The 72089-nt window shown below is 43.4% G+C and overlaps 1 protein-coding gene across 1 annotated transcript; it reads left to right on the plus strand.

Annotated features, from left to right (window-relative positions):
* The first annotated feature begins 30628 nt into the window (after positions 1-30628).
* On the plus strand, positions 30629-38019 carry LOC123443167 (flocculation protein FLO11-like). The gene is made up of 11 exons (XM_045119458.1): positions 30629-30790; positions 31807-31937; positions 32628-32755; positions 32938-33124; positions 33230-33330; positions 34083-34166; positions 34265-34313; positions 34399-34490; positions 35519-35639; positions 35792-35865; positions 35942-38019. The coding sequence occupies exons 2-11, from the start codon at positions 31845-31847 to the stop codon at positions 37815-37817; spliced, it is 2805 nt and encodes a 934-aa protein (XP_044975393.1). The 5' UTR covers positions 30629-30790; positions 31807-31844; the 3' UTR covers positions 37818-38019.
* The last annotated feature ends 34070 nt before the right edge of the window (positions 38020-72089 follow it).

Consider the following 72089-nt stretch of genomic DNA (forward strand, 5'->3'; position numbering starts at 1 on the left):
ATATCCTCATCGACCATGTGAAGACTGATGATCAACTGGCAGATATCTTCACTAAGCCCTTGGATGAGAAAAGGTTTTGCAAGTTGCGGTGTGAGCTAAATATCTTAGAATCTTCAAATGTTTTGTAAAAACATGCACACATCCTAACACTTATGCAAAATTGATGACTTAGATGTGCAACACATGATGAATCGATTTTCTTCAACTGATGAAGAATGTCACTCTGAATGTGAAGATATCAACGGAGAAATTGATTCTCAGGGCCCTACGACAATTGTATGCGGCGTCTCTAATCAACATTCCTATATGGTGGGTCACGCCACCGCCCAATGTGAAATTCCTCAAGTTGATTTTCTTCAAATGTTCCATTTCCTCAAATTGTGTTTTTTTTCAAAACAATTGTTCTTCATTGTGACGATTCATCACAAAATCTTCAAACACACTTGATGACTTTCATTTGACTAGATAGACTGTGATTTCAAGTCCTCAACAGCATTCACTTATAGCTATTTCTTCAAGTTGATATTTCTGCTAAGTGAATGTGATCGGACCCTACTTTCCCTCTATGCTATACTCATCCAGTCTATTCAATTCTTCATATGCGTTCTACTTAAAACTTTGTTCAAAATCCTCACTGTGTCCTTGTCAGCTGATGATTTTGTAACGAAAATCCTCAAATCTTCAAAAATTGTTTCTTTAATGCACAGTAACTGAACCCCACTTCCCACGATTGGATAACCACGATCTCCACTATCTCCACCGCCTTGTTCGGGAACTACACGTGTCGTGCGAAGACGTAGAGGCAGGGGCTGTTTGGTACGAAATCTTCGCACCAACAGTAATTGTCTGGCTATAAATATGTCCTTATTCCCCTCGGCAAACTCTTCTTCGCTCCATTGCTCTCCTGCTACAGCAAACACCACCGAACCCTAGCGCCTTCGCTGGTAGTCTCGTCGCCGGTGAGGAAGAGCTTCACTGCCTCGACTTCTCCGTCGCCGGAACCACGTCGGAGCCGGACCATCTTCGTCCGCCGCCGCCGTAGACGTCCTCTGTCGCCGGGTTGGGTGCATTTGACACGCGACCGAAGAGCCTCTCTACACAACTTCTCTGTGTTCTTCGTGTGCTCCTTCAAGGGTAAATAAAATCCCATTTTTACCGCAAGTTAGATCTAATTTTTTTACATCTTCTATGTGAAATCTGTTTTTCCTCAAGAATCGATAAGCACTTGATTCCTCAAACAATGCATATCACCACATCATTGATGAACTATACTAAGCATCTAAGATTTCCACGAGATTCCTCAGTTGTGTGAATTTTCGGATCTGTACAACTCTGGAACTCAAGAACAGTATGCTTAGGCAAATTCCTCAACCACTGGTTATATTCCTCAACTATCAAACTTTTTCATTTTCTTCAAATCTGAGAACGCATATGACCTCTTCAAATTCCTCGCAACTATACTCTGTTCACAGGTACACACATGTCAGTTGATGAGTCTCTCGGTTCTCATCACATTAACTCATTTGCAGCGTTTCTGGAAAAAATTCTTCAAGTCTCATCAGAATCCTCAAGAGTTCAATCTCATCAGCAAAATACTGAGCTGAAGAAAATGGAGGATGACAGAAAACAGAAGGGAGGAAAGAAACTAGAGCAAAACACAGCTGTGGATATCCCTGAGGATATTTACTTGGACTATTGCACACCTGATGAAAATGAGACAATGGCTAAGAGAAAGATACGGCTGCAGAAGATAGAACGCCGATGGGCAAAGGAATGGATGGAATACAGGTTTGTGACTGCCAAGTATGCGAAGAGATTCGCTCTGAAGCCCCCTAGCAGACGGGCCCCACTTGAGGATCATCAAGTAGCACATCCCTCAAGCCTCAAGATCATTGATGACTATCCAGATGAGAAGGAAAAGCATCTGGCTAAGCTCAAGAAGCAGGCAGAAGCTGCAGTGAGGAAATTCAATGAATCCTCAGCTGCTGCATCAGTTGCTGCTACTTCCTCTGCCACTGAGACCTCTGGTTCAGAAATTCCTCAAATGCAGTCTGTGCCGTCAAAGCCAAGGGCTCCAAAGCCTCAAGAGAAGTCTTCCCAGGCATCAGTTACAAAACCCTCAGCACCAAAACCATCAGCGCCAAAACCCTCGGTGCCAATCTCCTCAGCTCCAAAATCCTCAGCACCACCACCAAAGCCTCAAGAGAAACCAGTACAGAAGCAAGTCATGAAGCCTATGACCGCTAGCTCCAGCTCCTCACTCATAGCTGCAACCAGCTCGGAGACAAAGTCTTCACCACCTCCTGTGAAGACTCAGGTGTCTGCTGAACATGCAACTCTGCCAAGCCCCAGCAAAATCATCATCGTCCCGTCTGCATCAGAGGGCAGTGATGAATATGATGATCAAACCCTACAAGCCATCATCAGAAACAAGCAGGAAAGACTAGCTCAAGCATCAGGCAGTGGCATTCCTCTGGCCATGGACCCCAAGGTCCTCCTTGACTACATCAACATCTGGTATGAGGACCCAAACACTCCGCTTGATGATTTGAAACTTCCCCCTGGCATTAGCCACATGGTGGCCACTTTCATCAATGAAGCCAAGTGGAAAGAACAGCAGGCCAAGCAGGCCAAAGTTGCAAAGCTTAAAAAGGTGAAATTCCTCAAGCAGAATCTCCTCAACTTGACTCCTGATGCACTGGTATCAACACAGGCACAGCTGAAGAAATTGACTCACAAGTACTCCAAGCTGTCAGATCGTAAGAGTCTCAAGAGCAATTTCATCAAGCTAGCCACCAAAGCTGTTGATGACTACAACAAGAAGGTTGCACCCCTAGCACCAACTTCTCAGCCCTTGATTGAGGAGCCAGCAGATGAATCTCCTCATGATGAGGAAACTCGTCAAGCTGAGGAAGTACACTAATAAAGCCGTGCAGATGTACCGGCTATTGAAGAAATCATCATGGAAGCTCCAGCTGATGAATTTGCTGCAGCTGATGAGACTGCCCCTGACCCAGATGCTTCATCAAAGCTTGTTGATGACTCTGTTCTAGCTAGTTTCTCCATACCAGCTGAAGAATCTGTCGAGAGAACCCCTTCACCAAAAGCTTCAAAGGTGAAGAAGATGACTCCGTCTGCATCAGACGTGAAGAAAACTAGGGCTGCTGAGAAGGAAGCCAAAAAGAGAAAGGCCTCCTCAGCAGAAGAAGAAACCGAGGCCAAGCGTCTCAAAGCACTTGAAGAAACTGCTCCTCTGGACCCTGTGCCCTTAAATGTTGCTCCGTCTTATGAAATGGTCATCATTGATGATCAAGCGAATAAGGCAGATGAGGAAATGAAGGATGCCGCCTCTGAGGAACACACTGACGAAGAAATTCATATAGACGACAGTCATCAGCCCTTCATTCCTCAGAAAGACACTGCTCAAGGATCAACTACACGAGCTGATGAAACTGCTTGTGCCACCAAGCCAACTGAGGAAGAACAACATGAAAATCCTCAGGCTGATGAAATTCAACGCTCTGAGCAAAATCCTCAAGATGAGAAACAGGCTGACCCAACTCCTCCAACTAAGCAAGAAGAAGCTATTCCTCAGCCTAATGCACAGCCAGAGCAAGCCCCTCAGCCTGACGCCCAGCCAGAACCATCTCCTCAGCCTGAAGTACCAGCTGCTGAAATTCCTCACCACGAGGAAAATGCTGAGGAAAATGCACCTGACCAAGACAATGCATTCGTCGTGCTCAACCCAGAGACTGCCATTGTTGTCTCCCCTCCTGTTCCTCAGCAAAATCTTCAGCCAGTTCACCGTCAGCCATTCTCCAAGCGTCCAAAGTTTGAAAAGGAAAATTTCTTTGAAGAACGCATGTACTTCATTGGAGAGAACCCCTATGACAAGCCTCAAATGAGGCATCTGAAGTTTTGGACGAGGACACAGATGAATTACTATGCCTCTATGCTATGTGGACACAACAAGATATTCCAGCACATGCATATTCCTCACGTTGAACTTGAAGCTATACCATGCCTCGAGTCAGTCCTCAGTGTACTCCATGATGCTGGTTTACTACCAATGTGCTCCGACATCTCTGACTGGAACAGGGAGCTAATCCTTCAGTTCTATGCCACTCTTCACATATCCGGCAACCCTGAAGACATTAACACTTGGGTGTTTGATTGGACGACACAAAACACTCACTACAAGGCTCCTGCTACTCAACTCCTCCGTGAACTGCATGTACCAATTCCCTCGGATGAGGCTGTGAAGCTTTATGGTGAGCGTGAGCTGCCCAATGGGATGATGGAAGTCCTCAAGAAGCCTTTGGCTGAAGGAAAACCTCCGAGAACAACCTTCCTCGTCCACGAGCTCAAGTACACACACAGATCTGTTTACAGAATCCTCTGCAGTGTGCTCGCGCCGATCAAAGGCCATGATGATGAAGAAGATGTCGTAGGCCTCATGAAGAATATCCTCTTCAACATCATTCATGGTATTCCTATCAACATCCATGATTTCTTCTTGAGGACTTTGGCCGACAATGCTATGTGTCCTTTTGATCACAAGATATATGCCCCATGGATCATGAGATTCATCAGGACAAGGACAGGCATCAACTTTCACGCTGATTTCCAAAACCATGTTGGTTATATGCCTCCTATCCGGGTCAACAAGAAGACTTTCGAGCCCATTGAAGGAAAAGGCAAATCAGTGATTGAAGAAGGCAATAGGCCCCTTGATGGCAAGTTCACAGAGCCAGAAGCTTATTCTTCATGGGATGATACTGAGACTCGTCCGGCAAGCCCCATTCCTCCTCGCATGATGAATACAAGAGAGCTCCTCCTCAGTCTTCACCAGAAGGTGGATCGCAATCACAAGTGGGTCAAACGCCAATTTGGCGCCATTGTGAAAACCCTCACTGAAACACAGAACTCTGTGAAGCTCAACCATCATTATCTGCATGAGGTTTTTGATCGCACCTGGGCTACACTTGCACATCTGAAGACTCAGGCTGATCTTGAAGAAATGGACTTTGAGCGAGACTTTGAATGGTCGTGGCCTCCCAAGAAGAAGTTCAGGCCTATTCCAGTTCCAGACCTTTAAGACAGCTCCTTTTCTTCATTCCACACTGCTAAAACTGATGAAGAATAGCTCAACACTGCTACTGGTCCAAGGAAGAAGACTACTCCCAAGAAGCATCACGGCTCTTCCTCAACCGCCAAGAAGTGAAGTCTTCACGGTCGTTAGTCCTCAGTTTGTCCCTTTTTGTCACTTGATGACAAAGGGGGAGAAACTTGAGAGTTAGTCTTCAAGCGGGATATTTTTGGGGCTTATGAACTATATTTAAGTTACAAACTCTTGGCTCTTCTGAAGTTTTTATGTAATGAGTTGTAACCTAACCCCGATGGTACTCTGACGCTTTTTGAACGTTTTTCTTCGCATGCTTATTCCTCAAATTTTAATGCACGCATGGTGGAATTCGTCAGATACCATTTGTCATCATGCATTTTCATTTTCTTCATATGATAAGTTACATATATGCATGATTTACAAGACTCAGGGGGAGATCTCCATGATATAAATCATCAATGTGCATTTGCTGTGAAAAGCAAAATCCTCAAGATATGCACATCTTCAGGGGGAGTCTATGTGAATCTTGATTTCAAATTCCTCAAATGAGTATTTACACTTCATATTTTGTATCCCTGTTGAAGACTTAACCTAATTGTCATCAACCACCAAAAAGGGGGAGATTGTAAGTGCATCTAGCGCCCCTTAGTGGTTTTGGTGGTTTGAAGACTAATAGGTTAAGTATCTAATGTGCTTATGAGTGTACACAGGATCTATAAGTCATTGAGGAGTTTGAGATATTTGAAGAATATCGACCCCTAAAAATATATATCTTCGGTTGAAGAAATTGGTCTGAAGCTGAAGAAATGAATCGCGAGAAATCTACGATGAAATTGATATTCCTCATGAAGATACTGAAATTGAGGAATTCGGTGTGTCCTGAAGAAAATCACTTTGAATAATTTGAAGCATGAAGATTTACTCTTTCTGTTTTATTTTCTTCACATTTGAGTAATAGGAACACCGTACTGTTAAAGGGGGTCAAAGTTACACTTTGGAATGAATTTCCTCATGATGCTCAACCCAAGCCTAATCCTACCAAAAGCCTCAAGTGAGGAATACAAGTGACATGAGGACTCTCACAGTTGAGGGTTCCGACCGTTTCGATAGCCACGCCAAGTCATTGGTCTTATCCACTCCAACTGTCATATTATTTAAGGGCATTAGTGTCAAATCATGTCGGGATGCTCCCAGGCTATAAATAGCCACCCCCCACAACCATTAGCTGGTTGGCTGCTCTGTTAGAAACTGACACTTGTCATAAGAGCAACCCAATTCCTCAGAGTCTTCGAGAGTAATTTATCAGTGAGGAAATACACCATACACCGAAACCACAAACCAAACCTAGTGATTGAACATCACCGAAGAAGTTGTTCCTGTGTGGGACTGAAGCCTTTTACCTTTGAGGACTGTGCATCCTCCAGACGGTTAGGCGTCATGGTCTAAACCTTTCTAGCAGTCAATTGTGGGTCGCCGGGTGACCAAGTTTGTGAGGGTTTGGAAGTCTACCCTGAAGACTTACCACGAGTGTTGGGCGAGGACTGTGTGTTCTTAGCCCAAGGAGAACACGGTAGGGACTATGTGTCCCGGGACTGTGTGTCCTTTGATTTCAATACCAAGCCGCTCCAAACCAGATGTACGACTGTCACAGCAGTTGGAACTGGGACATCAACGACTGTCTTCACTCAGAAACGGGTTCTAATTCCTCAACTCCTTACTTTCCTCGTATTATGTGTTGATGACTTTCACTGCTACTGTTTGAAGAATTTGCTGAAGACTTTCTCTGAATTTCCTCAACCCCAAATTCTTCACGTCAGTTAATCCTCATCTGTATTCTGCGTGCCTGCTCACGGTGCAATCTGTTTTCACATTCCTCACTCCGAAAAATTGTTGTTGTGAAACTTTGCACTTCTGATCCTTTACTGTTTCCGCTGTAAGTTAGTCATCAGTGAGGAATTTCCTCAAAAGGAATTTCCTCAGTGATGAAATTCTAAAAATCTCCTATTCACCCCCCTCTGGTCGATATAACGCACTTTCACATCCACAGCAACTGTGCACAACAACTTGCAGCTGCCACATGCTCAGCTTCGGTGGATGATAGTGAGACACAATTCTGCTTCTTTGAAGACCAACTTACCAGTGAGCGACCAAGGAATCGGCATCCTCCAGAAGTTGACTTCCTCTCCACACAATCTCCTGCCCAATCTGAGTCAGAATAGCCCTCTAGGTTGAAGTTTGCTCCTTTGGGATACCATAGGCCAAAGTTTGGGGTATGAGCCAAATATCGAAAGATTCGCTTAACAGCCATAAAATGACTTTCTTTTGGTGCGGATTGAACCCGTGCACAAATCCCTACACTCAACATAATATCCGGTCTAGATGCACAAAGGTAAAGGAGGGATCCAATCATGGAGCGATATACCTTTTGATCCACTGCTTTACCATTGGGATTAGTGTCAAGCTTACATCTTGTTGGCATGGCGAACTTGACCGACGTGACATCCTCTAGCTCAAACCTCTTGAGCATGTCTTGAGTGTACCATGCTAGTTTGATGAAGGTCCCTTCTAAGCCTTGTTTAATCTTGAATCCGAGGAAGAACTTCAACTCACCCATCATAGACATCTCAAATTTCTCGGTCATTAGTGCAACAAATTCTTCATTGAAAGAAACGTTAGGAGAACCAAAAATGATATCACCAACATATAGTTGGCATATGAACAAATCCCCTTTAACCCTCTTAGTAAAAAGAGTGGGATCTATCTTCCCAATTTCAAACCCACGATCTTGTAACAACTCAGTAAGATACGCATACCACGTACGTTGGGCTTGTTTAAGGCCATAGGGTGCCTTATTAAGTCTGTACACATGATTGGGGAGCTTGGGATGTTCAAATCCCGGGGGTTGTTTGACATAGACCAACTCATTTAAAGGACCATTAAGGAAAGCACTTTTCACATCCATTTGTTGTAATCTGAAATTATGATGAGAAGCAAATGCAAGCAGCATGCCAATAGATTCTAGACGAGCAACAGGGGCAAAGGTTTCACCGTAGTCGATGCCCTCGACTTGGGAGTAGCCTTGAGCCACCAATCTTGCCGTGTTTCAAATCACAATCCCATTGCCATCTTGCTTGTTTTTGAAAATCCATTTGGTCCCGATGACATTATGTTCCTCCTTTGGCCTTGGCACTAAACCCCAGACTTGATTATGCTCGAAGTTGTTGAGTTCTTCATGCATGGCCATAAGACAATCCTCATCATCGAGCGCTTCCTGTACCCGTTGAGGTTCACAATACGAAACAAACGCGTGATGCTCACAATAATTCCAAATCTGTTGACGAGTGGATACTCCCCTTTTCAAACTGCCAAGCACATTCTTCATAAGATGTGACTTGACCCATAGCTTGTTCGCAATCTTGGTTGTGCGACGCTCTAAGAGTTCTGCATTGGATAACTAGGGAGCATCGACTTGATTAATTTGCTTGCCCTTGCGTTTTGAACCTCCCTTGGCACTGACCTCAGCTGTGCTTCCGTGGCAATGGCACCAGAAAAGTGCTGATCCTGCAATCTCTAGTGTTAGCTAGACGAATGCTGATGACAACGAACCTTCTCCTGCAACGGCACCAGAAGAATGCTGATATCACCCCCCGCCAATGAAAATGGAAGAATGTTGTTGATGGCCCACCACCGCGTGGGTTTGCAGCAGTTTTCGAGGGCAGAGTATTCGATCCAAATTTGTAGATCGCCTAAAGGAGGTGAGAGAATACTCTCGAGTATTAGCAGCTGAATTTGTCAAATTCAACCACACCTGAAAGATTAGTATCTGCAAGCAAAGTAGTAACAGCAAAGTAGTATGATAACAACGGTGTCAAAAATGATGTGTTGACGACAGACTATTCCTAACAATTGTATCAGTGGCGCCTCCGTTGCCGCGTTGACAGAAGTTGTCAATTCCCATCAACGGTCAGCGAATCAACGATGTAGCACGTAGTAGCAGTGTAACAAGCAATGGCAGTGGCAAGGAACAGCAGTAGTGACAGCAGTAGCAAGTAGCAATAGTAGCAAGCGATAGTAGTAGCAACAGTAGTAGTAGCAGCAGAGCAAGACAAGTAACAGCAGTAGCAACAGTAGTAGCAGCAGCACAGCAAGACAAGTAACAGCAGTAGCAACAGTAGTAGCAGCAGCAGAGCAAGACAAGTAACAGCAGTAGGACAAACTCGTAGGCAATGGGTCGGTGATTTGTTTGGATGATATTCATCATGCAACAGTTATAACACGGAGAGATATGTGGCTAGCTCCCGTTCATCAATGTGATGTAGGCATGCATTCCGTGTGTCGTCATACGTGCTTAGGGAAAAGAACTTGCATGACATCTATTGTCCATCCCTCCCGTGGCAACGGGGTCCAAAAGGAAACTACGGGATATTAAGGTTCTCCTTTTAATAAAGAACCGGACCAACGCATTAGCACTTGGTGAACACATGAACTCCTCAAACTATGGTCATCACCGGGAGTGGTTCCGGTTATTGTCACTCCGGGGTTGCCGGATCATAACACATAGTAGGTAACTACAACTTGCAAGATCGGATCTAAAACACAAATATATTGATGACAACATAATAATTTCAGATCTGAAATCATGGCACTTGGGCCCTAGTGACAAGCATTAAGCATGGCAAAGTAGTAGCAACATCAAATCTCAGAACATAGTGGATACTAGGGATCAATCCCCATCAAAACTAACTCGATTACATGATAGATCTCATCCTACTCATCACCGCCCAGCGAGCCTACGAATAGATTACTCATGAACGACGAAGAGCTTCGTGGAATTGGAGAGGGAAGAAGGTTGACGATGACGATGGCAACGATTTCCCCTCTCCGGAGCCCAAGACGGACTCCAGATCTGCCCTCCAGATGAAGAACACGAGGTGGCGGCGCCTCCGTATCGAAAACGCGATGAAAACTTCTCTTTTTATTTTTTCTGGGACGAAAGGCAACTTATAGAGCTGGCGTTGGGGGCGGCAGGTGCCTATGGGCCCCACAAGCCTGCCCACCGCCACCAGGGGGGTGGTGGCGGAGCAGGGGCTTGTGGCTCACTGGCCCACCCCCTGAGGTGGAACTTGGCGCAGATATTTTTGATATTTTCCAAAACTGCTCCTCGTAAATTTTCAAGACGTTTGGAGAACTTTGATTTCTACACAAAAATAACACCAAGGCAATTCTGCTGAAAACAGTGTCAGTCCACGTTAGTTCCATTCAAATCATGCAAATTAGAGTCCAAAACAAGGGCAAAAGAGTATGGAAAAGTAGATACGATGGAGACGTATCAACTCCCCCAAGCTTAAAACCTTGCTTGTCCTCAAGCAACTCAGTTGACAAACTGAGAGAGAAAGAAAAACTTTGACAAACTCTGTTTGATCTTGTTGTTGCAACTATGTCTAACTCATAACGAGAATTTCAGCAAGATCACAAGTTAACCACAAAAGCAAATGACACAAAGGTCTCACGATAAACTAATATGAATGGCATAATCAGGTAACGAGCAAATAATGATAATTTTCAAATACCAACACTTCAATCAAAACAAGCATGAAGCAATATGAATAGGTGGTATCTCACTAGCTCTTTCTGAGACCGCAAAACATAAATGCGGAGCACTTTCAAAGATCAAGGGTTGACTAAACATTGTAATTCATAGCAACGAAGATCCAGTCATAGTCATACTCAATATCAATCAAAAGCAAAGCATAAAAATGACAGAGGTGCTCTCTATTTGGTGCTTGTAAAAGAGGAGGATGACTCGACAGGAAAATAAATAGACAGGCCCTTCGGAGAGGGAAGCATTGATTTGCAGAGGTGCCACAGCTCAAGCATTTGAAAACAGAGATAATAATTTTGCAGAGGCGCAACCCCCACCCCCTGGCCGAGCTGGACCAAAAGGCCCAACTGGCCAGCCCACTCCAAACCCTAGCGCCTCCCCCCCTGGCGAGGGAGCCCCTCTCGCTCCCTCCCCCCCTGGGCGCCGCCAGCCTCCCCCTCGTGGGGGGCCCCACCCACCCACGCTCTCTCTCTCTCTCCCGTAACCCTCCCCCACGAGAGCCCCCTCTCTCGGTCCTCTCCCCCACCCCACCGACACATCTCTCCCTCCCACGACGCCAGATCCCCCTCCTCTCCCACGTCGCCTCGCCCTCCTCTCCCGTAACTCCCGTCGCCCCCAGATCCCTCCTCCCGGCCGGCGAGCCCCCACGGCCTCCTCCTCCCGCCGGCGCCCCCCCCCCCTCACGGCCTCCTCCTCCCCCGGCGGCCCCTCCCCTCTCCCGGCCGGCGAGCCCCCCCTCCACCGCGCCGGCCAGCAGCACCACCCTCGGCCTCCACCCCGCCGGCCAAGGCCCCTTGTTCTCCCACCAGGGCACCACCCCCCCTCCTGGAGACCGACCCCGGGAGCCCCGCCGGCCGAGCCCCTCCCCGTCGGCGGCTCCATCCCGGGGGCCCTCCTCACCGGGGCCCCTCTCGGCGAACCTCCGGCCGGTTCCTCCTCGCCGGCACGCCCGTCTTCACCGGGACCGCGTCACCGTCGTCACCTTCACCTTCGTGCGAACTCCGGCTTCATCGGGCCGTCTCGTCACCGTCGGTGAGCCCCTCCTCGGGCTCCTCCCACCATGTCGTTCTCCTCGCCGCCCCGGTTCCGTTCCGGCAAACGAGGCCTCGATCCGTCGACGGTAGACTCCGGTAGGGAGGATTGAACATTTGGTTCTTCTATGTTGAGTTAGCAGAGAGTTGCGTTCTCTGTTGTCTGTTGACACAGAGAGATGAGAGTGTGTTGAGTTAAAAGAAAAAGAAATATATGTATTGCGTATGTATGTATGAGATGCGTTGTATGTATTTGCGTATATGGATATTTAGAGGAATACGATATTTGCACGGTTAGGTATCTATAATAAAATGAGTAAATAGCCTTAGGCCACTTACCGGTGGGGCCAATGCACCCGCTGTCTATGACAGGGAGGCCCCACGCGATAGTTAAAATAAAAATAATGTTTTTATTAAATAAATAAATAGATATATTAGTTAAATTAATTAATTAGAATAATTAGAGTATGACACGTGGGTCCCCCACTAAATTAATCCGATTAATTAATATTTAATCTTAAAAAAAACTTGTGCCTATGACGTTCGGGACCCGCAGGTCAGTTGACCAGTCAAATGTTGATGTCAGCATGACATCGCGATGATGTCATAATAGGATTTTATTAAAATAGCTAAATCTGTTTTTAATTCCTAAATAATTAATAAAACTTTGAAAATTAATATAAAATAATCCGTAAGTCAGACCAAATTATTTTCAACATGAAAGTTGATCAGCAGATCGAGACGAACCCGGATACACGGCCCGTTCGTCTGTCACGCGTCCCTAGCATAGCAAACTTGGAACATTTTCCATCGTTTCCAGTATTACCGGTAGTAGCCCGAGACCCGGAAAAATATCGTCAAATATTCTTCCGACCCGTCTATGACGGATGTTGCTGCGTTAGCTCATGTCTAGCCTGCATCTTTCCATGTCATGCTTTGTGTTGCATCGGTGCTATTATTTATTGTTTCTTCCCCCTCTTCTTACCGGTAGACCCCGAGACTGACGCTGCCGCCGGGTACATCTACGACCATGCCGATCAGTCCTTTGCCGCAGAGCAGCAAGGCAAGCAAACCCCCTTGATCATTCCTATATCGCCTATGTCTTTCTTCCTACTGCTTGCATTAGTATTTTGCTACTGTTGTAGTTAGCTCATATATCTGATGCATAGCCTGTTTTTGATGAACTGCTACTTTCAGTCATGTACCTTTAATATGCTTAGTATAGGTGGAGCAGTCATCCCCTCTGACCCCGTAGCTCAGTTGCCCCGCTTGTTTTCAAATCTCGATCTCTGATCGACGAGCCAGACCCGACACAGCATGTTCACCCCCCTTCGTTGTACGACGCTACAGGGATACTATCGGGTACCGAGGGTGACACCTCGCTAAGTACTCCTGATGATATCTCTGTAGTATAGCTAGTCGGTCGTGGTTATCGAGGGTGATTCCTCTTTCACCATTCCCGATGACGCCCCTGTCGTGCAACCCCGCGAGTGTGGGACCCCCGAGGGTGATTCCTCTAAGCCCACCTTGACGGGTACATCGTTCGGAATCCAACGAGGGTGATACCTCGGATTCCCCCAATGTTACAACCACACAGTTACTCGACCATGTTACTGGGATCATTGGAGATTAGTTGTAAGACGGGTGGATTCCCGTGAGACTGTGTTGCTTGCCTAATTAAAATGCTAATGGATTTGGGTATTTGATCTGGGTTGGTCGGAGACCTTTTCGCACTAACCGGCTACGCGGGGAGAATTATGGGTACTCGGTGTTGCGGTATCAGCCGAAGCTTTTCAGATGCCAGCAATGTAGCGGCGCGCGCCCGAGTGGTCTCGAGATGCATCGCGCTTGTGATTAAGGGATGCTAGGACTGACGTCGACCGCCCACGCCACGTGCAGGAGCGTGAAGGGGAACTGGGCCCACGAACCCTTTGTGCTTAGGATTTAGACCGGCGGGCTCGCCTCTCTGATTAGTCTTAGGTGGGGCTGCGACGAGTCGATATTCCGAGGCCGGGCACGACCCAGAAAAGTATGTCCGGCCACAGTGTTATCGAGCGTGACGGGACATGTGGTGCACCCCTGCAGGGATGAAAATTAACTATTCGGATAGCCGTGTCCACGGTTACAGGACGACTTGGAGTTGTGCCCCGATATTTTACAACTACAATTGTGTTGGGGAACGTCGCATGGGAAACAAAAAATTTCCTACGCGCACGAAGACCTATCATGGTGATGTCCATCTACGAGAGGGGATGAGTGATCTACGTACCCTTGTAGATCGTACAGCAGAAGCGTTAGTGAACGCGGTTGATGTAGTGGAACGTCCTCACGTCCCTCGATCCGCCCCGCGAACAATCCCGCGATCAGTCCCACGATCTAGTACCGAACGGACGGCACCTCCGCGTTCAGCACACGTACAGCTCGACGATGATCTCGGCCTTCTTGATCCAGCAAGAGAGACGGAGAGGTAGAAGAATTCTCCGGCAGCGTGACGGCACTCCGGAGGTTGGTGATGACCTTGTCTCAGCAGGGCTCCACCCGAGCTCCACAGAAACGCGATCTAGAGGAAAAACCATGGAGGTATGTGGTCGGGCTGCCATTGAAAAGTCGTCTCAAATCAGCCCTAAAACCTCCGTATATATAGGTGGGAGGGAGGGGAGGAGGCAGCCTCAAAACCTAAAGGTTTGGCCGAAATTGGAGGTGGAGGAGTCCTACTCCAATCCTACTTGGAGTAGGATTCCACCTTCCCACTTGGAAACTCTTTCCACCTTGTGTTTTTTCCTTCTCAAACCTTATGGGCCTTAGTGGGAACTTATTCCAGCCCACTAGGGGCTGGTTTATCTCTTCCCATAGCCCATGAAACCCCTTGGGGCGTGACACCCCTCCCGATGGTCCCCGGCACCCCTCCCCGTACACTACCAATGAGCCCGAAACTTTTCCGGTAATGCACGAAAACCTTCCGGTAACCAAATGAGGTCATCCTATATATCAATCTTCATTTCTGGACCATTCCGGAAACCCTCGTGACGTCCGTGATCTCATCCGGGACTCCGAACAACATTCGGTAACCAACCATATAACTCAAATACGCATAAAACAACGTCGAACCTTAAGTGTGCAGACCCTGCGGGTTCGAGAACTATGTAGACATGACCCGAGAGACTCCTCGGTCAATATCCAATAGCGGGACCTAGATGCCCATATTGGATCCTACATATTCTACGAAGATCTTATCGTTTGAACCTCAGTGCCAAGGATTCATATAATCCCGTATGTCATTCCCTTTGTCCTTCGGTATGTTACTTGCCCGAGATTCGATCGTTAGTATCCGCATACCTATTTCAATCTCGTTTACCGACAAGTCTCTTTACTCGTTCCGTAATACAAGATCCCGCAACTTACATTAAGTTACATTGCTTGCAAGGCTTGTGTGTGATGTTGTATTACCGAGTGGGCCCCGAGATACCTCTCCGTCACACGGAGTGACAAATCCCAGTCTCGATCTATACTAACTCAACGAACACCTTCGAAGATACCTGTAGAGCATCTTTATAGTCACCCAGTTACGTTGCGACGTTTGATACACACAAAGCATTCCTCCGGTGTCCGTGAGTTATATGATCTCATGGTCATAGGAACAAATACTTGACACGTAGAAAACAGTAGGAACAAAATGACACGATCAACATGCTACGTCTATTAGTTTGGGTCTAGTCCATCACATGATTCTCCTAATGATGTGATCCCGTTAGCAAGTGACAACACTTGCCTATGGCCAGGAAACCTTGACCATCTTTGATCAACGAGCTAGTCAACTAGAGGCTTACTAGGGACAGTGTTTTGTCTATGTATCCACACAAGTATTGTGTTTCCAATCAATACAATTATAGCATGGATAATAAACAATTATCATGAACTAAGAAATATAATAATAACTAATTTATTATTGCCTCTAGGGCATATTTCCAACAGTCTCCCACTTGCACTAGAGTCAATAATCTAGTTCACATCACCATGTGATTCCAACGAATCCAACACCCATATAGTTATGGGGTCTGATCACGTCTTGCTCGTGAGAGAGGTTTTAGTCAACGGTTCTGAAACTTTCAGATTCGTGCGTTCTTTACAAATCTTTATGTCATCTTATAGATGCTGCTACTACGTGCTATTCGGAAATGCTCCAAATATCTACTCTACTATACGAATCCGTTTCACTACTCATAGTTATCCGGATTAGTGTCAAAGCTTGCATTGACGTAACCCTTTACGACAAACTCTTTAACCACCTCCATAATCGAGAAAAATTCCTTAGTCCATTAGTTACTAAGGATAAATTTCGACCGCTGCTAGTGATTCAATCATGGATCACTCTCTGTACCTCTCAACATACTTTGAGTCAAGGCACACTTCAGGTGCGGTACACAGCATGGCATACTTTAGATTCTACGGCTAAGGCATAGAAGACGACCTTCGTCTATTCTCTTTATTCTGCCGTGGTCGGGTTTTGAGTCTTACTCAAATTCACACCTCACAACGCAACCAAGAACTCCTTCTTTGCTGGTCTATTTTGAACTCTTTCAAAAACTTGTCAAGGCATGCATCTTGTTGAAACTTATATTAAGCGCTTTCGATCTATCTCCATAGATCTTTGATGCTCAACGTTCAAGTAGCGTAATCCAGGTACTCCTTTGAAAACTTCTTTCAAACAACCTTGTATGCTTTACAGAAATTCTACATTACTTCTGATCCACAATATGTCAACCACATATACCTATCAGAAATTCTATAGTGCTCCCACTCACTTCTTTGGAAATACAAGTTTCTCATAAACCTTGTACAAACCCAAAATCTTTGATCATCTCATCAAAGTGTATATTCCAACTCCGAGATGCTTGCACCAGTCCATTGAAGGATCACTGGAGCTTGCATACTTGCTAGTATCTTTGGGATCGACAAAACCTTCTGGTTGTATCACATACAATGTTTGCTCAAGGAAACCGTCAATAAAACAATGTTTTGACATCCTACGTGCAATATTTCATAAATAATGCATCAACAACTAACATAATTCTAACAGACTTTTAGCATCGCTACGAGTGAGAAAGTCTCATCATAGTCAACTGTTTGATCTTATCGAAAACATCTTTGCGACAATTCGAGCTTTTCTTAATAGTGACATATCACCATCATCGTCTGTCTTCTTTTAAAGATCCATTTTTACTCAATAGTCCTATGACCATCAAGTAGTTCTACCAAAGTCTACACTTTGTTTTCACACATGGATCCTCTCTCGGATTTCATGGCTTCCATCCATTTGTCGGAATCTGGGCCCACCATCGCTTTCTCCATAACCCGTAGATTCACTGTTGCTGAACAACATGACCTCCAAGACAGGGTAACCGTACTACTCTGCAGCAGTACGCGACCTTGTCGACCTACGAGATTTGTAGTAACTTGATTCGAAGCTCAATGATCATCATCATCAGCTTCCACTTCAATTGGTGTAGGCGCCACATGAACAACTTCCTGCGCCCTGCTACACACTGGTTGAAGTGATGGTTCAATAACCTCATTAAGTTCTACTACCCTCCCACTCAATTCTTTCGAGAGAAACCTTTCCTCGAGAAAGGATCCGTTTCTAGAAACAAACACTTTGCTTTCGGATCTGAGATAGGAGATGTACCCAACTGTTTTGGATATCCTATGAAGATGCATTTATCCGCTTTGGGTTCGAGCTTATCAGACTGAAACTTTTTCACATAAGTGTCAAAACCCCAAACTTTCAAGAAACGACAGTTTAGATTTCTCTAAACCTCAGTCTATACTGTGTCATCTCAACGGAAATACGTGGTGCCCTATTTAAAGTGAGTGCGGTTGTCTCTAATGCATAACCCATAAACGATAGTGGTAATTTGATAAGAGACATCATAGTATGCACCATACCAAATAGTGCGTGGCTATGATGTTCAGACACATCATCACACTATGATGTTCCAGGTGGCATGAACTGCGAAACAATTTCCACATTGTCTTAACTGTGTACCAAAACTCGTAACTCAGATATTCATTTCCATGATCATATCGTAGACAGTTTATCCTCTTGTTACGACGAACTTCACTCTGAAACGGAATTGAACTTTTCAACATTTTAGACTTGTGATTCATTAAGTAAATACTCCTGTATCTACTCAAATCATGAGTGAAGTAAGAACATAATGATATCCACTGCGTGCCTCAGCACCCATTGGACTGCATACATCAAAATGTATCACTTCCAACAAGTTACTATCTTATTTCATCTCAATGAAAACAAGGCCTTACTCATGTGGTATGATTCGCATGTCACTAGTGATTCGAAATCAGGTGAGTACAAAGATCCATCAGCATGGAGCCTCTTCATGCAATTTATACTAACATGACTCAAGCGGCAGTGCCACAAGTAAGTAGTACTATCATCATCAACTTGTATCTTTTGGCACCAATATCATGAACATGTGTAACACTACGATCGAGATTCAATAAACCATTGAAGGTGATTATTCAAGAAAATAGAGTAACCATTATTCTCTTTAAATGAATAATCGTATTGCAATAAACACGATCCAATCATGTTCATGCTTAACGTAAGCACGAGATAACAATTATTTAGGTTTAACACCAATCCCGATGGTAGAGGGAGCGTGCGACGTTTGATCATATCAATCTTGGAAACACTTCCAACACGTATCGTCACCTCGCCTTTAGCTAGTCTCCGTTTATGCCGTAGCTTTCATTTCGCGTCACTAATCACTTAGCAACCGAACCGGTATCCATATCCTCGTGCTACTAGGAGTACTAGTAAAGTACACATCAACATCATGTATATCAAATACACTTCTTTCGACTTTTGCCAGCCTTCTTATCTACCAAGTATCTTGAGTTGCTCCGCCTCAGTGATTGTTCCCCTCATTACAGAAGCACTTAGTCTCGGGTTTGGGTTTAATCTTGGGTCTCTTCATTAGTGCAGCAACTGTTTTGCCGTTTCACGAAGTATCCCTTCTAGCCCTTGCCTTTCTTGAAACTTAGTGGTTTTACAAACCATCAACTATTGATGCTCCTTCTTGATTTCTACTTTCGCAGTGTCAAACATCGTGAATCGCTCAAGGATCATTGTATGTATCCTTGATATGTTATAGTTCATCACGAAGCTCTCACAACTTGGTGGCAGTGACTTTGGAGAACTATCACTATCTCATCTGGAAGATTAACTCCCACTTGATTCAAGCGATTGTCGTACTCAGACAATCTGAGCACATGCTCAATGATTGAGCCTTTTCTCCTGTGCTTTGTGGACAAAGAATCTTGTCGGAGGTCTCGTACCTCTTAACAAGGGCACAAGAATGAAATCACAATTTCATCTCTTTAGAACACCACTTATGTTTCGTGACATTTTACAACGTTTTAGGCGCCTTGCTTCTAAGCCATTAAGTATTTTTGTACTGAACTATCGTGTAGTCATCAGAAACGTGTATGTTGGATGTTCACAGCATCCACAGACGACGCTCGAGGTGCAGCACACCGAGTGGTGCATTAAGGATATAAGCCTTATGTGCAGCAACGAGGACAATCCTCGGTTTCATAGACTCAGTCTGCAAAGTTTGCTACTATCAACTTTCAACTAAATTTTCTCTAGGAACATATAAAACAGTAGAGCTATAGCGCAAGCTACATCGTAATTCGCAAAGACCATTAGACTATGTTCATGACAATTAGTTCAATTAATCATATTACTTAAGAACTCCCACTCAAAAAGTACATCTCTCTAGTCATTTGAGTGGTACATGATCCAAATCCACTATCTCAAGTCCGATCATCACGTGAGTCGAGAATAGTTTCAGTGGTAAGCATCTCTATGCTAATCATATCAACTATACTATTCATGCTCGACCTTTCGGTCTCATGTGTTCCGAGGCCATGTCTGCACATGCTAGGCTTGTCAAGCTTAACCCGAGTGTTCCGCGTGCGCAACTGTTTTGCACCCGTTGTATGTGAACGTTGAGTCTATCACACCCGATCATCACGTGGTGTCTCGAAACGACGAACTGTAGCAACGGTGCACAGTCGGGGAGAACACAATTTCGTCTTGAAATTTTAGTGAGAGATCACCTCATAATGCTACCGTCGTTCTAAGCAAAATAAGGTGCATAAAAGGATTAACATCACATGCAATTTATAAGTGACATGATATGGCCATCATCACGTGCTTCTTGATCTCCATCACCAAAGCACCGGCACAATCTTCTTGTCACCGGCGTCACACCATGATCTCCATCATCATGATCTCCATCAATGTGTTGCCATCGGGGTTGTCGTGCTACTCATGCTATTACTACTAAAGCTACGTCCTAGCAAAATAGTAAACGCATCTGCAAGCACAAACGTTAGTTATAAAGACAACCCTATGGCTCCTGCCGGTTGCCGTACCATCGACGTGCAAGTCGATATTATCTATTACAACATGATCATCTTATACATCCAATATATCACATCACATCATTGGCCATATCACATCACAAGCATAACCTGCAAAAACAAGTTAGACGTCCTCTAATTGTGTTGTTGCATGTTTTACGTGGTGACCATGGGTATCTAGTAGGATCGCATCTTACTTACGCAAACACCACAACGGAGATATATGAGTTGCTATTTAACCTCATCCAAGGACCTCCTCGGTCAAATCCGATTCAACTAAAGTTGGAGAAACCGACACTTGCCAGTCATCTTTGAGCAATGGGGTTACTCGTAGCGATGAAACCAGTCTCTCGTAAGCGTACGAGTAATGTCGGTCCAAGCCGCTTCAATCCAACAATACCGCGGAATCAAGAAAAGACTAAGGAGGGCAGCAAAATGCACATCACCGCCCACAAAAACTTTTGTGTTCTACTCGAAAAGACATCTACGCATGAACCTAGCTCTGATACCACTGTTGGGGAACGTCGCATGGGAAACAAAAAATTTCCTACGCGCACGAAGACCTATCATGGTGATGTCCATCTACGAGAGGGGATGAGTGATCTACGTACCCTTGTAGATCGTACAGCAGAAGCGTTAGTGAACGCGGTTGATGTAGTGGAACGTCCTCACGTCCCTCGATCCGCCCCGCGAACAATCCCGCGATCAGTCCCACGATCTAGTACCGAACGGACGGCACCTCCGCGTTCAGCACACGTACAGCTCGACGACGATCTCGGCCTTCTTGATCCAGCAAGAGAGACGGAGAGGTAGAAGAGTTCTCCGGCAGCGTGACGGCGCTCCGGAGGTTGGTGATGACCTTGTCTCAGCAGGGCTCCGCCCGAGCTCCGCAGAAACGCGATCTAGAGGAAAAATCGTGGAGGTATGTGGTCGGGCTGCCGTGGAAAAGTCGTCTCAAATCAGCCCTAAAACCTCCGTATATATAGGTGGGAGGGAGGGGAGGAGGCAGCCTCAAAACCTAAAGGTTTGGCCGAAATTGGAGGTGGAGGAGTCCTACTCGAATCCTACTTGGAGTAGGATTCCACCTTCCCACTTGGAAACTCTTTCCACCTTGTGTTTTTTTCCTTCTCAAACCTTATGGGCCTTAGTGGGAACTTATTCCAGCCCACTATGGGCTGGTTTATCTCTTCCCATAGCCCATGAAACCCCTTGGGGCATGACACCCCTCCCGATGGTCCCCGGCACCCCTCCCGGCACTCCCGGTACACTACCGATGAGCCCGAAACTTTTCCGGTAATGCACGAAAACCTTCCGGTAACCAAATGAGGTCATCCTATATATCAATCTTCGTTTCTGGACCATTCCGGAAACCCTCGTGACGTCCGTGATCTCATCCGGGACTCCGAACAACATTCGGTAACCAACCATATAACTCAAATACGTATAAAACAACGTCGAACCTTAAGTGTGCAGACCCTGCGGGTTCGAGAACTATGTAGACATGACCCGAGAGACTCCTCGGTCAATATCCAATAGCGGGACCTGGATGCCCATATTGGATCCTACATATTCTATGAAGATCTTATCGTTTGAACCTCAGTGCCAAGGATTCATATAATCCCGTATGTCATTCCCTTTGTCCTTCGGTATGTTACTTGCCCGAGATTCGATCGTTAGTATCCGCATACCTATTTCAATCTCGTTTACCGACAAGTCTCTTTACTCGTTCCGTAATACAAGATCCCACAACTTACATTAAGTTACATTGCTTGCAAGGCTTGTGTGTGATGTTGTATTACCGAGTGGGCCCCGAGATACCTCTCCGTCACACGGAGTGACAAATCCCAGTCTCGATCTATACTAACTCAACGAACACCTTCGGAGATACCTGTAGAGCATCTTTATAGTCACCCAGTTACGTTGCGACGTTTGATACACACAAAGCATTCCTCCGGTGTCCGTGAGTTATATGATCTCATGGTCATAGGAACAAATACTTGACACGCAGAAAACAGTAGGAACAAAATGACACGATCAACATGCTACGTCTATTAGTTTGGGTCTAGTCCATCACATGATTCTCCTAATGATGTGATCCCGTTAGCAAGTGACAACACTTGCCTATGGCCAGGAAACCTTGACCATCTTTGATCAACGAGCTAGTCAACTAGAGGCTTACTAGGGACAGTGTTTTGTCTATGTATCCACACAAGTATTGTGTTTCCAATCAATACAATTATAGCATGGATAATAAACGATTATCATGAACTAAGAAATATAATAATAACTAATTTATTATTGCCTCTAGGGCATATTTCCAACAAATTGTTACTTAACTGGAATTAGTTTGCCTCGGGATTGCTTCCTCGCAGGGAGTCGAGGGAGGATCTTTAGGCGTGACCTCACTTTAATATTGCTGCAACAATATGACTATTATTGTGTTACCCGTGTTCTACTCTCGTCTATTGCTGCAAGACCGTGAAGATGCTAGTCTTCGATAGGACTAGGCCTTCTCTCTCTATTCTCGCATTGCTGCAGTCAGTCCACATATAACCCCCCTTCTTTGATACTGATGCATATTTAGAATAGTTCTGATGTAAGACTTGCGAGTACTTTGGATGAGTACTCACCGCTGCTTTGCTCCCCCCTTGTCCCCTTGATCTGTTTGCTGCGACCAGATGATGGAGCCCAGGAGATGGAGGTCCCCGCCACCGACGACTGCTACCCCGACGGTGCCTACTACTACGTGGAGGCCGATGATGATCAGGAGTAGTTAGGAGGTTCCCAGGCAGGAGGCCTCGCCTCGTTCGATCGTTGTATCTTTTGTGCTAGCCTTCTCTAAGGCACCCCATGTTTTATGTCTGTACTCAGATATTTGTTGTTTCCGCTGACTCGTGTGTTTATCGAGCTTTCGTATTCTAGCCCTCGAGGCCCCTGGCTTGTAATATGAAGCTGATGTTATTTTATCTGTGTCTAGAGTTGTGTTGTGATATCTCCCCGTGAGTCCTTGGGTTTGATCGTACGCATTTACGTGTATGATTAGCGTACGATTAAGCCGAGGGCGTCACATCTTCTCAGGATTCAGAGGGGGAGAGCTATGTGGCAGATTACCTTGCTAACCCCAAGGTCTATGGGGACTTGGAACCATATGGCTGGACCACTAATGAGGAAGAAGACTATGATCCCAAGGGGAAGGAACAAACGAGTTCCGATGAAGAGGAGGCTCCTCTACCTCAACCTAGACGCACTCATGTGGAGTTCAAGAAGTCGATCCTCCCTGACTCAAGGAAGAAGCCTAAGACCTTGTTTATCCCTTCTTGTTTCTTGCAGGAGAGTAAGCAGGAATTGTGCCAAAGGGTGTTGAAGCTTGACGAGGAAAACGATGATCTGAGAGAGCAGAATTTTATGCTCAAGTGGAAATTAGACAAGCTCAAGACCTCTGCAACAACTCCTCCACCACCACCAAAGGAAGACAACTGAGCATTGGTATGGGCAATCCCCTTGGCTTGTGCCAAGCTTGGGGGAGTTGCCTCGGTATCGTATCACCATCACATCTTTTGCCTTTACCTTTGTTTTAGTTTTCCTTTTCAGTTTTCTTTTTTTTTCTACTAGTTTAAAAGTCTTAGTGTTTTAGTCTTGACTTTTGCTTTGAGTCACCCTTGATGTATTCTTGCTCGTGAGTAATATAATAAAGAGTGTATTAGTTGAAGGGCTTTGCCTCTTGCCATGATCAAAAGAGTGAGAATAGAACAAAAGCATGAAAGATCATGTAATGATCTTATGGAAGTGATGGCTTCACATATAAAAAGGATGATGATTGAAACTTGTTGAGGGTAGGTAAACGTAGACCTTGGTCATTGTTGCAATTAATAGGAAGTGATAAGGAAGGAGAGGTTCACATATAAATATATCATCTGTGACACCATCTATGATTGTGAACACTCACCAAACTATTACATGCCTAGAAGTAGATGTTGGACAAAGAAGACAACATAATGGATTGTGTTTGCTTGGATCTGAACAATGTTATATGATTAGAGATCCCTTAGCATGTGACGATTGCTTCCACCTCATATTAGCCAAAACTCCCGCACCAAGTAGAGATACTACTTGTGCATCTGTAAACCTTCAACCCAGTTTTGCCATGTGAGTCCACCATACCTACCTATGGATTGAATAAGATCCCTCAAGTAAGTTGTCATCGGTGCAAGCAATAAAAATTGCTCTCTAATATGTACGATCTATTAGTGTGTGGAAAATAAGCTTTATACAAACCTGTGATGAGGAAGACATAAAAGCGACAGACTGCATAATGAAGTTCTTTATCACAGGGGGCAATATAAAGTGACGTTCCTCCGCACTAAGAGGACACGCATCCAAACCTCAAAAGCGCATGACAACCTCTGCTTCCCTCTGCAAAGGGCCTATCTTGTACCTTTACTTTTTGCCCTTGAAAGAGTCATGGTGATCTTCACCAATTCCTTGTTTTGCCTTTGTCTTGGCTACCGTCACATGCTTGGGAAAGATCTATATTCATATGTCAGCTTGGAGGTAGGCATTCATGAATTATTATTGTTGACATTACCCTTAAGGTAAGCAGTCGGGAGGCAAAATTATAAGCCCCTATCTTTCTCTGTGTCCAGCTGAAACTTTGATCTCATGAGTACCACGTGAGTTGTAGCAATTGTAGAGAACGAAAGAATGATTGAGTATGTGGATTTGCTTTACAAGCTCTTATTTGACTCTTTCTGATGTTGTGATAAATTGCAATTGCTTCAATGACTAAAGGCTATCGGTTGTTACTTCTCGGTAAGGTTCTTGATCCATGCTTTACATTGTGAAGGAATTATCACTTTAGCATGAGAGATTATATGTTGGTATTGTTGTTCTCATCGTGATCATGATGCATGCATGATTCGTATCTTGTTCTGTCGACACCTCTCTTCCTAAACATGTGGACATATTTATTGAGCTCGGCTTTCGCTTGAGGACAAGCGAGGTCTAAGCTTGGGGGAGTTGATACGTCCATTTTGCATCATGTTTTCATGTTGATATTTATCGCTTCTTTTGTTGTTATTTCACTTCACGGTACTATTCTTATACCTTTTCTCTCTTGTTTTGCAAGGTTTACATGAAGAGGGAGAATACCGACAACTAGAATTCTGGTCTCAAAGTGGAGCAAAGTTGAGATACCTATTCTACGCAACTCCAAAAGCCAAGAAAATCAACGGAGATTTTTCCCCAATTTATAAAAAATAATGGGCCGAAGAAGTGCCGGAGGGGCACCAGGGGGTGCCCACAAGCCTGCACGGCGCGGCCACCCCCCTAGGCCGCGCCATGGGGGCTTGTGGGCAGCCCACTGGCCCACTGCCCCCCTCTTTTGCTACATGGAGGGTTTCATCCAGGAAAAAATCAGAGGGGGGCTTTTTCGTGGTTTCGCCGCCGCCACGAGGCAGAACTTGAGTAGAACCAATTTAGAGCTCCGGCAGAACGATCCTGCCGGGGAAACTTCCCTCCCGGAGGGGGAAATCGTCGCCATCGTCATCACCAACACTCCTCTCATCGGAGGGGACTCGTCACCATCCACATCTTCATCAGCACCATCTCATCTCCAAACCCTAGTTCATCTCTTGTAACCAATCTCCGTCTCGCGACTCCAATTGGTACTTGTAAGGTTGCTAGTAGTGTTGATTACTCTTTGTAGTTGATACTAGTTGGATTACTTGGTGCAAGAGTTTATGTTCAGATCCTTGATGCTACTCATTACACCTCTGATCATGATTATGGTTATGCTTTGCGAGTAGTTACTTTTGTTCCTAAGGACATGGGATAAGTCATGCTAATAATAGTCATGTGAATTTGGTATTCGTTCGGTATTTTGATATGTTGTATGTTGTTTTTCCTCTAGTGGTGTTATGTGAACGTCGACTACATAACACTTCACCATTATTTGGGCCTAGAGGAAGACATTGGGAAGTATTAAGTAGATGATGGGTTGCTAGAGTGACAAAAGCTTAAACCCTAGTTTATGCGTTGCTTCGTAAGGGGCTGATTTGGATCCATTAGTTTAATGTTATGGTTAGACTTTGTCTTAATTCTTCTTTCGTAGTTGCGGATGCTTGCGAGCGGGGTTAATCATAAGTGGGATGCTTGTCCAAGTAAGGGCAGTACCCAAGCGCCGGTCCACCCACATATCAAACTATAAAAGTAACGAACGCGAATCATATGACCATGATGAAACTAGCATGACAGGAATTCCCGTGTGTCCTTGGGAGCGGTTTTCCTCCTATAAGACTTTGTCCAGGCTTGTCCCTTGCTACAGAAGGGATTGGGCCACTTTGCTGCACCGTTGCTACTTTTGTTACTTGTTGCTTGCTATGAATCATCTCACCACACAATCACCTGTTACCGACAATTTCAGTGCTTGCAGATATTTCCTTGCTGAAAACCACTTGTGAGATCCTTCTCCTCCTCGTTAGGTTCAACACTCTTACTTATCGAAAGGACTACGGTTGATCCCCTATACTTGTGGGTCATCAGCCTTCTCAACCAATCCCTAAGAAATCAACAAGTTTCATTGGCTAGGGGGAGAGATCGGGCACTTTTGAGCTTAGGGAGCAACAATGGAACTTGGGAGGGTCAAAGGTAGGGTTCTAGAGCAAGAAGAACCCTTTATATAGTGGGGGGGGGAATCCTACCATTTTCCCGCTCACAGTCCGAGCCCAGAGGTAGTACCGCTGGCGGCAGCGGTACTACCGCTAGCACTCTAGCAGTACTACCGCTGGCTACAGCGGTACTACCGCTGAGCCATGGTAGAGCACAGGCACTACCGGGCAACCACCGCCAAGAAAGTCTTCGCAAAAAGTCCGACGAAGTACAACCGCTAGGAAGGTAGTACTAAGTTCCTGTAGCGGTACTACCGCTGACCAGGGGTGGTACTACCGTCAGCTCTAGCGGTACTACCGCTAGGAGACCTTTTTGCAAGAGGAGATAAACCAGAGGCGGGAACCGCTCCAAAGTTGCACGGAAAGAGGAAGGAGATAAAGTGTGAGCGTGTAAAATTGATTCCATCCAAACCTTTCCACTACGGATCCCCTCTTAATAGTACGGCGTTTCTACGACTTAAAGAAAGAGAATCGTAGAGGACACTGTGCTTCTGTTCCACGGAGGGTGCCGAATCGTCTTGTGTCGTTGACATGTGTTATCTGCAAGCTTAATGCACACGATTAGTCCTTTACGATACTGTCATCAATCACCAAAATTACTTAGGCATGAATATACCATAACACATTGTGAGTAGTCTGAAACAAACGCTTGAAAATTACAACTGAAATTAGCCTATTATGGGGCTTCGTTCTAGCTCAAAGTAGATGCTAAATTAATGAGCCGCAACAGTTTACACGTGCATGGAAACGCCATAAAACAGCCGACGCAAGAAATAAGGCGCTGCTTGGGCGGCTTGCAGGCAAAAGCTAGCATGCTTGCATGCACAGCTCGTAACTCCACACACGATTCACAAGGCACGAGATGGAAATAGGAAACGAAAACATATTGCGATTGGAGCAGGTTTAGTGTGTGCGGCCTTATAATTTCGGACGGTGCTTCATGGCCAGGAGGCCCTTTAAACCCAGACGAAGGGAGTACGTATAGATGTATATAGATATATTTTAAAATATAGATTCATTCATTTCGCTTCATATATAGTCTATAGTAAAATCTTTAGAAGGTCCTATATTTAGGAACGAAGGGAGTACATCATATCATACTAACGGACTTCAACTTAACCACATTTCAAAAAAAAGACCTAGGTTGCACCTAGTGTCAGAGATAGCTACAAAACTACATTTTTTGCAAAAAGTAATTGGAGGGATTGGAGAAACTTACCAGCCTCTTTGTTTCGCCCCAAAAAACCGCAAAAATGATGGACCGTAGAGAGAGATCGAAGGAGGGGATCGGGAGGAGGAGTGAGGCTCTCCCGCAACCTCTGTTCGCGGAGAGGAAGGAGAAGGAATGGGCTGGTAGGTGGGCGGGCCCCGCACGTAGGCCCACATGTCGATTAACTGGCCGAAAACCTTATCGCCACCTGCTGTGACGATAGCCGGCCACACCCTACTGTCACTCTTTGTGGCGGTAGGCTCATATCCACGTCAGCGGGGCAAACTACGCCGTCTGTGTTGACCGACTCCCTACTAGGGCCGGGCCGGCAAAACCTAAGGCCCTTTGCAAAACTAAAAAGTAGGACCCTATCTTATAAATGAACAAACGAGCTCGTATAATGTATTTATATCTCATAGAAAAAAAATTATAATGTATATAATATAATGTGTTACATAACAATTGGACACATAAAAAAGTCATACCTATCCAATTCTCGGTTACTATTTATTTGAAGTTTCAAACATCTCCATTCTTTTATATTCTTTAAAATGAAATATTCAATGATATCTACGTGATCAGTCTTTTCCAACACTTTACTCTCAAATGAAGAACCACTCTCCAACGAAGTAATGATCCCTGTCAATAGTTAAATACAAAATTAGGAATTAGAAATTGAAACCGTTATTGAAAAGGACTCACTAAGCATCTAGAGGCTAGAGTCGGTTACAGATCAATCCGACAAAACAACATCGAAGAGTCTGAAACTGAGAGTGAAGATGAGGAAGGCAATGGCGGCAGCGACCTGATCAGATCGATCTAATGAGTAATGACCTGGACGGCATGACCGATGGACGAGGCGACGACTACGAGACGTGGTCACGAGGCGACGACTACAAGACGTTCTTACATGTGACAACGAGCCCACGATCAAGAGTTTGTGTAGCCACGATCTCGATCCTAATTCCCTCGTGTAGGCTGTAGCGACTGAGTTTTCTTTCTTTTTTTCTTTTCTTTTAGGACATGTAGCGATCGAGCCATCTAGGATACAAGAAGTCAGACTGATCCCTGATCCTCCGTTCAGCGCTCCTCGCTGGCTCGCTCGATGCCTCGATCCCCTTGAAGCCACTCCGGCAACCGAGTCCCAAAACCCTTTTCTTTAAATACTAGGCTTGTATAAAAAATTTGGAGCCTCAAAAATTTGAACCGTGTGCGGCCGCACAGTTAGCATCATCATGGACCCGGACCTGCTCCCTATCGTCACACAAAGTGACGATAGTCTGTTTTAGCCTACCGTCACAACGGATGACGTTAGAAAAAAAATCTGATTTTTTTTTTTCATTTAAGGGTGAGATCCGATAGAACTTTTTAAAAAGATCAAAATGATGTAACGCGCGTTCATTCTGTTTTTGTGCCGACGCAAATCCGAATTAAATATGGACCTAACATAAATCGCGAGTGGAGAAAAAACGAACGAGTGTCCGTTTTCAGTGACACGTTGGACCGATGCTTTTGTCCGTTTCGATCCAAACGGCACCATGGAGTTGCTCTTCCGCCCATACTCGAACCGGAAAACGCAGTGCTGTAGAATCAATCAAACATTCAAACCACACAAGAACAGGAGCAGCCACAGGTGGCTCATCCCACATCCCACAAGCGCATGCAGCTGGAAGAGCCCGGTGAATCTCGCATGCGGTCCCGTGCTCCCTGCAACCAAAGCACTCCAGTTTCTCTGCCCCCCCCCCCCCCTGCAGACCGGCCCCCACGTGGACCCAGTCCCCCGGTCCCAGCTAGCGAGCGGGCCCACATCCAAGGGGGGGGGTATTTGGTACTATCACGGGTCGCACCACGAACTCGTCTTCCCGATAGTCACTTTCCCCACCCACCACGCTTCGCAGATCTCCCAGCCATCAATTCTCAAAACAAACAAAAAAGAAAGAATCCCACAGCCTTCAATGAAGCGGCCAATGATCCCAGAAATCCTGGGCCTACCCTTTTCCCCCGCCGCCTCCCCGACGGGTGGGCCACACACATCCTCGCGCAGGCTTTTCCAGAGTGGTATACGACCAAGCGCCGGTGCGGAAAGTTGCTCCTCGCCCGGCGGATATACGAGCGCCCCCCGGAAAGACGACAAAGCCACCCCTGCGAGGGTGCGGCCACGCGTGCGTACCAATCGGGGCTCGCAGGCTGACAGGTGGGCCCGTCCATGTGGGGCGATGGCGTGCTGGGAATGGGCATCGTCCAAGCGTTGGTACGGCCGCGTCAGGGTCAGGGATTGAGGGAGCAAGAAAGCCCTGGCGTGCCACGTCAGCCACGTTGGACGTGGCGAGGCCCGTCCGAGCGACGGTGACTGGCCCCTGCGTATGGGGCGGCCCCACGTGTCGGCCTGACGCGTCGCGGCGCGTATCCTTCGCCGCGGGTAGGTCTACGTTCGTTCACTAATTAAGGACTCTGCTGCTATCTGGACGGGGGAGAGAAAAAAATAAGACTCGGTCCCCTTCCAGACCTGCCGAGTAGCGCCCCGCACCCCAACCCAACCCCACCCCACCCCCTTTCCCACAGAGAAAAAAACAAGCCAAAGCTCTTCGTCTTTCAGGCGCAGCAGAGAGGGGAGCAGAGGGAGGAGGAGAAGGTACAGAGCAGCAGACGACGCAGGTGGGAAGGGCCTGCGACCGAGGCGGCCCCGCGTCTCCGATCACCCCCGCCGTGAGTGCTCCAACCGCTCCCCATCTCCGATCGCGCCCCCCGCTCGATGCTTCAGTTCGTCCAGGTCCAGCTAGGGCTTGGGGCCAGTCGCAATGCGGGGGTTTTCGGCGCGGGGTTTCCGGGCTGTATTTCTGCCTGTCTGGTCGCTTCCGAGCGCCGGGGGTTAGTGTTTCGAAGCGCGCCCGATGGGGAATTTCCTAGGGCTTTGGGTTTGGGGAGGGTTTTCGTCCGAATGTTGCGGGATTTTTCGGCGATTTTGTTCAGGTTGACTGGTAGGAGCGGTGGATTGTAGCGGTGGCGGCGGGTTTCCGATCGCGACGAAATGTGGCATGTTTTCATCGGCGGTTTTTGGGCGGTTGCGTGACCATTTGGGGGTACTGTCGGGGCTCGCCTCTGGTCGAAAAACTGCTGCCGGTTTACCTGCTTTCAAGTTAATCCTACATGGATTTGCTGTACCCGCAGTTTGATTTCTCCCAGAATTTTTTCTTCAACCTTCTGCAGTTTTAGCCTTCTGGTGTTGGGGTTTTAGGGGTATGATCAATGATGAGTCCGTGCAATCCCCTTTGACCCTAGGGTTTTCGTACGGAATGATAGCGACTTTTGCTTAATCTCATAATTAGATGGGTCCCTCCTTTAATTTTCGAACCTGCATTGTGTGTGTGGTTAAGAGGCTATTAGACTCTAGAAATCTGGTTCAGGTGTGATTTCTCTGCATGCACCTTGAGGAGTGTATGATTTGCATTTGGACCCCCAATTTGTTGTGATTAGATTAGCTTGTTGATGTGATTGTCAGGAGGCTTCTCCGTAATGCGGCAGTCAGGAAATCTGTTGAGCCGTAGAGGGAATGTGAAGTAATTTGCAGACTCTTGGTTGAATTCTCATTGCCAACACATGCGGTGCATGCTTGGTTTCAAGATGCATGATGATTATGTAGCTTGATTCACTTCTGGTGCATATTACAATATTTTTGGATATTCTTAGTTTAATTGATAATGGAGTTATTTTCCCTATTTCAGTTCTCCTATTGCCTAAGTAAGTACTGGCTTGAGCTACTATGAGTACCCAAGCTAAAGACAAATGCCCACTTTGCATGGAGACCATGGATTTGACAGATAAACAGCTGAAACCTTGTAAATGTGGATATGAGGTAAAAAAATCATTACATGGGAATCATGTTGCACTGTTTGATTTCATCTGATTCTAGTGTACTGCTCATATCTCATGGTCTCATGCTACACTATCTAGGCCTGTGAAATGTCTTGAAACCTCGAAATACATCAGTCTTTTATCCTAAATCTCATTTGCTTGAAGATTATACTGTTGATATTCATCATGTTGAAATTTGAGCAAAAGTATCTGTGACGTCAAGTGTGTTAAGGACTGTATTTGAACGAAAGGCGAACAAACCTCAACATTTATCCCTCTTACCGAATGTATTACCACAGTTTTCAATTTTTTTTTAATATAGTACTACTAAGAACACGAGTTTCAATTAACGCATTGGAAGTTTTTTCCAGTCTGTTTAAGCTATCTGTCTTTACTACTAGCTGCCCAGAGATGAATACTACCAGCAACATGTAATCTATGAGTTGTGTCTGCCCAGAGATGAATACTACTGTAAAGTGCAACAGATTTTCATGTAACCATTTCATCTTTACTTCTGCAAATTAAATGCTTCCTCTGCTACTTCTTTGTCTTGCTGTATTCTTTCATTGTACTTCTAGTATTGTCATTCATTTCATACAATAGGCACATGATGAACAACTCAAATGGTGCATCTTCTTGTGGACTTGTGTATCAAGGGAATACACATATTTACAATCTATATTTTTGGTAGATATGTCTTTGGTGCTGGCATCATATAATGGAAATGGACCAGAAGGACGAATGTGGCGGGAGATGCCCTGGATGCCGTTCTATCTACAACAAGGATACTATTTTGGGGACTAGCATCAGCAACCAAATGCACGTTTTATGACTTTATCACTACGATCTCCTTTTATATCATATACTGTATTCAATAATTTCCCTTCTTGTTCTCCCTTTGTTGTCCTTATATTTCTCAATGTTCCAGTTTAGGGGACTTCTGTTTATCTCAATAATGCTGTAATTGTTGCCTGACTTAGTCTTCTGTTTTACAATTGCAGACTAAAGGAACTTTGTGCTGACAAATCAATTTTGCAACATGAACAAATGAAGCTTCAAAAGCAGAAATCGGCAACGAATCAGTTGAGAGTGGCAGAAGAACCAATAGATCATCCAGATAATGTTCGTGTGATTCAGAGGAAGCTTGTGTATATTGTTGGGATGCCTTCTGAGTTTGCCAGTGAAAAGGTAAATATGTTTCTGTGCTGTGAAAGTGTGATTGTGTAGTACCTTTACTTATATCAAACATCTATTGTAGTGAATATTAAAAAAAACTGTTCATCGTTCATGCAGGTGCTGAGGCAAAAGAGTTTTCTAGGACAATATGGAAAAATAGAGAACATCATTATCGACAACATTGGAGCTAACCAACAGATTCCTGACTCTGGCCGTGTGTAAGTTTTTTTATTGAGTAGAAATCACAAATGAAAATTATGTCGCTTTAGCACTGGGAACAAGTTAGTCAAACAAGAACCACTCAGTAAATAGATAATATTCTTGGCCATGGGATCAGATCTGGACAGATATCAGACACTAAAAGCTGCTTACATATTTTAGAAAAGATGAAACATGCCTTAAATATTCAACTTCATATGGTTTAACCCAACCCACATTCTCCTACCTCTTTTTTGGATAACATACATTCTCCCACCTAGTGACATAAGATCACACATTGTAAGTCTGGTTACCCTATTTTAATAATCATTCCGAATAGATACTACCACCAATGTAACCTCACCCTATACATATACTATGGCAAAAATATATTATGTTCCTCTTGCCATGACACCCTACACATAACATATAAAAAATTGATGACGACAAAATTGATTATGTTTCTCTGGTATGACAAACACACATACCACGTGTTGGCCATGACCTGCCCGAGGCCCGGAAGCTGAAGCCAAAAAGATTTAAGTGAAAATTCCTGTTGGCCGTGTAATTCTGCTCCCCAACAAAGCAACATGGGATAATGGCCAAAGATCGTTGTTGAAACCACCCAAATAAGGAACTGAATGTTTTCTCTTATGTTTCAGTCAATATTTTCTTTCTTTCAAAATATTCAAAAAAATATTATTACATTTATTCCAGTCGCTAAGTTGTTCTTTGCTGGCTTTTGTGTAATGCTCTGCATGTCTCCCTGCAGATATGTCACATTTTCGAGAGAAGAAGAAGCTGTACTGTGCATAGAGGCGGTTAATGGTTTCGTCTTGGATGGCAGACCTTTAAAGTAATTTCTATCACTAACTACATAGGTTTCATATAAAACATCACCCATCTCATGCCCTATGCAGTTTATGCCTTATGTTTTATCTGTTCATCATGCAGAGCAACGTTTGGCGTTACAAGATATTGTCATATATGGCTAAGCAATAAGGTGTGTGTTACATACAAAACCTTCACTCGCCTCCAACTACTGGCTCTTTCCATTTATTGCTAAAATTTCTCATGTCTTACCTCAGGTTTGCCAAAAGCCAAATTGTTCATATGTGCACAAGAAAGCCCTACCAGAAGATGTTTGTAGCAAAGATGATGTTGGTTTGTTTTGCGCAAGGTATAAATTGCTACCAGCCTTTTAAAATGAGCATGTGGAATCTAATTTTGCATTAATTAATCTTGTTTTACTGTAGACGCTTACTGGTGAAGCCTTTGTTTGCTAAATATTCACCTGCAACTTTCGCGAAGTTGTAATATGATCATACTCACAACATATACATGACATGATGCACAATCAAGTATGATGCATGTCCGATTAATAAGCATGACATGGTAAGCACAACAATCAAACAGTACACATTAAGTGAAGCTCAATTTGCAACGAGTTGCATATTGACGAAACTCCACATTCAAATCATTTAGTTCACTCTGTTATTTACACGACAAGTTTAAATGTGGTTAAACGTAGCAAGAGGTGAAGCATAATTAAACTACCTATTTATGCATTTTAAATTAGGTCAAAAACAACTTATAGCATTTCCGAAACGGCCCCATATGTAATTTTTGAAATTGGTCCAGATCTGTACTAGACATATTTTAAATTTAAATTTATTAAACAGGAAAATAAAGTGCACCCTGTTATTCTACACTCTTTTCTAGTCAAGTTACATACGTGGATCATTTAGTTTGGAGCTACGGTTATTTATTTATGAAATAAACCGTTTTTAACACGACATTTAGGCAATCTTAATGCAAACATCATTTAATTGTTTTTAACATGCGCTTAAACCTTTTTATTTTGGTTGCACCTGCAGCTTTTGCAACCTGTACTAAGATCATACTCTGTGCAGTCTTATCATTGGTTTGATGTTTAGTTGCTAGCATGTTTCTTAGTATCAGTCATGATAACAACTTTGTCTAAAATTGATATCATTCAATTAGTCTTCGGCTATATCTTCTTTTATTGTTAGCTTGTCATTGATCATCAATGTTATCATATCTTCTCTTGGACCATCTATAGGTTTTAAGGTTATAACGTTATGTCAAAGAAAAACTGGTACTTAGCTTACTTACGCTCCTTAAATATTATATATTACCAAAAGCAGAAGTTTCAGATATTTCTTTTATTTTCTTTTCGGAGATAAGGATTCACCATTTGCTGGGAATGAATATGAAGGGCCCCCAGCAGCGTTCAGGAGTTACTTTACCTTCTCCAGGTGGCTGCAATACAAGAACTACCATGTGTAGTGGGAATTCCAAAGATAAAGTAAGAAAATAACTTAATCTGAGCTAATGTTTCATGGGGATATGCTTGTCAATGCCATTATCTGTATTTTTTTCTGTGATGGAAATTTTTTCCTTGGTATGTGCTGATTGTTTACATCATCATTTATCTGATTGTGTTTCCTGCATTTGAAGATTTGCGTCAATGATGTAGTAGTACCCAGAGTTTGCAATAAGAATCCTGGTACCCTGCCAGCAGCAATTCCACGGTAATTTATTTTGTTTGCTGGCTCCTGATCCTGCTATTGTATCATCTACTGATGGTCATCTTTGATCATTTGACAGGGATTCAATTGCTCCTTCAGTGAAGCCGCCATCCGTCGTAAATACAGCTCTTCTTCAGCAGAATAATCATGAGAGCGTACTTAGTCAGCAAAAACAGGTCTCCAAATCTCAAGAGTTACCACCACTTAGACCAAAGGACCAGTTGGCTTCTAGCTCCAATACATCTGTGCACTTAGGGAATGGAATTTCAGATTCCAAGAAAATGACCTCAGAAGTAAATGGAACAGTTGAAACTTCATGGAGAAAACCACAGTATGCTAATATAGTTACACAAGGATCTAGCGGACCAGCTCGCCGCTTGACTGTCCTTACCAGGGAGTTGATATCTACTGATACAAGGTCTAAAGTTACAGGACAAGTAGGTAGTTGGATATCATCTAAAGCTACAGGACAAGCATGCAGTTCGATATCATCTACTGATACAAGGTCTAAAGCTGCTGGACAAGTAGTTAGTTCGATATCATCTACTGATACAAGGTCTAAAGTTGCAGGACAAGTAGTTAGTTCGATATCATCTACTGATACGGGGTCTAAAGCTGCAGGACAAGTAAGTAGTTGGACATCATCTACTGATACAAGGCCTAAAGCTACAGGACAAGTAGGTAGTTGGACATCATCTACTGATACAAGGCCTAAAGCTACAGTAGTTACTTGGATTTCAAATTCCAAGAAACTTGGTTTGGCAAAAGATGAAGGCAATGACAGAACTACAATTCCCAGATACCAGGCTGTAAAGGGAGTTTCCCAGAGACCAGAGGAACCTTCCCATAGGTTAACTAACCAGCTTTCCTCGGCAGTTGTTAAACCTTATGTTAGGACAGAGGAGAAGAATGCATGCTCAGATACCAGGGGTAATCCAGTCCAAGTAAAGCACATGCAGGCCATGGTGAGCACTGCAACTGCATTGGAGAGTTCGAGTTCCATTCCTACCATGCTCAGTAATCTTTCGAGTTCTAATGGTGTGTCACAGACATCAGCTGGGCCAGATAAGCTTTCAAATTTGCACAGAAAGTTGCCATCCGAAAATCAATCTCAGATCTTACATCAACAAAAGGCAGCTCTTTCAAATAAAGCTGTAGCAAGTGGTAGCATTCTCAGCAATCAAGTTGTGTGCACTGATGGCAAACATCAATCTTCACCACAAGGAGGGGATCACAGCTTGTGCAGTGGGAAAATGGCCTTGTTAGGAGATAAAATTCCATCTGAGTATGCAGAGAAGATTCGGTTACCAAGACCAGTCAGTGATATATTGGCCAAGGATAGTCAAGGAAGGAAGAGATTAGTTTGTCCACCTGGATTTAGCGGGCTTCGCAAGTCTCCTGATTCAGGCAAGTCTGTATCAATGAGCTCCTCAACTTGCTCCGCACTGCGCTCTACATCTGATGCCCCAGTACAAGATTCATGCTCTGCACTTGGCTCTACATCTGATGCCCCAGTACAAGATTCATGCTCTGTTACAGACCAACCAGACATCATCAGTTGGGTCTCAGAGTGCCTGGAAGATGATGGAGATCACAAACAAAGTAGCAGTGTGAGCATATCTTCCACACTCAGCACCACTGATACCATATGGAGACCCACACAGGCCCCTGGCCCCAGTTTCGGTGCGTCAAACCACTGTCAATTACCTCCATACCATGGTGGCTTGCCCCAGTCCATGTGTGGGGATCAAAACCCCATGAGATGCTGCTGCACTTTTCCGTCCGTAAGCAATAGACCAAATCAGATGCCTGAATATTGGAATGGAAGTGCCAATAGTTACATGGCGCCTGGTGGCTATGATACATTCTACCAAAACTGGACTAATGGAAGTGCAGATTCGGGCCTGAACAGCGCACAGGTTGACCTTTCATATTCCATGTACACCCTTTTCTGATCAACAGTGCTGTGTTGCAACCCTAACAATACAGACGCACAAGTCATGCATAGATGCTAACCTAGCTCGCAGAAGGGGTGGATGGTGGTGAGGCGGCATGGGGTCGCCAATGCGGTGTTCGTACTGAAGCTTAAGCTTGTAAAGATTAAACATGAAACTTATTGTAAAACGGTTGTGTTGGATATAGCACCTTTAGTGAAAATTTGCCGAATAGCCGTCATTGGATTTGTACTCGTGTAGTACGACCAATGTTTTACTGTTGTTCTGTGCTGGACCATGAGTTACTTACTTGGTCTTTGTCGTTCTTGGCATCTTTTGAGGTTGCTCCACGATGCTAACAGAAGCAAGGCCAGGACACATGATTGATGTTGTGTGATGTACCATACATCTTGGCCAACTAGCCTAAATCGTAAACTGTATCGTGGTCCTTTTTTCAAATCCTCTGATCACCAAAAGCAATTGTCAGCTGTCAACCCATGAGCACGAGGCTGTTTGTGTCTCTGCCAAGCTTATCACTACATGCTCCGCCATATCGATCAATGATGGTGATACTGTGATGGAATTTGTTCCCCTCCCAAGCGGAGGGCTACGAGCCACTGCTTTCACGACAGCAAGCACCAATTGCGCTGGTGCAAACTAACATATGCTAGAAAGTAAAGCGATGATGATAAAAACCTTTCATAATCCAGTACTGAATGCCATTTAGATTCTCTCTGTTGGTCAACCAGGCCTATGAAATCATGACTTTTAGCTACTCAGGGTATTTTTTATGGGGCTTTTAGCAACTCAGTTGCTTGCAGAAGAGAGCAAACAGTTGATGACTATTCCTTCCTCGCAATGCAATTATGAGGTTCGGTCAAGCCGAAAATGTACGACTTCCAGAATTATGGTAGTACTAGTGCCGGTAACAATTGATGTCTAGTAGTGGTAGTACTTTGAGTAATAGCAGCACAGTGGTTTGAAGCTGTTTCATCCTATGGTACCACACAAAGTGCAATTTAGTACTTCATGTGGTGCATGCAAATCACCGAAACAACAGGAAAATGTTCTGACCTGATCAGCTTACTGTCGTTCTCCCTCCGTCCATAAATATAAGTTTTTCTATAGATTTTACTAAATGACTACATATAAAATAAAATGAATGGATATATATATTTTAAAATATGTCTATACACATCTGTATTAGTTCTCTGATGAAATCTTTAAAAAAACTTATATTCAAAAACGAAGGACACTAAGGACTTCTACACGGGTCTTAAAACTTTCCACCAGGGTACTGTTGTACCAAGGCAACCTGCATATGGCAACATTGCGTCCTAGGCAAACAAACGCTCCAAACTGGACAACTGGTCCTGTAAATTGTTCTAAAAAAAGCAGTACAATGAAGAACACACACATATAAGCATCAACTTTCTGCTTCGGTATGGCCCCTCCATCTGCCTATCTGCCTTCTGCGTCTACTGGTCAACGAAACGGGAAGCTTGTGGAGTGCTCCTTATCTTGCGCGCGTGGCTTGCATGATGCATGCCATGGACGGGATTAGAGTCTTCACACTCAAAGTTGTTGCCTTCTTTTCCTTCAAAGTTGCCCTTCTTCCTTTGTTCCCCCTTTTTCTTTTGCTGCTATAATATGGATCGTGGAGTCGTCTCGTTTCACGCGTTTGTTACCTATGGAATGGAAACATTATTAGAGCGAAGGTCAGACATTTGATTAAGGAAGCAAACCACACGTCAACCAAATTTGCCCTAATTAACATCTGAAATGCGACTCCCTCGACCATAAACGTTTGCAAACATTGTTCATCAGTCGGGATGGACCGATAGAGCGATGACTCAATCCACCATGACCGCTTCAAACTTCCACACTAGTTCTTGAGTTCTTCGGTGAAGACAATATGCAAGTCTAGTCCATTCCAACTCTATTGAATGACACATTGATTTTTAGTCCATTTGTTATATCCAATGACCTATATTGCTTTAATGGTGAATACTCACATTTAGGTGACCGCGGGGGGTGGGGGGGGGGGGGGGGGGTGGTTACCCGCACCGATTTTGACGTGTTTGCATGGACTTCTCAAATGAGCTTGAACGAGGAAAAACAGCCTATGAACCATCATCTGCACATTGTTTGGTTGACCGCATATAGGTTAGTTGCATGAGGGAACTAATTTTGACCCATTGTGTAGTTGGCCGCATAGCATTAGGTGCACATAGGACACATTGTTTGGTTGCAACTTGCATTAGGTGTTGTCATCACTTCTCACTAGTGGTGATCTTACCACACTCGATCTGGCAGTTTCACTTCTAGCTACGAAATAAATTATGATTCATCCTAGCGACTATTAAATGGCATTACACATTATTAAGAGCCAAATGGCCGAATGGGGAAAGTTCATCATCCCTCCTCTTCCTCTTCCTCTTACCTCTTCTGCTGCTGCTATTGTTCCCCTTCGTCTTCCTCTTCTGCTCCTGCTCTTACTCCTCTTTTTCTTTAGATCCTTGGCTGACCTTTGTTATCCTATGTTGCATGTGCCCACTCCAGCCTTTTGTTCTTTCAGGCTTCGTTGTCAAATATCTCCACATTATGGCCATCGAGGTCAACATAGTGAGGCGTCACATCTTCCTCCTGAGGCACCAATTCATCACAACCCCATTGCAGGATCTAGTTATGCAGAATGCAACATGCAAGAGAACAAGCTTAACCTGGGTAGGGTAAGAGTGGAATGGCTTCTGATCTAGGATCTTGAACCCGTTCTTCACGGCTTCAAATGTCCTCTCAATAGTTATTCTAAGGCTGGAGTGTGTGAGATTGAACAACTCATGTGGATTCCTTTGTAGTTCCTACCAGAGAACTCGTTCAGATGATACCTTGTCTTCCTGAAGGGTGGAAGAACACCTGACCGACATGCATAGCCAATATCTCCTAGGTAGAACTTGCCCTCAGGAATGTTGATGCCATTAGGACGACTCATGTTGTCACTGAGTATGTTAGCATGATATGCTGATCCTTCCGAGTCAACCATCAAATAGGTGAACTTTAGACCGAACTCAATATCAGCAAGCACATTCTGGCTTGTGTAGTGCTTCCTTCCCGTGTATGCTACAACTTGTGACCTCATCACTCTGGTAGTGACCATCTATTGCCCCAATGCAATCCTAAAATGGAAATACAAGATTGTGTTAGTGCTCACCTTGAACAGTCCAAGCATATCAAGCAATGAACTACGTACTTCAGTGCTCACCTTGAAGTATGGATATCATGTTTGGCTAGTGCAAATCTTGGTAGGAGTCCGGCCAGTCGGTGACTTGATCATCTCTCCTCTGAGCTCCTCAACAAAATACAACACTTGCTTGAACATGTTGTGGATAACCTTGAACCTTTGGTTATGGCCAACAACATGAAGGAACATGCCCACTTGCTCTTCCACACTGGTGTGGATGCTATCTTCTAGCAGCCCCTGCTCCTGAAGGCCTAGACAAGTCTGACAAATGGTGCTCTTTTCATTCTAAGCATCCATAGAGCCTTTGCGTCGTTGCAGTTGTATAAGTAGTTCAGATTGGCAATTCTCTCTTGCTCCCGCATAAGCATTGGAGCATATCTAATGTGAGGTCTCTCACCACGATAAATAACTCTCTTGTGCATGAACATGACCCATGCCTGAATACAACTATGAATGTTGTTGCCTAAACTATCAGCCGCATCCGGTCGTCCATAACCTAGTCCACATTAAGGGTGCATTGAGCAATGGGAAAATCGATCCTACACCTTGGCTAACAGCTTAACAACGTGCCTAACATAGGGGAGAGGGGATGCTGCTTACCGGCATCAGAGACGAGGACGATGAAGGGGGGCATGGTTGAGTCAAGGACGACCAGACGATGGCCAAATGGAAGAGCAACAACAACTCCTACTCCCGGATCTGCCGTAGTCGCCACTTCCACAGATCCGAGTCGTTGCCGTTGGTGGTGGTGAGGCTAGAGAAAGTGGTTTTCCTAGAGGTAGCGATGACCGAGTAAATGGGTGGGGGAGAGGGAGGGACGAGCCTAGATTTGGCGTTGAGCTGCCGCGTCCGATTTCCATCTCCTGCCATCCCCACTCGCTTTTGCCCTGCCTCCCGCGTGCGAGCTTGCACCGTCCTCAACCTAGCTCGCAAGAAACTACCGATTCGGGAGTTTCTAGCGAGCCAGGCTGAGGGCTGCTTTATGTTTCGTGCGGATGCAAGCCAATCCACCCCGTTTACAACCAAACACACATTTCGTGATCCAACTGGGTCTGGTTGCGATTTTGTGGGCAACCAAACACGCCTCTAGCGTGCAACTAATATTGTATCAACTATTTATGTATGTGATAATCATATAATTAACACTAATTAATATTCTATCTAATATCAATGTGTATTGCACATACACATTTACTAGGGATACATCACGTAAGTCTGAATTGATAGCATCTACTCTCTCCCTTTTGGTTTATGAGGCTCAATTAAAAAATCTCACCAATTCCGGTTCATAATACATTATTGATGGATGTGTTACTAATATGGTCGCTCATACGTGTACCATTAGGCAGTTGAGAGCACCCTCTCCCGCTCTTCTTTTTGAACGAATAATTTACGCGTGGTTGCTTGTGTGCGCATATAATTTGGCTTTTATCCATTTTCTCATGTTCTCTCTCTCTCTCATGTGTGTACAATCTGCAATCCCCTTTGATCTATCGCTCCATGGCAGTTGGATAACTCAAAGCCACTGTAAAAGGATCAAAGAAGCTAGTAATAACAAGGCGCTCACGTTCTTGCCGGGAAATGATAAACAAATGGCAACTCAAAGGACGCCAGTATGAAGCCATGTTTGGTGAGCGTCTGGTCGCAGCCACATATTTGGTGTGTGTTTATGTGTAACTTCCACTTCACAGACACTTCGGAGTACTTATTAATATTCATAAATAAAACAGCATCAAGCTCCTGTCAAAGTTGTGGCATAATAGGGCTGTAAAAACACAGTTGCATTTTTTGTTTGTTTTGTTTTAGCAGTCACAGAAAGTCATAAGCTCAGCTCGCCAGCTGGTAGTCAAGACGGACAAAACACCATTCACAACTTGTTTAACAAATGATTGTGGTTTTTTGCTTTTGATATAGCTTACCACTATTGCCCAGTGGTAAATGATTGTGGTTTTAGACCTTCATAATCTCTTGTGCAAGACTGAAGACTAGACTGCGACTACGATCGTCACCCAGGAAACGGCGTGTACAATAGCGTCATAAAGAGAAAAAAAATGTAACAGTGACAGATTTTCAGGTCAATCCCATGAACTTTTACACATAATAACGATTAAATAATTGTAAGGTTTGGCAATTAGAAATAGACACCTTAAAAGCATCTTCATCCACGATTTGTAAATTCGGCTTTCAAACGTCTGCAAACGCGTGATCGGGCGCGTGTTTCCTATTTCTCCATCCACGTAACCACACTCTTTATTTCCTTTTTCATATGTCCGGTCACTCACATGTGATGGATGAGGAGGAAAAAAAGAATGAATAAAGAAAAAAAGTGATTCGGATGAGGTTGTATTTTATATGGCGGATTGATCGGACGTGTCCACGAGCCCTCATATTCTCTTCATATTTGAGATGAATATGAGGATTCACACACAATCCGGATATATAGAAAAAATATGAAAGGTTTGATTGAGTCAATTTTTTTCATCTTTTTTGTTCGATTACTGACTGCGTCCACGAACATACGAATGATTATTTAAGGGATCCTGCCGTAGATGCTCTGGCTGCCTAGGCCTAGTTCACGGACTGGTCCCATTGAATAGCCGCAACTTTGGGATGTGTCTACTTTTAGTTTTATTAAAGAAAAGTCTGGTAAACAGTGCTGGTTTAAGCAAAGACCCTCCGTGACGGATGCAGACATATGCCAAATGATGTGTCCTCTTTGGGTATCATTTGACATTTGCTGTTTTTTTTTGTGTATGTTGATTGATTCGACATCGACCGTTTCACAAGGGACTGTTCAATGGGACTGTTCAATGTCCGTAGTGCCTTGTCCCAAAATGCGAAAACGTTGTTTTACAAAGTATGCAGCCAAACTCGTCAAACTTCAACTATTCACATCCATGAATTTTACTTCCTCCGTTTTATAATATAAAAACGTTTTTGACACTACGTCGGTGCAAAAAATACACTTATATTATGGAAGGAGGGAAGTACAATTTTCATAGACAATGATTCACACTATACTTCTTTTTCTAGGTTTTTAGTTGGAACTATACTACTCTCTGATCTATAGTGTCACAGTTTTGAACTACCCTGATTCAAAACTATGCCAATTATTATGGATCGGAGGTAATACTTCATATCAACTGTCCAGTACAGCTAGATAAGTAGCTCATAAAGTAATACAAAAGTGGCTCATAAATTAGGTTTGTCCTTTCTTAATTGCCTCATAATTGCATACTTAGCAACCATTTCTCGCCTAAAAGAGGGTTAATTAATATTTTGTTTGATTTCCTCTCTCCACATATTGTCCATTTCAATGACTAATGGTGTGTGCAATGGTGTTATACTGTTATCTTAGCGGCTCCACGTACGATAAATGATGAGGTGAAAGAGAAAAAGATAACCTTGCCTTTTTTATGTTGCGAAAATGACTATGTTTTGTTATAAAAGGTTTGCCAGAATTTGAAAACATCCAATCATGATATAAAAAAAAATCACATTGTGTCCCTAAACCATCGAATGTCCTTTAACGTTGCGAGAACAAGCCACTCATGCGCCCGTGTCGCAACACTCATACTAGAGCCAATCTGACCTTGTCGTTTACAACCGGGAGGTCTTCATGTGTGTGCCCCTAAGTACAAGTGCCTTAGAGCCACAATCATTGTCGTTGAACCCTTGAATCGATCTGAAGAACTTGACACCAAATCTCGCCATTATGTACGCACGGCGATAAACCCTCATTTCGTTGCCTCGATGAGGTGGCAGGAATCTACATCGGAGCTCCATCTAATCTATCCCGACGGACGAACTTGACAAGGATTAAAGCCCCAAAGAGTTACTCAAAGAAGAAGTGTTGCCTTCCATCCAAGCGCCTCCCCATCGAGGACTAGAACCCTAACCTATCTACTAACTGAAACCAAAGCACAAGGATTCCTCTCTCCACCACCGCCCACCGAAGTGGTAGATGGAGGGAAGGCGAATCCACAGACTCGATAGCAGTGATCGAGGGGTGGGGGCTTTGCCCTAATCGCCTTACGAGAAAAGAAAGAAAGACGTTCAATCTTGCCATCTCTCAGCTAAGAGACCGTCTCTTAAGGAAACATTTGTCTCAACTGTACGAGTTAACTTATCTTATTCACAAGTTTTAATTTGATTTTAATCATCCAATAATGTTAGGATCTTGTCACATTAAATGTTAGATATAACAAAAAGAGATAATTCATTGTATAACTTGTCTTATTGCCTTCTTCACATATTATGACATATAGAAAAAATGTTGACTATCAAACACCGTACATGCCTAAATAGACAACTTCTTTTGGGACACATTTGGTAGCCTACATTAGGCCAGCCAGGCCGTGTAGGATCTTTTGGCCTGTTTGGTTGCTTGGGTTGCATCAAAATGTTGGCCCGCACAGAACTTAAAGCACCTTTGGGCCTTGACACGTCTCCAACGTATCTATAATTTTTAATTATTCCATGTTGTTATATTATCATCCTAGGATACTTTTTTGTTCATAATTCACCAATTTATATTGTTTTTAGCACTAACCTATTAACCTAGTGCCCAATGCCAGTTGTTGTTTTCTGCATATTTTTTGTTTTTTAAGTTTACTATACCAAACGAAGTCCAATTTCCCCAAAACTTTTTTATGATTTTTTCTGGACCAAAAGAAGACATGAAAGCTTCAGGAGGAGGTTGTAAGCCACACGAGGGAGGTATCCAACATGACGCGGCCGGGGGGTGGGCGCGCCCTGATGGCTTGTCACTCCCTTGTGGCCCCACTTTCTCCAATCTGTGGCCTATAAATTCACATATGTACTAAAAACCCTAAATATCAGAGAAAAACGTTTTTCCCGCCGCTGCAAGTCTCTGTTCTACAACGATCACATCTGGAGTTCCGTTCCGACACCCAGCCGGAGGGGGGATCGATCGTGGAGGGCCTCTTCATCAACCTTGTTGCCCTCGTGATGTTTGTGTGAGTAGTTCACCACAGACCTACGGGTCCGTAGTTAGTATCTAAATCTCTCTCTCTCTCTCTCTCTTGATCTTAAATACAATGATCATCGCATCTTCACTTTGATCTATCCTATGAAATTCTTTTGTATGGTGTGTTTGTTGGGATCCGATGAATTATAGGTTTATGTTTAGATTATTCATGAAAAGTATTTGAGACTTCTCTAAAATTATTATGATTCTTATTTGCATGATCATCATAGCTTCGTAATTTTCTTTGATCTATTTAATTGCTTTGGCCAAGTAGTTTGGTATTTCTTTAGTGGGAGGGGTGCATTGTAGTGGGTTCAACCTGACGAGTTTTTATATTCTAGTGACAGAAGGAGACACGTTGCGTCTTTCTGTTGCTTCCACTAAGGATAAAACGATGGGATTTATTCATATTGGTTGAGTTTACTTTGCCTACAACATGTCATCGTTCTCCAAGCATTACTTTGTTTTACTTAATACTCTAGATGCATGCTGGATAGCGGTTGATGGATGGAGTAATAGTAGTAGATGCAGGGAGGAGTGAACCTATTTGCTTATGGACGTGATGCCTATATACACATGATCATTTCCATGAAAATCGCATAACTATCCGCTGTTCTGTCAATTGCCCAACAGTAATTTGTTTACCCACCATATGTTGCTTTCATGAGAGATGTCACTAGAGAACACCATGGCCCCTGGGTTTACTCACTTATATGTTCAGAAAACTTATAATTTCCTCGTTGTTCTTATTTGTCTTTTATTTTATTTTGCAAGTTACAATATCTACACACCTCACTTGCTTGCAAATAACGAGATCAAGGGGATTGGCAACCCTCTTGTCCGCGTTGGGTGCAAGTTCTTTGCTCTTTTGTGTGGAGCCACTGAAGACGGTTGAGCATTGATATTCCTATTGGTTCGATAAACCTTGGTGCTAGTGTGTGATAGAGTGTATCATATTATGGGGTTTGGACGTGCAAAGTTTGCACCGACTCTCAAGGTGAGAAATGGCAATGCACGGTACCATAGAAACTAGCAAATTGCGGAAAGGTAAGAGTGTGTATAATACATGGACTCACATTAGTCATAAAGAACGCATATACTTATTGCAAGATTTTGTTAGCTCTCTCAAAGCAAAGCACTACTTGCATGCCCCTAGGTAGAAGGTTGGGAGGATTTAACCATCGTGCGACTCCGATTATAATAGCACAAAGATTCCAATCAAGGATAAATTATACTCCAACTTCATCGCTTAACCAAAGACTATACGTGCATGCTGTTAGAGCATATATCTCCATATGTGGTTTTGGTAATTGATGACAATTCCTATGGACTAATGGTTGCCTTAAGTTATATTTATAGGATTTGTCCATAGGCGCTTCTTGAAGTCCATCTGTTGGGTTCAAGGAGTTTATATGATGACCAAGGTGGTATTCAAGGTATTATCCAAAGAATAGTCATAGAGACACAAGGTTGATCAAGATCGTCAGACAAAGAGTAAATCAAGATGATCAACACACAAAGCGTACAAGATGTACCGAGAGGGATCAAGTGATCCCATGGTATGGTAAGCATTGTCCAGTACGTATTTGTGTACTAACCCATGGTATTCTTGAGAGTTCTATGTGGGGTTAGGTGTGTTTCCATGGGCTGGCCTCAAGAGGAATATCTCATACAACCCATGAAGGATTACGTCAAGTGATGGAGGATGGTGTCAATGGACTTGTGAAGATATGCTGAAGTGCGGCTCACCCATAGTGTGTATGGGGGAGCAATCAACTAGTCTTCATCAAGCCAACGCAAGCAAGAAAGGTGGTCCATCTTGAGGAAGCCAAGATCATCGTCATCTAGCTCAAGAGGACGAGGTGCAAGGTATAGGTTTGCCCTTGATAGGTTTTCTGCTTTAGGATAGATTGTCGTATTGTCAAGGGGGGCTCTCAAGTGAGTAGCTTGATCGTATCGTTCGTTGAGAGCTCAAACCAATTGCATCCTTGCATCATACTTCTTGGTTCTTGTTTGTTATTTCTCTTTGTGAGTTTTATATCTTATGGTCATCTTCATGACACACTCGAGTTCATCGAAAACGGAGTCCATATGCATCTTCTATGATGTTTTCGATGTTGGGAGTTTTTATCGGTCTTATTCGAAGAAGGGTTCTCACCATTTTCTATGGGACTTTTCTCACTTGATTATTATTGATATTTCTATCAAGATAGTGTTATCCCATGTCGTTAGCTTTCCAACAAACTTGGTTTTGTTGAATTCGGAGTCCGTATGCCAAAGTTACAGCAGTTTCAGTATCCAGCGGTAGTACCGCTCCTCGTGCCACCGGTAGTACCGCTCGTGTAGCGGTAGTACCGCCCCCGGAGAGGTAGTACCCCCCGTAGCGGTAGTAATTTTTTACTACCGCTCCCTAGCGGTAGTACCGCTCCAGGAACGGTAGTACCACTCCGTCAGACTGTTTTTTGCATCCTTTTTGGCCTCAGCATGGTTGGTGAACCTACGGAGCGGTAGTACCGCTCCCATGAGCGGTAGTACCGCTCTATGTGGGCTGTGAGGCTTAACGGTTGGATTTTTCCCCACCTATAAAATGGGGTCTTATTCCCCATTGAACTTTATCTCTTTAGCTCGTGTTCTTCCCCCATTGTTGACCTTCTTCGAGCTTGCTAACTCTCAATCCCTCCAATGATTCTTGCTAGTTCTTGAGGGAAAAGAGAGAGGAGATCTAGATCCACATTTCCACCAATCACTTTCTCCTCTAAGTGAGGGGAACCCCTTGGGTCTAGATCTTGGAGTTCTTCGTGTTCTTCTTCGTTCTTCCTCTCATTTTCCTCCCTAGCATTTGTTGCTTTGGTGGGATTTGAGAGAGAAGGACTTGGGCACTCCGTGTGCCCTTGCCATTGCATTAGTTGCATCGGTTTGAGTTCTCCACGGTGATACGTGGAAGTGAAGTTTGAGAAACTTATTACCTTTGGTACTTAGTACCCTAGATATTGTTCTTCATGGATGCTTTGGCGTCCTAGAAGCTTGGTGGTGTCTCGAAGCGCAATCATTGTGGTGTAAAGCTCCGGGCAAGCGTCAGGGTCTCCAATTAGGTTGTGGAGATTGCCCCAAGTAATTTGTACGAGTACCGGTGACCGCCCCCAAGGTTTGCCATTTGTACGGGTTCGGTGACCACCCTCAAGGGTCCCTTAGTGGAATCACGACATCTTGCATTGTGCAAGGGTGTGAGGAGATTACGGTGGCCTTAGTGGCATCTTGGGGAGCATTGTGCCTCCACACCGCTCCAACGGAGATTAGCATCCGCAAGGGTGTGAACTTCGGGATACATCATTGTCTCCGCGTGCCTCGGTTATCTCTTACCCGAACCCTTTACTTATGCACTTTACTTTGTGATAGCCATATTGTGTATTGTCATATATCTTGCTATCACTTAGTTGTTTATCTTGCTTAGCATAAGTTGTTGGTGCACATAGGTGAGCCTAGTTGTTGTAGGTTTTGTGCTTGACAAATTAAAAGGTAGTTTTATTCCGCATTTGTTCAAGCCTAAACCGTAATTATTTTAAAGCGCCTATTCACCCCCCTCTAGGCGACATCCACGTCCTTTCAATTGGTATTAGAGCTAGGTATCTCTTTATTAGGTTTAACCACCTAGAGAGTAAGGATGTCGGCTAGGGGTTTAGGATTCTGTGACACTCTTAGTTTCGATGTCACAAATTTTGATGTTTGGGTAATTCGCATGCTTAATCACTTTAGGGTGATGGACCCAAACTTGGAGAGAACTGTAGATATGGGTTTTTCTCCTCCAAAGGATTCTCAAAATATATCTTTAGAGGATGAGAAAAACTCTTATCTCAATGCTCAAGCTTTTAATGTGCTTTTTGATGCTTTGAGCAATGTAGTTATATTTCAACTCATGCCATTCCGGGATGCTCATGAGTTGTGGACAAAGCTTCAAGATAATATGGTATGTCCAAGATTTGTGGGAATGATTGTTCTCCCTCCACCTCCGGTCGTGTGCTCTTGTCAACTTCATCTACTTCACCTACATGTGTATTGCCACAAGGTAATGACATGGTGAGTAGTGGTGATCATTGCAATGATGATAGTGGGTTTATTGTTGATGATCCTTCTTCACTATATTATTGCAATGCTTCATCTTTGGGCATTAACACTTCGAGCACTCTAAATGTTTTACATGCTTGTGTTGATAGTCCTTGCATATCATGTAAAAACTGCTTGACTAAATCTCATGATGATATGCTTCCTATATCTTTTTGCCATGATAAAAATGTATATATTTCCTCGAGTTGTTATGCTAACAATGTAGAGGAAATTCACCACTCCATGGAACAAGATGTGGCCTTGAATAATGCTTCAAGGGATCCTACACCATCATCTATTATTACTCACTTTTGCCTTATGGCCAAGGCTTCAAAGGTATCTCCTACTTTGAATCCCAATGTATCTCATGATGATGATGTTGATGATAATGAGGATGAGAATAATGATGAAGAGAGTGATATTATTGCATCCTTAAAAATTAAGGTTGAAATGATTTTTAAATCTATTTATAAGAATAAACTTGCTTGTTCCAACTTCTTGGAAATCATGTCTATTGCCACTGAGGGCAAGAAATACATTGAGGAGTTGGAAGCTCATCTCGAGGAGCATGAGGCCACCATTGAGACAATGGAAGGTCATGAACGTGATTACGCTAACGAGATCGTGGAGCTATCTCAAGCTCTTGAAAATGAACAAACCACCAAGGAATCTCTTGAGGAAACCTTTGATATAGAATTATCTAGATTAAAGGAATCCCATGATAGAGCTCTCGAGGTGGCTAATGATTTTAGAACTAAAAACGATAAGCTTGAAGTTGTACATGCTAAACTCGTTGAGGACTATGAGCACCTCAAAAATGGCTCAAGGGCTACTAACTCTACTTCTTGCGAAGCATCCATTTTAAAGGAGAATGTTGAGCTAAGGGCTCAACTTGAGTTGCTATCTAGCAATTATGGGAAATTGGAAGAAAGTCATGTAATGCTCACAAGCTCTCATGATGATCTTCTAGTATCCCATAATGTGCTAAAATTAGCTCATGAGGCTATTACTACCAAGGTAACATCGACTGAGCCTCATGTGGACATTAACACTACTTCTAGTCAAAAAGCTAAATTGCCATGTGCTAGTCCTCGTAATTCATCTACTCATAATGTTGCTACATCTTGTGATGAATTACTTTCCATGCCTTGTTTCTCTAACAATGAAGCTTATACTTCCTCTAGTACCTGGGTTGATACTAACCATGTAGATGAAATCAAAGAGCTCAAGGCCCAAGTCACTTCCTTGAAGAAAGACTTGGAAAAGAGTCATGAAGGAATGTCCACACTCAACAATGTCTTGTGTGAAAAAAAAACCAAATGACAAAGATGGACTTGGATTCAACTCCAACAAGAAGAATAAGTCCAAAAGCTTCAAGAAGAAGGGCCAAGAACAAGTCAAGAATTCGGCCAAGATTATTTGCTTGAAGTGCAAAATTGAAGGGCACCATGTTAGATCTTGTCCACTAAAGAAGAAGCCCCAAAGTCACAAGCAGCAAGGGAAGCGGCCACAAGTTCAATCACACACTCAACTACAAGTTGAAGAAAGGCCCCTTCCCAAGAAGACCCAAGCCAACACTCCTCATGTTGAGAAATCAATAGGGAAGAAATTAAAGGGTAGATGTTGCTACTTATGTCGTGAGAAGGGTCACTTCGCTTCTTCTTGCACGAGAGGTAATTTATCCAACCCAATCGTTATTGATGATATATATTCTCTTTGGAAGGATAATGTTGGCAATGTGTTTGCCAAGTTTGTTGGTACTCAAAGTGGTGTCAAGAAAAGTACCATTTGGGTTGCCAAGCCTATTGTGACTAACCTCTTAGGACCCAACGTGGTTGGGGACCAACAAGCTCAAACTTGATCAATAGGTGAATGTGGAGGACATTAGAGACTTGGATACATAATGAAGAATTAAGGGCTATTCATCATTCATATTATCTCAGGCCAAGTCATTTGGATTATCGAGTTTCTATCTTATATCCAATGTGCCTCCTTACGACAACTTGTACTTAAATTGTTTACATTGTTAGTTGCTTGCCCCTTTGCATGTTGTGTTTTTGTACCTTGCATGTGCTTGTGTATGTTGTGCTTCTAACTTGCTTATCTTGAGTAATCGAGTATGTGTATGTTGGTTTGCATATCATGTACATTGAGTCTTGTATTGAGCCTTTTTGCATCTTTCTTGTATTTTTGTTGGCTCTTGTGAGAGATTAATGGATTATCCCATTGTGGGGGAGTGATGTGATTTGCACACCTCACAATCCTATAAATGTGTATACATGGGGAATACCACTTAGTATTGATATTTCAAGATTATCTAGTTTCTACGTGGTATGTCTTACTCATGAGAAATTCAAATTCTATATGGTCCATTAATTATCTCTTGTTGGTTTTAATTTGCTACTTGTTAATATTGTTGGGTTATCACATTATGGGGGAGTAATATGCTATGTGCATATTACAAGCCTAGAAAATGTATACATTTGAGGTATTGCCACTTAGTGTTGATATTGTAAATTATCTTGTTCCTAGGTGGCATGTTAGCTCTACAAGTGTCATTTGCTTGCGTTTTATGGGTAAAGATTATGTTGGATATATTTGCGATCTACCAATGAGTATTATTTCCAAAATACTTCTTGTCCTTGACAATTGGTATTCCCATCATGTGGTAGGAATTGCTAATCGTCTTTACATTGGATTTTGTGTTTTGTTTGTCTTCCTTGCCTCTTGTGGATCTATTTTAACATTTCTAGTGTTTTTATAGATATAGAGAAAGTGATGATCCAATCTTGTGCATTTTGTATTTAAATGCAAATTCTACATAATGTACATCCCTTGGGGGAGCAATCCTATTTTCTTTAGAACACTCTCTTTATTCACCCATCATAAAATCTTTTGATCCCCATCAAGTGTGTGTTGATGGGAGGCAAGTCTTGCTCTTTATGATGCTTTATGCCATCATGAAAATTTGTCGAGGGTCTGGTGTGTTGGAACCTAGCTCTCTTTTGGAAACTAGATACCTCATGTTTGCTTTCCTTCAATTGATATCTTGTTTCCTTTTATTTGGCATGTGTCAATGGATATCTCATTCCTTGAGGTATCTTTTAATTGATATCCTTCAAGTGATAGGTTTTCGTTTGGTATCTTATTATCACTTGATACCTTGTCTTTTGGTGTATTATAAATTTGTGTTGAGTTGATTCTTGAAAGCCTTGAGCATGCATATTTACGATACATAGTTTATTTTGCTTGCTTTCTTTCTTTGACCCAATATATAGGGGAAACTCCTGTAGGGGAACGTCGCATGGGAAACAAAAATTTTCCTACGCGCACGAAGACCTATCATGGTGATGTCCATCTACGAGAGGGGATGAGTGATCTACGTACCCTTGTAGATCGTACAGCAGAAGCGTTAGTGAACGCGGTTGATGTAGTGGAACGTCCTCACGTCCCTCGATCCGCCCCGTGAACAATCCCGCGATCAGTCCCACGATCTAGTACCGAACGGACGGCACCTCCGCGTTCAGCACACGTACAGCTCGACGATGATCTCGGCCTTCTTGATCCAGCAAGAGAGACGGAGAGGTAGAAGAGTTCTCCGGCAGCGTGATGGCGCTCCGGAGGTTGGTGATGACCTTGTCTCAGCAGGGCTCCGCCCGAGCTCCGCAGAAACGCGATCTAGAGGAAAAACCATGGAGGTATGTGGTCGGGCTGCCGTGGAAAAGTCGTCTCAAATCAGCCCTAAAACCTCCGTATATATAGGTGGGAGGGAGGGGACCTTGCCTTGGGGCTCAAGGAGCCCCAAGGGGGTCGGCCGAGTCCAAGGGGGGAGGACTCCCCCCCCAAACCGAGTTGGACTTGGTTTGGTGGGAGGGAGTCCCCCTTCCTTCCCACCTCCTCCCTTTTTTTTTCTTTTCTCTTGATTTTCTCTTCTTGGCGCATAGAGCCCTTTTGGGCTGTCCCACCAGCCCACTAAGGGCTGGCGTGCCACCCTCAAGGCCTATGGGATTCCCCGGGGTGGGTTGCTCCCCCGGTGAACTCCCGGAACCCATTCGTCATTCCCGGTACATTCCCGGTAACTCCGAAAACCTTCCGGTAATCAAATGAGGTCATCCTATATATCAATCTTCATTTCCGTACTATTCCGGAAACCCTCGTGACGTCCGTGATCTCATCCGGGACTCCGAACAACATTCGGTAACCAACCATATAACTCAAATACGCATAAAACAACGTCGAACCTTAAGTGTGCAGACCCTGCGGGTTCGAGAACTATGTAGACATGACCCGAGAGACTCCTCGGTCAATATCCAATAGCGGGACCTGGATGCCCATATTGGATCCTACATATTCTACGAAGATCTTATCGTTTGAACCTCAGTGCCAAGGATTCATATAATCCCGTATGTCATTCCCTTTGTCCTTCGGTATGTTACTTGCCCGAGATTCGATCATTAGTATCCGCATACCTATTTCAATCTCGTTTACCGGCAAGTCTCTTTACTCGTTCCGTAATACAAGATCCCGCAACTTACACTAAGTTACATTGCTTGCAAGGCTTGTGTGTGATGTTGTATTACCAAGTGGGCCCCGAGATACCTCTCCGTTCACACGGAGTGACAAATCCCAGTCTTGATCCATACTAACTCAACTAACACCTTCGGAGATACCTGTAGAGCATCTTTATAGTCACCCAGTTACGTTGCGACGTTTGATACACACAAAGCATTAATCCGGTGTCAGTGAGTTATATGATCTCATGGTCATAGGAATAAATACTTGACACGCAGAAAACAGTAGCAACAAAATGACACGATCAACATGCTACGTCTATTAGTTTGGGTTTAGTCCATCACGTGATTCTCCTAATGACGTGATCCAGTTATCAAGCAACAACACCTTGTTCATAATCAGAAGACACTGACTATCTTTGATCAACTGGCTAGCCAACTAGAGGCTTGCTAGGGACGGTGTTTTGTCTATGTATCCACACATGTAAATGAGTCTTCATTCAATACAATTATAGCATGGATAATAAACGATTATCTTGATACAGGAATTATAATAATAACTATATTTATTATTGCCTCTAGGGCATAATTCCAATAGTCTCCCACTTGCACTAAAGTCAATATCTAGCCCTCACATCACCATGTGAATCACATTGTAATAAATCTAACACCCATACAGTTCTGGTGTTGATCATGTTTTGGCCGTGGAAGAGGTTTAGTCAGCGGGTCTGCTACATTCAGATCCGTGTGCACTTTGCATATATTCACGTCCTCTCCCTCGACGTAGTCGCGGATGAGGTTGAAGCGTCGTTTCATGTGTCTGGTCTTCTTGTGAAACCGCGGTTCCTTTGCTAAGGCAATGGCACCAGTGTTGTCACAGAACAAGGTTATTGGATTCAGTGCGCTTGGCACCACTCCAAGATCCGTCATGAACTGCTTCATCCAGACACCCTCCTTAGCCGCCTCCGAGGCAGCCATGTACTCCGCTTCACATGTAGAATCTGCTATGACGCTTTGCTTGGAACTGCACCAGCTTACTGCACCCCCATTAAGAATAAATACGTATCCGGTTTGCGACTTAGAGTCGTCCAGATCTGTGTCAAAGCTTGCATCGACGTAACCTTTTACGGCGAGCTCTTCGTCACCTCCATACACGAGAAACATCTCCTTATTCCTTTTCAGGTACTTCAGGATATTCTTGACCGCTGTCCAGTGATCCACTCCTGGATTACTCTGGAACCTACCTGCCATACTTATGGCCAGGCTAACATCCGGTCTAGTGCACAACATCGCATACATGATAGAACCTATGGCTGAAGCATAGGGGACGGAGCGCATATGCTCTCTATCTTCATCAGTTGCTGGGCACTGAGTCTTACTCAATCTCGTACCTTGTAGAACTGGCAAGAACCCTTTCTTGGACTGTTCCATTTTGAACCTTTTCAAAACTTTATCAAGGTATGTGCTTTGTGAAAGTCCTATCAGGCGTTTTGATCTATCCCTATAGATCTTAATGCCTAGAATGTAAGCAGCTTCTCCTAGGTCCTTCATAGAGAAACTTTTATTCAAGTAATCCTTTATGCTCTCTAAAAACTCTACGTTGTTTCCAATCAGTAATATGTCATCCACATATAATATTAGAAATGCCACAGAGCTCCCACTCACTTTCTTGTAAATACAAGATTCTCCAACCACTTGTATAAACCCAAATGCTTTGATCACCTCATCAAAGCGTTTGTTCCAACTCCGAGATGCTTGCACCAGTCCATAAATGGATCGCTGGAGCTTGCACACCTTGTTAGCATTCTTAGGATCGACAAAACCTTCGGGTTGTATCATATACAACTCTTCCTTAAGGAAACCGTTAAGGAACGCCGTTTTGACATCCATCTGCCAGATTTCATAATCGAAAAATGCAGCCATTGCTAACATGATTCTGACGGACTTAAGCATCACTACGGGTGAGAAAGTCTCATCGTAGTCAACTGCTTGAACTTGTGAAAAACCCTTTGCCACAAGCCGAGCTTTATAAATGGTCACATTACCGTTAGCGTCCGTCTTCCTCTTAAAGATCCATTTGTTCTGAACGGCCTTGCGACCCTCAGGTAGTACCTCCAAAGTCCACACTTTGTTCTCATACATGGATCCTATCTCGGACTTCATGGCTTCCAGCCATTTGTTGGAATCTGGGCCCACCATTGCTTCTTCATAATTCGCAGGTTCATTGTTGTCTAACAACATGATTGATAAGACGGGATTACCGTACCACTCTGGAGCAACACGTGGTCTCGTCGACCTGCGTGGTTCGACAGAAACTTGAACTGGAGTTTCATGATCATCATCATTAACTTCCTCCTCAACCGGCGTTGCAATGACAGAGGTTTCCCCTTGCCCTGCGCCACCATCCAGAGGGATGAGAGGTTCGACAACCTCGTCAAGTTCTATCTTCCTCCCACTCAATTCTCCCGAGAGAAACTCCTTCTCGAGAAAAGCTCCGTTTTTAGCAACAAACACTTTGCCCTCGGATTTGAGATAGAAGGTGTACCCAACTGTCTCTTTTGGGTAACCTATGAAGACGCACTTTTCCGCTTTGGGTTCCAGCTTTTCAGGCTGAAGCTTTTTGACATAAGCATCACATCCCCAAACTTTAAGAAACGACAACTTTGGCCTTTTGCCATACCACAGTTCGTATGGTGTCGTCTCAACGGATTTTGATGGTGCCCTATTTAAAGTGAATGCAGCTGTTTCTAATGCACAGCCCCAAAATGATAACGGCAAATCGGTAAGAGACATCATAGATCGCACCATCTCTAATAGAGTACGATTACGACGTTCGGACACACCATTACGCTGTGGTGTTCCAGGCGGTGTTAACTGTGAAACAATTCCACATTGTCTTAAGTGAGCACCAAACTCGAAACTCAGATATTCACCCCCACGATCAGACCGCAGGAACTTAATCTTCTTGTTACGATGATTTTCCACTTCACTCTGAAATTGCTTGAACTTTTCAAATGTTTCAGACTTGTGCTACATCAAGTAGACATAACCATATCTACTTAAATCGTCAGTGAAGGTGAGAAAATAACGATATCCGCCGCGTGCCTCCACGCTCATCGGACCACACACATCGGTATGTATGATTTCCAACAAGTCACTTGCACGCTCCATTGTTCCTGAGAACGGAGTCTTAGTCATCTTGCCCATGAGGCATGGTTCGCACGTGTCAAGTGAATCAAAGTCAAGTGACTCCAAAAGTCCATCAGCATGGAGTTTCTTCATGCGCTTTACACCAATATGACCTAAGCGGCAGTGCCACAAAAATATGGCGCTATCATTGTTAACTCTAACTCTTTTGGTCTCAATGTTATGTATATGCGTATCGCTATCAAGATTCAATATGAACAATCCTCTCACATTCGGTGCATGACCATAAAAGATGTTACTCATAGAAATAGAACAACCATTATTCTCTGACTTAAAAGAGTAACCGTCTCGCAATAAACAAGATCCAGATATAATGTTCATGCTCAACGCAGGCACTAAATAACAATGATTTAAGTTCATCACTAATCCTGACGGTAACTGAAGTGACACTGTGTCGACGGCGATTGCATCAACCTTGGAACCATTTCCTACGCGCATCGTCACTTCATCTTTCGCCAGCCTTCGCCTATTCCGCAGTTCCTGTTTCGAGTTGCAAATATGAGCAACAGAACCGGTATCGAATACGCAGGCACTACTACGAGAGCCGGTTAAGTACACATCAATAACATGTATATCAAATATACCTGATTTTTCTTTGCCCGCCTTCTTATCTGCCAGATACTTGGGGCAATTGCGCTTCCAGTGACCCATACCCTTGCAATAGTAACACTCCGTTTCCGGCTTAGGTCCAGCTTTGGGTTTCTTCATCGGATTGGCAACAGGCTTGCCGCTCTTCTTCGAATTGCCCTTCTTGCCTTTACCGTTTCTCTTGAAACTAGTGGTCTTATTCACCATCAACACTTGATGCTCTTTACGGAGTTGAGACTCTGCGACTTTCAGCATCGCAAACAACTCGCCGGGAGACTTGTTCATCCCTTGCATGTTGTAGTTCAACACAAAGCCTTTATAGCTTGGCGGCAGTGATTGAAGGATTCTGTCAGTGATGGCTTCTTGCGGGAGTTCAATCCCCAGCTCAGCTAGACGGTTTGAGTACCCAGACATTTTGAGCACATGTTCACTGACATATGAGTTTTCCTCCATCTTGCAAGCATAGAATTTATCGGAGGTCTCATACCTCTCGATCCGAGCGTTCTTCTGAAAGATAAACTCCAACTCCTGGAACATCTCAAATGCTCCATGACGCTCAAAGCGACGTTGAAGTCCCGGTTCTAAGCCATACAAGACTGCACATTGAACTATTGAGTAGTCCTCCTTACGTGCTAACCAAGCGTTCTTAACATCCTGATCAGCCGTAGCGGGTGGTTCATCTCCTAACGCAGCATTAAGGACATAATCCTTCTTCCCAGCTTGTAAGATTAGCTTAAGATTACGAGCCCAGTCTACAAAGTTGCTTCCATCATCTTTCAACTTAGCTTTCTCTAGGAACGTATTAAAATTCAGGATGACTGTCGCGTGAGCTATGATCTACAACACAAATATATTCAAAATGGACTTAGACTATGTTCAAGATAATTAGAGTTTAACTTAATCAAATTATTCGCTAAACTCCCACTCAAAAAGTACATCTCTCTAGTCATTTGAGTGGTTCATGATCCACTTACACTAGCTCAAGTCCGATCATCACGTGAGTTGAGTATAGTTTCAGTGGTAAGCATCCCTATGCTAATCATATCATCTATATGATTCATGATCGACCTTTCGGTCTCATGTGTTCCGAGGCCATGTCTGCACATGCTAGGCTCGTCAAGCTTAACCCGAGTGTTCCGCGTGCGCAACTGTTTTGCACCCGTTGTATGTGAACGTTGAGTCTATCACACCCGATCATCACGTGGTGTCTCGAAACGACGAACTGTAGCAACGGTGCACAGTCGGGGAGAACACAATTTCGTCTTGAAATTTTAGTGAGAGATCACCTCATAATGCTACCGTCGTTCTAAGCAAAATAAGGTGCATAAAAGGATTAACATCACATGCAATTCATAAGTGACATGATATGGCCATCATCACGTGCTTCTTGATCTCCATCACCAAAGCACCGGCACGATCTTCTTGTCACCGGCGCCACACCATGATCTCCATCAACGTGTTGCCATCGGGGTTGTCGTGCTACTCATGCTATTACTACTAAAGCTACATCCTAGCAAAATAGTAAACGCATCTGCAAGCACACACGTTAGTATAAAGACAACCCTATGGCTCCTGCTGGTTGCCGTACCATCGACGTGCAAGTCGATATTATCTATTACAGCATGATCATCTCATACATCCAATATATCACATCACATCGTTGGCCATATCACATCACAAGCATACCCTGCAAAAACAAGTTAGACGTCCTCTAATTTTGTTGTTGCATGTTTTACGTGGTGACCATGGGTATCTAGTAGGATCGCATATTACTTACGCAAACACCACAAGGGAGATATATGAATTGCTATTTAACCTTACAAAAGGACCTCCTCGGTCAAATCCGATTCAACTAAAGTTGGAGAAACTGACACTTGCCAGTCATCTTTGAGCAACGGGGTTACTCGTAGCGATGAAACCAGTCTCTCGTAAGCGTTCGAGTAATGTCGGTCCAAGCCGCTTCAATCCAACAATAGAGCGGAATCAAGAAAAGACTAAGGAGGGCAGCAAAACGCACATCACCGCCCACAAAAACTTTTGTGTTCTACTCGAGAAGACATCTACGCATGAACCTAGCTCATGATGCCACTGTTGGGGAACGCCGCATGGGAAACAAAAATTTTCCTACGCGTACAAAGACCTATCATGGTGATGTCCATCTACGAGAGGGGATTTCCGATCTACGTACCCTTGTAGATCGCACAACAGAAGCGTTAAGAAACGCGGTTGATGTAGTGGAACGTCCTCACGTCCCTCAATCCGCCCCGCGAACCGTCACGCGATCCGTCCCACGATCTAGTGCCGAACGGACGGCACCTCCGCGTTCAGCACACGTACAGCTCGACGATGATCTCGGCTTTCTTGATCCAGCAAGAGAGACGAAGAGGTAGATGAGTTCTCCGGCAGCATGACGGCGCTCCGCAGGTTGGTGGTGACCTTGTCTCAGCAGGGCTCCGCCCGAGCTCCGCGGAAACGCGATCTAGAGGAAAAACCGTGGAGGTATGTGGTCGGGCTGCCGTGGAAAAGTCGTCTCAAATCAGCCCTAAAACCTCCGTATATATAGGTGGGAGGGAGGGGACCTTGCCTTGGGGCTCAAGGAGCCCCAAGGGGGTCGGCCGAGTCCAAGGGGGGAGGACTCCCCCCCCCCCAAACCGAGTTGGACTTGGTTTGGTGGGAGGGAGTCCCCCTTCCTTCCCACCTCCTCCCTTTTTTTTCTTTTCTCTTGATTTTCTCTTCTTGGCGCATAGAGCCCTTTTGGGCTGTCCCACCAGCCCACTAAGGGCTGGCGTGCCACCCTGAAGGCCTATGGGCTTCCCCGGGGTGGGTTGCCCCCCCGGTGAACTCCCGGAACCCATTCGTCATTCCCGGTACATTCCCGGTAACTCCGAAAACCTTCCGGTAATCAAATGAGGTCATCCTATATACCAATCTTCATTTCCGGACTATTCCGGAAACCCTCGTGACGTCCGTGATCTCATCCGGGACTCCGAACAACATTCGGTAACCAACCATATAACTCAAATACGCATAAAACAACGTCGAACCTTAAGTGTGCAGACCCTGCGGGTTCGAGAACTATGTAGACATGACCCGAGAGACTCCTCGGTCAATATCCAATAGCGGGACCTGGATGCCCATATTGGATCCTACATATTCTACGAAGATCTTATCGTTTGAACCTCAGTGCCAAGGATTCATATAATCCCGTATGTCATTCCCTTTGTCCTTCGGTATGTTACTTGCCCGAGATTCGATCGTTAGTATCCGTATACCTATTTCAATCTCGTTTACCGGCAAGTCTCTTTACTCGTTCCGTAATACAAGATCCCGCAACTTACACTAAGTTACATTGCTTGCAAGGCTTGTGTGTGATGTTGTATTACCGAGTGGGCCCCGAGATACCTCTCCGTTCACACGGAGTGACAAATCCCAGTCTTGATCCATACTAACTCAACTAACACCTTCGGAGATACCTGTAGAGCATCTTTATAGTCACCCAGTTACGTTGCGACGTTTGATACACACAAAGCATTCCTCTGGTGTCAGTGAGTTATATGATCTCATGGTCATAGGAATAAATACTTGACACGCAGAAAACAGTAGAAACAAAATGACACGATCAACATGCTACGTCTATTAGTTTGGGTCTAGTCCATCACGTGATTCTCCTAATGACGTGATCCAGTTATCAAGCAACAACACCTTGTTCATAATGAGAAGACACTGACTATCTTTGATCAACTGGCTAGCCAACTAGAGGCTTGCTAGGGACGGTGTTTTGTCTATGTATCCACACATGTAAATGAGTCTTCATTCAATACAATTATAACATGGATAATAAACGATTATCTTGATACATGAATTATAATAATAACTATATTTATTATTGCCTCTAGGGCATAATTCCAACAACTCCACCTTGTCATAAATTGGCTAAAGTGTGCATTAAATTCAAATTCATATCCTTGTGCACATATGTATGTGGAGTTTGTCCTATGTATTGTTGGTTTTCTAACTCTTTGGTCCCAGTGAGCTTGGGCACCATTTTGTTTGTTTTGTTGTTCGAGGAACAATTGGAGATGCGTTGGATGCTCGGCTCACCTACAAGGAAGGTGTTGAGACCATGTGATTATTGGAGCCAAGTTAGGATGATCAACGAACAACTATCTACTACATCAATCCATTGTTGTCTCGGTAACAAGTATCTACTTCATGCATTCATTTCTTGCAAAGGCCCAAACCTGTCTTTTCTTTTCCAGGTTGCATCATGGCATGAATCTCTTGATTCGTTCTTGTAGTACTTGTTTCCTTTCTCAAAGCATCCGAACGATGATGTCTTATTGCTAGTTGGGATGTCTTTGATGTTCGTATGTTGGAATTTCATATTGTACAATAAGAAAATATTAGGCCATGTGCTATGCTTCCAAGCAAAGATCTTATTGATATATTTATGACTTCCTTTTGGATATCTTGTTTGTTCCTTCTTGTAACCATTTCGTGTGTACATCCTTCTTTGTGGATATATATCATCATGATTGTCTTCTACTTAGAATCTTTTACACATGAGAGAAGTTACATCTCTAATTGATATCATCTTTTATTTCACGTCCACCGTTGCATTTCCTTTTTTAGTTTTGGTGGCTTCGTGAAAGGATTTGTCTTGAGTGTGTATCTTATTTTCCTACATCTTGATGCACTCTTTGGTCGTGAAGATTATTTTTCCTCATGCTTTTCTTTATGAGGGTTTTGCCATTTCAATTGGTATTCATCCTCTTGACAAGGTTCTTATTTACTATCTTCACCATGGGTTGTCACAAGCATTGGTTCTTATTTTGTTTATTAGTAAGCTTGTGAACCCATTTTCTAGTATGTGTGTGTGGGAATGATATGTCTTGCACTTTGTTTCTCATTTCATCAAGACTATGTTGATGAGTAATGCTTATCCTTATCTTAGTCTTCTCAAGTGCTTTGCCATGACTCACACACATTATTTTGGTTGAGCCTATTCTTAAGTTGCTTATTTTACATGTTGCTCAACCATTTGTTTTCTCCAAGTGATATGCTTATTGTCCCATCTATCTTCTTGCACTCGTTGTGTGTTTTTATTAATTTTGGGGGAGCAACGATCCTATTTTGTGCACTTGTATCAAATTCAAAAATCTCTTATTAGTGCACAAATCATGGGGATCTTCTCTAGTTTTGATAAAACACTCCTTTGCCTTTATCATAGTATCTTTTATTCATGTGGTTCGAAGGACCATGTGATTGTTTGTTCCATATGGTATCTTTTGATTGCTTGCTTCTATTTGTATGTCTTTGTGCCATGCGATCCTTCTTTTTGCAATCTTTGGGTCCTCAATATAGTTTGTTTTCCTACAACTACTTATCATTGTATTTGTGTATTTCTTTGCACTCATTTGCTGAGAAGTACACACTTTTTGGACCACCTACTATATTAGCTTTCTAAACTTTTCGTCCATTTTGGCAATCGATGCCAATGGGGGAGAAGTTTAGAGAGTTTACTTTGGATATGTTTAGAGGGTTTTGCTTTTATTGCATAAGCATTTACATCTTGCACACATGCATTATTGCTTTGTATGTGTGCGCTTGGTTATGCTTATTTCCTTATATAAACTCTCTTGAAGTGGTTGTCATCAATTACCAAAATGGGGGAGCTGTTAGAGCATATATCTCCATATGTGGTTTTGGTAATTCATGACAATTCCTATGGACTAATGGTTTCCTTAAGTTATATTTATAGGATTTGTCCATAGGCACTTGTTGAAGTCCATCTGTTGGGTTCAAGGAGTTTATATGATGACCAAGGTGGTATTCAAGGTATTATCCAAAGAATGGTCATAGAGACACAAGGTTGATCAAGATAGTCAGAAAAAAGAGTAAATCAAGATGAGAAACACACAAAGCGTAAAGGATGTACCGAGAGGGATCAAGTGATCCCATGGTATGGTAAGCATTGTCCAGTCCGTATTTGTGTACTAACCCATGGTCTTTTTGAGAGTTCTATGTGGGGTTAGGTGTGTTTCCATGGGCTGGCGTCAAGAGGAATATCTCATACAACCCATGGAGGATGACGTCAAGTGATGGAGGATGGTGGCAATGGACTTGTGAAGATATGCTGAAGTGCGGCTCGCCCATAGTGTTTATGGGGGAGCAATCAACTAGTCTTCATCAAGCCAACGCAAGCAAGAAAGGTGGTCCATCTTGAGGAATCCAAGATCATCGTCATCTAGCTCAAGAGGACGAGGTGCAAGGTATAGGTTTGCCCTTAATAGGTTTTCTGTTTTAGGATATATTGTCGTACTGTCAAGGGGGGCTCTCAAGTGAGTAGCTTGATCGTATCGTTCGTTGAGAGCTCAAACCATTTGCATCCTTGCATCATACTTCTTGGTTCTTGTTTTTTATTTCTCTTTGTGAGTTTTAGAGCTTATGGTCATCTTCATGACACGCTCGAGTTCATCGAAAACGGAGTCCATATGCATCTTCTATGATGTTTTCGATGTTGGGAGTTTTTACCGGTCTTATTCGAAGAAGGGTTCTCATCATTTTCTTATGGGACTTTTCTCACTTGCTTCTTATTGATATCTCTATCAAGATTGTTTTAGCCCATGTCGTTAGTTTTCCAAAAAACTTGGCTTCGTTGAATTTGGAGTCCGTATGCGAAAGTTACAACAGTTTCAGTATCCAGTGGTAGTACCGCTCCTGGTGCCATCGGTAGTACCGCTCCTGTAGCGGTAGTACCGCCCCGGAGAGGTAGTACGGCCCCCGGAGCGGTAGTAATTTTTTACTACCGCTCCCTAGCGGTAGTACCGCTCCAGGAGCGGTAGTATCGCTCCGTCGGACTGCTTTTTGCATCCTTTTTGGCCTAAGCATGGTTGGTGAACCTACCGAGCGGTAGTACCGCTCCCATGAGCGGTAGTACCGCTCTGTGCGGGTTGTGAGGCTTAACGTTTGGATTTTTCCCCACCTATAAAAGGGGGTCTTCTTCCCCGTTGAACCTTATCTCTTTAGCTCGCGTTCTTCCCCCATTGCTGACCTTCTTCGAGCTTGCTAACTCTCAATCCCTCCAATGATTCTTGCTAGTTCTTGAGGGAAAAGAGAGAGGAGATCTATATCCACATTTCCACCAATCACTTTCTCCTCTAAGTGAGGGGAACCCCTTGGGTCTAGATCTTAGAGTTCTTCGTGTCCTTCTTCGTTCTTCCTCTGATTTTCCTCCCTAGCATTAGTTGCTTTGGTGGGATTTGGGAGAGAAGGACTTGGGCACTCCGTGTGCCCTTGCCATTGCATTAGTTGCATCGGTTTGAGTTCTCCACGGTGATACGTGGAAGTGAAGTTTGAGAAGCTTATTACCTTTGGTACTTCTTCGTGGATGCTTTGGCGTCCTAGAAGCTTGGTTGTGTCTCGAAGCTCAATCATTGTGGTGTAAAGCTCGGGGCAAGCATCGGGGTCTCCAATTAGGTTGTGGAGATTGCCCCGAGCAATTTGTATGGGTACCGGTGACCGCCCCCAAGGTTTGCCATTTGTACGGGTTCAATGACCGCCCTCAAGGGTCCCTTAGTGGAATCACGGCATCTTGCATTGTGCAAGGGCGTGAGGAGATTACGGTGGCCTTAGTGGCATCTTGGGGAGCATTGTGCCTCCACACCACTCCAACAGAGATTAGCATCCGCAAGGGTGTGAACTTTGGGATACATCATTGTCTCCGCGTGCCTCGGTTATCTCTTACCCGAACCCTTTACTTATGCACTTTACTTTGTGATAGCCATATTGTGTATTGTCATATATCTTGCTATCACTTAGTTTTTTTATCTTGCTTAGCATAAGTTGTTGGTGCACATAGGTGAGCCTAGTTGTTGTAGGTTTTGTGCTTGACAAATTAAACGTTAGTTTTATTCCGCATTTCTTCAAGCCTAAACCGTAATTATTTTAAAGCGCCTATTAACCCCCCCTCTAGGCGACATCCACATCCTTTCACATGCTTAGGTTGTCACAAACCTTAACATCAATATTCTTACTAATCCACAATCGTCAACTAGTGCACCCACATATTACTATCTTAATGTTGCAAAACTATTGCAAGAAATCAAACATATTATACTCAGTGATCTACAAGTTTTATGTAGGATTTTATGACTAACCATGTAAATGACCAATTCCTTGTGACTCTCTAAATAGATATAAGTGAAGCATGAGAGTTTAATTCTTTCTACGAAATACCATGCTATAATAAATATAAGCGAGGAAGAAGAGCATTCTACAAATAACGGGTCTCTATATGTACAGAAACAGGCAATCCAAACTTTAAATTATAGATGTGAAGCACATGAAGCATTCTATAAAGCCATACTCAAAAGATACAAGTGAAGTGCAATGAGCATTCTCTAAATAAACCATGGACTATCTCATACCAGCATGGTGCATAAAATAAAAGTGAAAACTAAACACAAAAGACGCTCTAAGATTTACGCATATCATGTGAACGAAACAAAGACGAAAACATACTAATACTTGTTGATGAAAGATGGTATGCCTTCCGGAGCATACCCAAGCTTAGACGCTTGAGTCTCCTTGGATATTTACTTGGGGTACCTTGGGCATCCCAATCTTGAACTCTTGCCTCTCCTCCATCTCCTCATATCGAGACCTCCTTGAGCTTCGAACACTTCATCCACACAAAACTTAATAGAAAACTCGTGAGATCCGTTAGTATAATAATGAAAATTACTACCTAAGTATTGTTGGAAACCCATTCATTTTTTTGCATTATAGCTACTGCAATATAACTTCTCGATGGCTTATACCATTGATACAATCGATAGTTTCATCAAAACGAGCAAAACAATGCATCAAAAACAGAATCTGTCAAAGACAGGACAATATGTAGTAATCTGAACATTGACCATACTTACGTAACTTAAAAAATTCTAAAAACTTAGGAAGAAATAAAAAAATCATAGCATTATTGTGTATTTTTTTAGAAACTTTCGACGTACCAGTAACAAAAATGTAAATTCACGCACTACAACCAAATTTTCTGTTTTTGCACCGCACATACCAACAAGCAATCTAATCATCCTAAAGGAAAATCTTGGCACATTATTTTTATAATAAAATGGTATTTATACAAGGGGATAATTATTTTTGTTGAAAAATTTCTGTAATCAAGATTCATAATGTTTCCATGGGCATGAAGAAAGTTCAAGGCTAGCCCCCACTTCAACAGTGCTCGTCCTTCTCACTTTCACTTTTCTTTTTGAAAAGTTTTAAGTCCCCACTTTTTTTGTTTTTAAATATTTTAAAAGCACACAACAGAAATAAATTACTCTCTAAAACTTCCAGGTTGTCTCCCTGGCAGCGCTTTCTTGAAAGCCATTAAGCCAGGCATAAAGTACTCAAGTAATGGATCCACATGGATCCCAAGGTATATCAAAGCCAATTTTGATTAACAATGATTTGTAATTTAGTAGTGAGCACAAAGAAACATATATCATGCAATGATGAAGTCTAGCTCTCTTTCTATGCATCGGCATGTCATAAAAGAACAATCCATGCACATCAAGTAGATGCCAATACATAGCATAAGCAGTTTCTTGCAATTTTATCGTGTTGGAAACATAAAGAGGTGAAGATTTGGTTCCTCTCTCATAATAATTGCAAGTAGGAGCAGGAATCACATGCATATTATATCAATCAAAATCATAATGTGAGGTGGTAAAAACAACCCATCAATATAATCATTATTAAGTGCAAACTTCTCTGATGTCGTGTAGTTGGGAGAATTCATCAAAAATATAATAGGACTATCATGTGTGGGTGCAATAGAAACAATTTCATACTTAACATAAGGAAGTACAACAAGTTCATCTTCATAATCATAATTCATATTGTCATCATGGCCACAATCATAGCAAGCATCAAGTTCATCAAAAAGGGATATTTCAAGTCAATCCAAGGGATCATCGCAATTATCATAGCATTCATCCTTCGGTAAGCATGAAGGAAAACTAAACAATGTATGAGTTGAAGAGTTACCCTCATTAGAAGGTGGGCACAGGTAGCTAATCCGCTTTTCCTCCTTTTGTTCTTCACTCCCCTCATCATCTTTTTCATCCAATGAGCTCACAGTTTCAACAATTTCTTCTTCCATAGATTCCTGCAAAACATTATTCTCTTCCAAGGCATCAGTCATTCTTTCAATAAATTCTTTAACATAAGTATTAGAATCATAGTTTTCATAGAAATATTTAAGTATGGCAAAATTTTCGTATTTATAAAGAGTAGCATCATACTTTTCAATCAAGGAAGAAATTTCATAACCACCCTTAAAAGCAACAAATTATTCAATTTGTTCAACATCATAATAACAATAGGCTTCCTTGGCATAAGAAGATAAAATTTCATTATCATTAAACACACATTGATAAGGACGGTGTTTTTTATTTTCTTTAGAACAACAAGTAAAATTATATATTTCACATAAATTCCAAGCATAGCAACACAAAGTATTAATATGATGCCACAAGACTTTCCCTTTTTGAGATAAGCGGTGCCACACGTAATAAGCATGCTCATGTAATGATTTGTCCTCAACTAAACTAGCTGGGGTTTCATCACGAGCACATAGGTATCAAAGATGATCCAAGTAAAAAGCTTCAGCAGTATGATAGATTTTGGGTGGTTCGATCCAAGTAAAAAGCTTCAGCAGTATCATAGATTTTGGGTGGTTCTTCAACCATTGGTTCGGTAGGTACAAGTATATTTTTGGTATTTTGCGTTTCCTACCCATAACTAAAGATAGAAAACAAGAACAAAATAAAAACTACTTAGTGACAAAGCAAACAAGCACACACTAGAATATTCACCCCATGCTATTGCTCTCATCAACGGCGCCAGAAAAAGGTCTTGATAACCCACAAGTGTCGGGGATCGTTTGTAGCCTTTTCTGATAAGTAAGTGTCAAACCCAACGAGGAGCTAAAGGTAGAATTAATATTCTCTCAAGTTCTATCGACCACCGATACAACTCTACACGCGCAAATTCTTACTTTACCTAGAACAAGTATGAAACTATTTTGCAGAAAAATAAAGAGAAAGTAAATAAAAGTTAGGTGTTGTTTAGTACAAAGATTTTTGTGTAATGCAAGAAAAATATTGTCCATAGGCAATTGAATATAACATGATAGATACTTATTATGTGCAATGAGGGAGAGACATACGCTAACACACTTTCCGTACTTGGATCATATGCACTTATGATTGTACCTCTAGCAAGCATCTGCAACTAATAGAAATCATTAAGGTAAACCCAACCATAGCATTAAACATCAAGTCCTCTTTACTCCCATACACACACAACTACCTTACTCGGGTGTAAGTTTCTGTCACTCTCGCCACCCACTATAAACGAATCATGAACATATTGCAAACCCTTCAGCGTGTGTCCTTTGTGTGTGCGCATCATGGAAGCCACCTTAGGACAGCACCATATCAACACACAACTCATATCAGTAACATCATATCACAATTTACCCATAGGACAAAATAGATCTACTCAAACATCATAGGATGACCACATATCATTGGGAAATAGTATGTAGTGTTGAGAACCATGTTTAAGTAGAGAATTATAGCGGGAAAAGAGGTGTTACACCGTTGCAAAGAGGGGGGAGAGTTGGTGTTGACGGTCGCAAGATTGTTGATGTAGATCGTCGTCATGCTCCTTGCCCCGGCGGCACTCCAGCGCCGCCGAGAGAGAGAAGGAGAGATCCCCCTCCTTCTTATTCTTCCTTTCCCCCCTAGATGGGAGGATAGTTACTCCTATGGTCAGTGGCCTCCATGGCAGTGGAGGGGCAGGAGCCCCTCCGACATTGGATCTCCCTCTCTATTCTCTTCTATTTCGCGTTCCTGTTTTCTCGCCCTTCACCGTTTCTTAAATTGCCGAATATCTGTAAATCCGGTCGGGCTGAAATTTTGAGGGTATTTTTATCCATAAATTAGCTTTCTTTCTCCTGAAGAACAACCCCAACCGACTTATGGGCTGCCCACTAGACACCACCCCGCGCTAGGGGGCCCAGGCACGCCCTGATGTCTAGTGGAGGATGCGGGCCTCTGTTTGCGTTGATTCCACCTCCCAAAAATCACATAAATTCCAAAATAATTCTCCATAAATTTTTATCGTGTTTAGACTTTGTTTGTTATGGATATTATGCGAAACAAAAAACATGCAACAAACAGGAACTGACACTTGGCACTGGATCAATATGTTAGTCCAACAAATCATATAAAATATTGCCAAAATATGTGAAAGTTGCATAATATTGGTATGTAACAATCAAAAATTATGGATACGATGGAGACGTATCAGCCAACTACTCTCAATGGCATACCGAAAGAGCTCCAACTGGTAAGAAGGTAAATTATGTTGATGAAATTGCTACTTTGAGTGAAAAAGTGGATGCTCTTATGAATTTGGTTGCTAATAAAAATGTTCATGTTGATTCTAATAACATGCCCTTGTCTACTTTAGTTGAGAAAAATGATAATGCCATTGATGTGAATTTTATCTTGAGAAATAATTTTAACAACAATGCATATAGGGCTAATTTCAATGCTCGGCCATATCCATGTAATTCCTCTAATGGTTGTGGTAAATCTTATGGCAATTATTATGGCAATCCTCATACCAATAATAATAAGTTCTCCTCTGATCTTGAAAACACCATTAAAGAATTTATTAATTCTCAAAAAAATAATCAATACTATGGTAGAGGAAAAGTTGCATACGATAGATACTTTGGCTAAAAACATGGATATAATTGCTCTTGATGTCGAAATTCTTAAAAGCACAGCTTTACCACCTGCTACTTCTCAAACAACAGCGCCAAAAAATTGGCACGTTGACGGAGCCTTGGCTTGCGTTGGTTTTTCCCTTGAAGAGGAAAGGGTGATGCAGCACAGGAGCAGTAAGTGTTTCCCCCAGTTTGAGAACCAAGGTATCAATCCAGTAGGAGAATCGCGTCAAGTCCAGAGTACCTGCGCAAACACAAAAGAGCTTGCACCCAACGCTATAAAGGGGTTGTCAATCCCTTCAAGATTGTTTGCAAAGTGAGATCTGAAGGCGGAAAGTGCAACGAAGTAAAATTGTAAGGCTGAAAATATATTGTGAAGTAGACCCGGGGGCCATAGTGTTCACTAGAGGTTTCTCTCAAAATAGCAAACAATACGGTGGGTGAACAAATTACTGTCGAGCAATTGATAGAACCGCGCAAAGTCATGACGATATCGAAGACAATGATCATACATATAGGCATCACGTCCGAGACAAGTAGACCGATACTTTCTGCATCTACTGCTATTACTCCACACATCGACCACTATCCAGCATGCATCTAGTGTATTGAGTTCATGACGAACAGAGTAACGCCTTAAGCAAGATGACATGATGTAGAGGGATAAACTCAAACCAATGATGAAAACCCCATCTTTTTACCCTTGGTGGCAACAACACGATGCGTGCCTTGCTACCCCTTTTGTCACTGGGTGAGGTCACCGCACGTATGAACCCAAAACCAAGCACTTCACCCATTGCAAGAATCATAGATCAAGTTGGCCAAACAAAACCCACAACTCGAAGAG

This window comes from Hordeum vulgare, chromosome 3H (genome assembly GCF_904849725.1).
Source record: "Hordeum vulgare subsp. vulgare chromosome 3H, MorexV3_pseudomolecules_assembly, whole genome shotgun sequence".
NCBI lineage: Eukaryota > Viridiplantae > Streptophyta > Magnoliopsida > Poales > Poaceae > Hordeum > Hordeum vulgare.

Coding starts and splice junctions, on each gene's coding strand:
- LOC123443167 (XM_045119458.1), top strand. CDS start 31,845: ATGAGTACCCAAGCTAAAGACAAATGCCCACTTTGCATGGAGACCATG. Junction 33,125..33,229: donor CTGAGTTTGCCAGTGAAAAG/GTAAATATGTTT, acceptor TCGTTCATGCAG/GTGCTGAGGCAAAAGAGTTT. Junction 34,491..35,518: donor GTTGGTTTGTTTTGCGCAAG/GTATAAATTGCT, acceptor TTCGGAGATAAG/GATTCACCATTTGCTGGGAA.